The 72,089-nt window shown below is 39.8% G+C and overlaps 1 protein-coding gene across 1 annotated transcript; it reads left to right on the forward strand.

The window, feature by feature from the left end:
• The first annotated feature begins 8,251 nt into the window (after positions 1-8,251).
• SYT10 (synaptotagmin 10) lies at positions 8,252-44,296 on the forward strand. The gene is made up of 7 exons (XM_055809356.1): positions 8,252-8,468; positions 21,734-22,091; positions 27,962-28,526; positions 40,555-40,675; positions 41,036-41,207; positions 42,658-42,787; positions 43,895-44,296. Exons 1-7 carry the CDS (start codon positions 8,318-8,320, stop codon positions 43,964-43,966), a joined length of 1,569 nt encoding a protein of 522 aa, XP_055665331.1. The 5' UTR covers positions 8,252-8,317; the 3' UTR covers positions 43,967-44,296.
• Positions 44,297-72,089: the final 27,793 nt, after the last annotated feature.

Genomic DNA, 72,089 nt, shown 5'->3' on the forward strand with positions numbered 1-72,089 from the left:
ACCATTACCTAGGTGGAAAACAGGCTGTCTCAGAATCAGCACATGATATATCACTTTAGGATTAGGCACATTACTACGGTCCCATGGTCTAGCCAAGTATAATGCAGCAGTTTGTTAAAGCACAAAAGATTTTAACAACACAGCAGGGAAAATCTGATTAATTTCAATTACTTAAGGGGACCATTTTTGTTGACGATGGCCAAGGAGTACTGCATGTCTGCAACCACCTCCAGAACTTCAAAAAGCATATCTCACTATGCAAATAGCAAACCTGGTTTGTAGGATGTGTCAGACACCCTGTTAGGGTAGCTCTCCTTTTTCCCCAGAAGAATAAGGGCAGGTGGCAAGGAGAGGAGGAACACGGCAGGGTGAAACTGATCCACAGCGGTGTATTGAATGGCACCATCTTGTAAAAATTGTTTTTCTGAGTTCATTTTCCAGCATCTGTTGTGAACAGGAAAGTAAATCGTGAGCCATTGGTTAAAAGCTGAGAACTAAGCTCAGTTCTGACACAAATGGACACAATTTCTGTTGTGAGTAAATGGCATTGTACCCACTGAAGTCAAAGCTGAATTTGGCCAGTAACATATACCACGCTCAGAACTAGTGATGACAGAGATAATTAAGAAATAATGACAATGGAATAGAACAATGTCACAGGATAAAGGTCTCCTGCACCCAACAAATGCTGAAATGAGGCTCATTTATCACAAATGTATGTCGAGGCAGAGCTGGTGTCTTTTAAAGGCACGAAGCTTTACTCTTTTGACAAGGCTGAGTAGTAATTATTTGTTTCTATTATGTGGAACTAAATGATTGATATAGATGTAATAATTTTATTCAGTGGCTATTGACAGTGTAGATGAACAGGTGTTCATTTCATAAATAGTTGATCTATTTTATTCTAATTAGCTTAGGAGATGTAGCAAGAGAGTGCAGTCCTTCAAAACAAATGTGTTTGCTGTATTTGCACTACCACAATTTATTTCAGTGAGTTTTGTACTGCTCCATTAGGACCTAATCATAAATTCATCAAATAGTGTTGCTGTCAGAGGGAGACACAACATAATGGGCCACAAAATCCTTAATTTATTAGGCTTTATAATGAAATATTTTGGAAGCAAAATTTGGAGCTGTTATAGGAGGCACTCTACCATGAAACGATCAAGTACAGAGGAACAAAACTGGAACAAAAATTATCATCAACAAACAAACTACTTCTGTCTGGGTTCAGGTTGATAATAGGTTTTGGAAATCAATAAGGCTCGTAGCCATCTCACTAGAAGGCACACAGAGGCATAAATTCATTAGATGCAGGTGAACAGCCCAAATTCATCAGTAAAATCCGGCTGCATTGAGCTATTCTAGTAGCAAAACATACCTTGTTTCACCAAAGCTTATGGTTAGCTTGTATTACCAGAAACAGAGTATTCTGAGGAAGCTGGCTTTGAGGAAAAAATCTGAAAAGTCTGCCGAGAAAGAAAAAAATCATTATTCTATTATTCTGAGTTTGTCAAACCCACCTACTTCGCAAATCATGAAATTATTTCAGCATGACTTCTTACCCACAGTTGAAGAAACCTCTCTAATGCTAGTCACAACCTCATTCCTCAGTAAGTGAAGCTAAGAGAAAGAAGTGAAGGTATTAGGAAGACAAAAGGCAACAGAGATTGTTAACTTGCTGCCATTCGATAGAGTATGTCCTTTTGAGGCACCATGTCACACACACATGCTCAAGCACTTTGCTTCTCTGGGACCTTGCCTTTCTTCTGTTTCAACAAGTAGGTGAAAAATGATAAAAATGAGAGGCTATGTGATTCAGGTAATACAGCCAGCTGTCACAGAGTGGTGACAAGGAAGCCCTTCAACTGAGGAATGGCAGATATAAAAGGCTTATTAGCCTCAGAAATACTTTATTTGGTAAAAAACAATATCAGAGGAGGAAACGCTCCAGACCACTCTTCTCACCTTATCCAACATGTAATTAGCCCTCACACAACAGGAGTCACTGCTACCTTTCTGCACTGTCTGTCACCAACCCGGAGCCACCTCCTCACAGCTCAAAACATCTCCAACCACTGTCTCACCCCATTTAGGACTGAAGATTAGCCTGATGAGGTTTTCTAAGCACCCTCTACTTCTGTCTATTAATAATTATGACCTTTTATGACCAACTTGTCAGGGCCCCAAAGGTACTTCCAGGACAGACCACCCCATCATGCTCTGGAGATCCCCTCACCCTGCCCATGGCCCAGGACCCCATCTCAGCCCCCCAGGCTGTCATCCCATGCCCATCTCCAGCTCCCCAGAGCCCTGCCCTACCTGGCCATGGGCCACACAAGCTGGGCCCTGCTGTGGGGCTGTGTCCTGGCCAGGCCTCAAACCATCCCCATCCCCAGGGAGGTGCCGTATGCCCGGGTCTGGGGCTGCCCCCAGTGCCCCCCACCTCCCCTCCTCCTGGCTGGGGACTGGGACAGGCCTTGGCTGCCAGGCCCTGCCCTGCTGCCACCCACATCCAGAACCACCATCACTCCTGGCTCCATGGTCCTCAGGGAGATGCTGACCCTTCCCACAGCCTGGCAGCTGCACACTAGTTCATTTTCTGGCCATTAATCAACGAATGTTCACAGCTCCTTTGCACGTAACTGGTTAGGTAGGCCTAAAAAGCATCATAGGGAACAAATGGTGTGCCAGGCCATCCCCAGACAGCCAAGATGAGCACTCAGGATCTGCTGGCTTCCTGATCAAGTGCTTCACTATTCCGCTGAAATAGCCACAGAAAAGATCATACCACATATTTATGACTTTGCGGGGGGGGTGGGGTGAGGAAGAAGTATGTTATTTAATTACCAGTGGTAGCTGAAAAGAAAATAATTTACAGTTGATTCAGGACTCCGAGACATCAAAAACTTTCCCATTCCTCACATCACTTACAAAGCATTAGTTGGAATAAAATAGAATAGTAATCGCTTTGTTCTCTGTCCCTAACCAATTATTCTTGAGGAATTCTAACATCTTATATCTCCATAAATTATTCCATTCCATACATCTTTCAAAAAATATTTCCACGAAACTGCAAATGTTATTTGCCACCGACTCTCAGAAGTTGCTTCAGCTATCTGTGCAGGTCCTGTAGGACTCTTTTTGCTCAAATTTGTAGTCTTAAGTATCAACTACACCAAATTAAGTGTGTGTGGGGAAAAGTAATGGTTACTCACTTTTCTGATAATCATGGAAGCATCTGTTTGGACCAAATGTGGGGGGCTTTCTTTACATTTTTTATTCATAGTGAATTAGAAGTAGGAAAAAGCAACCCAGATGAGGGTTCGATTGTACCAGGTACTATGAAAGTATGGAATTGAGAAGAGCAAATTGAGAAGAATGGGGAAATTTAAACTTTTTTGTCTTACTTCTAAAACTAAGATGGTGTTCCCATTCGTGCGGCCAAACCTTACGTAGGCAAGAGAAGTAAAGAATACCAGAAAGAGTTACTGTCCTCATGTTATAGTTTGTAACTCAGAGAAGTTAAAGGTCTCCATCAAAGTCACAGGGACAGCCTGAAGACTGTTGGAAAATGAAAAGGGCCCTTCATTGCTGTAGCCATGAGGCCTCAGTCATCTTCCAAGGAGGCAGTTCTGAATATTCAAAAAGCTGGAAGCTCTCTCTCAGCCTATTCAATATTCGCTCTGTTGACAAAATTATGCCAAGCATTTACCTTTTCACGTTACAAGAGGGAAGGGTGTGATTTAATGCATTAGCCTTTCACCTCATGAGTGGAGGCCCAGTTCCGAACAATATGATCTCATCTTCATTCATTCAGAATGCAAAGAACAGCAGCATTCCCATATCCAGCTGACATAATGTTTCAGTCTGTTATTACAGGCACCTTTACATAGCTCATGGCACCCTTCCTCTCTAATTTGCAGGTTAGGAATGTTCCTCCTTGACTGTCTCCTGGATTGCTGTATAACTGTAATAATGCCTGTCAGACAGCTCTTTTTTTCTTCTTCTTTTTTTTTTTTTTTTTTTTTGTTACATTAGAAGTGAAAGGCACTTCTTACTCAAAATTAGAGGGTTAAAAATATGCAGCTAGAGTAAAGCAATCTTTAATGTTTCCAGATTTATTTTGCTGTTTAAAATGGATTTTAATGTTAAGGAGATGCTATCAGGGAAAAAATGTATTTCTAACTGTTACAAACAAAAACTGGTTAGGCCTACCTAACCAGTTACATGCAAAGGAGCTGTGAACATTCATTGATTTGTATTTGTAATTTGTTTCCAAAAGCTGAATGCTGAAATGTTTCTTTTCCCCTACCTCTGTTGTTTTTTTGTATCCTTATTTAATTCTAAATCAAGACACCAAGGCAAAACTCTCAGCTGAAGTAAAAAGAAATACTTGAAAGTTCCAGCTAAGACTAGGGTGCCACTTTACTAAAAATAGAGTAAGTGCTTATGAAAAAAAGTGAACAGGTACAATGTACAAGAAGCACAGAGGGGAGCTGTGGAAGACTGCGCAAGTGAAGAGCAAATCATGGTTCTCCCTGGGGATACCTACAAAGCCTCCATTTGGCCATGCCCAGCAGTACCCTCAGAGCCAGTCTCTCCTTGCAAGCATGGCTACAGAGACTATTTTCTTTCACAGACATCTTGGCATTGTACATTGCCACTCTAGCTGAATTTCAGACAGAAATTCACTTCAGAAAGTGGTCAAAACCTATGAACTGTGCAGTATACCATTACTACATCTGTTCTTACACCTGCTTATCAACACCTGCAGCAAAGAGTACTTTTGACTTCCATAGTCACAAGACCAGCCCTTCCTCTTTTGCAAATTACTAGGTCTTCACTCATTTACATCACATAGTTTGTGGCCTTACACTTAGTAATGCAGCTTAACTCTGAAAGACATCTGAACCTTGTCTGCCTTTAGGCTACCCATATTGACTAAACTTCAGAAATCCTAACACAGCATTTGTTAAAGAATACATCTTGCAAAACCAGGTATTTATCCCATGTTTTCCCAGTCCAAAGAGTAGTACCCTAATCACTGGTTGGATATTGCACAGACAATATGAGCATGTGAATACATGCAATGAATGTGAAAAAGGAAATTTTCTCCCTTAGTCAACATGAATCAAGAAAAAGCAGTCAAGCCAGTTTGAACTTGGTAATGACCAGCAGTCAGCAGAGCAAGTGTGGGTAAGCTCTGGTGTGGTCCCAGCAGCTGGAACCCACGAGGCATGAGTCTGCTGTGTCCTAACAGAACACATGCAGTGAGATAGCCTGAGAGCACTTCCAAAGGGGAAATGGTCTTTGTGGATAAAAGGGCACATGATGCAACTGCATATTCATTTAAAAACTGCCAGGCCATTGAAAATCCAGGCAGTAGGAGAAGAAGCTAGAAAAAAAACTTTAATATCCTTTCATATGCAGAAAAAGTAGTTTTCCACTGAAAGAACACATTGGATTCTGAATTCACATTTCAGACCAAACTCCTCAAAAAAAAAAAAAAAAAAAAAGTGAAGAATTTCCTTCATCAATAACTTGACCCCAGCAACAAAAGATATATCTGGATCTGGTTTTGGACAGAATTGTCAGCATATCTCACCAGCAGAATCATTAATCTCCTAGTGAAACTCATCTCATTGTACTTAGGATGAGAAAAAGCATTCTTGTTGATGAATTAAAGTTTATATCCATGCCACTTACTGAAGAACAGGGTGATGGTGATGCATTTGATGAAGATTCAATGATACTGCTCACTGTGGCTGGTATTTTTTGTATACCTAAAACCGTTTTTTAAAGTACTTAGGACAGCTAAAAGAGATACAACCTGGGTACCTGTCTCCAGACATCTACCTGAAAATCTCAGTCTTCAATTATTTATTTTTTATTATTATTAATGTAGAATATATCTGTTTGTGCTTTTCTATGTCTATGTACTCATCAATACTATCAATAATAATATCAATAAGGTTGCATGATCTTCACTGAACTGAAGTTCTTTTGTGCAAAGGTGGACAGTATAAGAATGCACCAAAGTCTTACTACGTAAGTAAACAAGCAGGGTAGCAAACTGATTTATGTGTAGAACTTTGGCTCTTATAATAAATGGCAAAACTGCCAGTAACTTCAGAGACAAAAAGATAAAAACTCACTCATGGACTGCATGACACATCCATGGGCACAAAGACAGTCTGCAGGAAGGTTCAGAAATAGAAGAGCTTAGGTCTTAGCCTTTAAATGAAGGCCTCACTTTCATTAAAATTAATTTCTGTTTAAGATCCTTCCTTCATCAGTCTGTACATGTATCTCCTGTTAGCTTCTGCTAGAGCTCTGAGTGTCTCAAAGATAAACAGACTGCTTAATTATTAGTTGGTGGTGCATGACAGAATTTTGGGAACAGGACTGTAAATGTCACACAAACAGTAAATATGTTCATATTTTGAAGTTTGGAAGTAAGCATCAGTAGCCTTCACTGTAAGGAAAATATGTACATACCTTTTTATTGCTAGCAAGCCTAATTTAATGAGATCATTATACAGATTTAAGTCCCTGTGAGGGTTAAATGAGTCTTCCAACAGTACTACAACACAGCTGTGTGCCCTGACTAGTTACAGTCTAAACATTCTAGGATGTGCCAGAATATTTTGCAGAAATAACACAGTTTTGACAATGCAAGTCTCAGGAAATGCACTGAATAGTGTATGATTTCTTTGGTAGCATCTTATGTTTCTGAAATACCTGCTGTATCTGTGAAAAACCTTTATGGAACACAATGTCTGTTGATGTTACAGTTTGTATACAAGAGTCTATTACTTTCCTAAGATTCTAAAAAATACATGTGCATGAATTCACATGCATAAATGCATGAGCTTTCAAAATGCCAAGAGGATGCTTTTTAGAACTATCATCTTGTGGTTTTTACAAGCATCTATACCATATGAAGTATCTAACTTCAGAATTAAAACTGGGATAAACATTTCTGTATTATTTCATAATTTACAGGTATTGATTGATGGTTACAAAGTTTTCAAATGTTCAATTTTGTGGTTTGTTAGAGAGTTATTAATTTTCAGGTAACAGATAAAACATTCGAAATCTGGAGGAAAAAAAGCACAGCACTACACAAGTTAACTTCTCATGCTTATGAAACCAAGACACCCTGGCAGCAGACTACAGGCAGTGCTGTTAAGCAAACTGCTAGCAGACTGCCTTTCAACTATGTCTAATTAGAATGAAGCATTGGAAGACATACATATGCTGTAAAAGTAGATGCATTTTTCTTCACAAACATGAAAATGTATCAGAATTTCAGTAGGTATACGAACAAAGCAACAGCTTAAGTCTTGCTCGGCTATGCAGCTGACAATTGAAACAACCACTAGCAGTAGCATACACTGCACTGAAATTTAGAAGTATGTTCATGCACACGCAGTACCCGTAAGTTTTCTATCTCAGAAAATAACCAACAAAAAACTCCAAACCAAACAAAACCAACTTTAGAGAACTTGTTGAGGAAACAGACCGGACAGTCGTAAGGTTACTCTAAGGCCTGTACAATTTACAGAAATACTCGAGGTAAACTACTCCCTAACTCCTGCGGAAAGGTGCAGTGGGGACGGTGGTTTGGCTAACGGAGTTATCCGACTTTGCTCGGCAGACCAGTACTGAAGATTGCACTGCCCAGGTCACCTCAGAAACCACGTTCCGGGAACAACGACCGGAGCGGTGGGGAATAAACCCTGCTCCGTGCCTCCGGCGCGGTGAGCGAGCGGGGAGCCCCGCACGGAGCGCACCGCTGCTCAGCGGGGCGCGGGGCTCCTGCCGGGGGCGGAGGGCAGGACCCCGCCGGCCGGCACCCGCGCAGTCCCCGCTCTGCCTCGCTCGCCCCCGAGCAGCCTCCGACCGAGGCCGCCGCGCCGCGCTCCCGGCGGGGCCCTCACCCCGGGAGCCGTCCCGGCGCCGCCGCCCCTCGCCTGGCCGCGGGGCGGGGGAAGAAAAAGTTTCCCCGGGGGACGCGAGTCGTGTGTCCCCCCCGCGCCCGCTGCCATTGGCCGAGCCGCCTACCGAAGCCCGCTAGGCACAAAAGGCGTTGCTAAGTGGATGCTTATATCCCCCCCCCCCCTTTTTTATTTTCTCCCCTCCCCCCCCTTTTTTGTCTTCCCCCCCCCCCCCCCTCCCCCTTCACTACTTCTGCGGTTCACTCGCACCGCGCCGCCGCTCCGCCCCGCTCCGCTCCCCGCGGGAGGCTGCGCGGGTCGGGCGCGGAGCCGTCCCGCGCCGGCCATGGCCTAGCGGGCGGCCGGGGCAGAAGATGAGTTTCCCCGCGGAGGACGGCGTGGGCAGCCTCTGCCACAAGGCGCTGCAGATCATCTCGGAGCTCTGCCTGGGCGGGCAGGTGGAGCGGGAGAAGTGCGCCGGCATCTTCCCCCTGGAGACCGCCCGCCAGGGCATCGGCGGCACAGGTACCGACCCCGGCCCCGCCGCCGCGGGGCTCGTCCTGCCGCCGCCGCGGGGCGGACAGCGCCGTCGTGGGCGGCCGGAGAGCGCAACTTTTTCCTTTGCCTTCCCTGCGTGCGGAGGGGGCGGAGGGGGGGGCAGTCACGCAGCCCGCTTTAATATCCTCTCCCTCTCGCAGCCCGCGCAGGCTCCCGGGAAGCAGCGAGGGAAGCGCCGGGACCGCCGAGCCGCCGCCTGGGGTGGGGGCCAGCGACCCGGGGGCGACGGGGCGAAACGTGGGGCCGCGGGCGGGGGTGCAGGAGTGGGGACGGGGAGATCCGGGAGGCGCCGAGGGGAGAGGGGTCGCCGCCGACGTGCGAGCTCTGCCGTCGGCTGGAGCCGCGCCGCCGGAGCCGGCCCCGTTCCCCCGCTGCTCGCGCGTTTGCCCCCCGCAGCCCCGCTCCGACAAAGTTGTCCCCGCGGTGGGAGTTCTTCTGCATGCGACGCGCGGACCCCTGCTGTTGCATGCGTCTGTGGGGCCGCGCGTGCGGCGAGCGGGGCAGAGGGTTGTGCGTGGTAGTCTTGTCACGGGTGGGCAGCGTTTCCGCGCGACGGGTGGCCCACGCGTGGGCTGCGCCGGCCGCCCCTCGCCTCCCCCCGGCCGCCCCAGCGCGCGGCCGGCGGGGCCGCGGCAACAGGTTGCGCGGAGGCGCGGGCGGCTCCGCGGGGGGCGGTGGGGCTGGCGGGGGGCTGCTGGGGGGCGGCCGCCGCTGCTCGGCGCGCAGCCCGGGCTCGGGGCGCAGGTCACCGAGCCCCAGGTCCGAGTAGCCCGACATGGAACCTGACGGAGCGCCCGGCGCTCCCTGAGCAGGGTTTGCGGCGTTCCGCATCCCCTCCGCTGATGCCTGCGGCGGCGGGAGAGCGCTCTGCCGGGCGGTGGGAACTTGTAGAGTCAGGGCAGCCGTCCGGTCCAGGACCGTCCGGGAAAATTGCATGTGTCTGTGTGTGTGTGTGTGTGGAGTCGAAACCAAGATTTTGACTCCTAACGGTGGTACCTTTGGTCTGTGATTCCTGGCTTGTCTGGATTTCGGAACCGGCGCTGCGCCTCGGCGGAACTCGTACGGCACTCGGCACTCTTCGCTCTCCGTGGTACTTGTTTTTAGGACGGGGCTTGAAAATTAGTCCAGGTTCAGTGCTTAATTTCTGCCAGAAGGGGTTGGTAGCCTGTTCTGTCTGCCCATAAATACAAATGGACAGCTAGCATTATGGCCAACAAAGAAATACCAAGCGTACAGTGCAAATTAAATACATTAACACCAAGTCCTGAAAAGCCGCAGGTCCTCAGCATGGGACCCAGCGGCGCTGTAGCTGTTGCCGCAGCTGCTGCGTTTTTTCCTTTTCCCTTTCTTCCAATGTCCACAGATGTTACGGCAAATTCCGGGTTACTTGTAGTACCTTAGAACAAAAACCTGTTGTCTGAAAGGGGAGCGATTTTTCTTTCAGACCCGGGTACCCGCACGGTTCTCCCAGGGCTTTGCGCTTGAGGCCGGAGCCGAGTTTGCAGCCGGTGAAGGCGGGCGCGGCCCGGGGCGGCAGGGCGGGGGGGAGGGGGGGGCGGCCAGGGGGGCTCGGTCCGCCGCGGGCGCCGCTTGCCCCGCGTCCCTGCCGCCGGCGCAGCCGGGGGGCGAGGGGTTTGCAGCCTGCTCCCACCGGAACGGGTCGCGGGTTTGTAAATGAGGGCTACGGGGGACGTTCCGACCGCGCACTGCGTTGGTTGGCTTGGTCCGAATCGTAGAAGGTTGCATAGAAATAAATTGCCCTACGGAGCCTGAAAATTTGGCTCCGAAAAGATTAGTTTACATGATTTTTAGGGAGTACTGTACAGGGAGTCAGTATTAGGTGTCATATAAAACCAAAGTTGATGTATAAGCACGTGAGGTGTGTAGGATACAGAAGAGTCCCACGAGGTAAACGAAAGTTTGCTGTTTAGAAAATGTGAATCTTCAGCACTTGCCTTGCACCATGTACAGTAACGGGAGCTTCTTTTTAAACATTTCTTCAGTCAACAATCATCTTGGTTTATTTGTAAACCCTAACGACCTTGCAATTGTTGGATTAGAAAAAAACCTGATAGTTAACAGACCGGGGGCTTGAACCACTGCATCCCACATCTCAGCTGAGTTCCTAAATCTCACTGTTTTCCCCCTTAGAATGAAACCATTCTTAGATGATGCATGTCAACTTCATCAGCACACTCATATTAAACATTGTCTCATTAGTAACACTGCTAATAAGCATATATTAATGGTTTCTGATTCTGGAGGAGGAACACACTGTCATTGTTGATAATTTACAATATTTTAATATGTAAACACTTGGATAAACAAGATATAAATATCACTTGCCTTAATTTTATGAACTGAAAGATTGTAAATACTGTTTAGGTCGAGAGAAATGTGGTCATTGAAAGGTGAACTGTGCCATGTCTCTTCTCCTCTTCTTCTGTTCTTCAAATGCACATAGAGTTCATTTTAACATCTCTATGAATAATGTGGTCCACAGTGTTGAACATCCATAGTCCCTGTTTATCAATGGTAGATATGTTAAGCGCTCTTCAACATCATTCTGAGTATGAAGCCACAAATGTTTGTGTTTTTCTGAAATATGTGTGTCTCATATGTAGGGTGGTAGTATTGGCATGAGAATCCATGTCATGTAGCTGTATCCTTCTATGACTGAGTAAATTCTGCACAGTTGTGGCATCATGAAGCTGTAGCTGTATTGTAGAGAGGAGGAATGGCTAATTTAGCCCTATTGGTTCTGCTGTGTGTCCCAAACAATGATGCGGGAAGCATATGCCTACACTGGGTGATACGCATCATGGAACCAGTTCGGTTATTTCTCCCTGGGGCTCCAGCCATAGAAGTGTGCTGGGAATGAGTTCCTGCAACAAGCTCTGAAGAGTGTGAAGAAGAAACTACTGTAGTAAGTGTAAGAAGAAACTTGAGTTGTGAGGAGGACTTCTGGAAGATGTGGAGAAGCTAAAAGATTGTGAGTGGGCTATTACAGAGTAATGGTTGATCATTGTATCTTGTTATGTTGCAGAATGACAGCTAAACTTCCAATGAAAATCTAAACAGCAAATAGTCCAGGAGGCAGTATAAAGAGGAGAGAAAAGACAAAAAAAAAAAAAAAAATTGACTATATAATGATAGCGTATTCTCTCTTTAAATGGTGGGTTCATTCAGTACCTAAAAGTGCCACAAAGGTAGCATAGGTAAAAATCATTATTGAGATTTCATTGGAGGAAAGACATCTAAAATATGAGGAGACCCATATTTGGAAAGGAAAGAATACCGCATGAAAAAAAAAAATCAGAAAATAAAAGAGTATATGGTAAAAAGGAAAGCAGACCAGTTTTATTTAATATAAGAATAAAAATGTGCCCTAGAAGTTGAAAACAGTAACAAGGGCAACTAAAACTGCCTGTGATGTGGTTATACTGGTGGGTGTGATGATTGCTTTCTGTTCAGCTAGACTGTGAAAAGCAGCCAAGCTTCTCAGAGGAATCAACTACTTGAGACAAAAGATGCACCACCCAGTCACAGGCTTAATGCAAAATATGAGGCAATATTGACCCCGTGACCCAAGAAGTTTCACTGGCAAGCAGAGAAGCTGGGTACTGATTTTTTTGATAGAGTCCATGTCTAGGTATGAGAATGAAGTATATATAACAAGGACAACAGAATCAAACACAAAGAAGAGGGGGCCAGAAACACAGAATAAAAAATGGAGAGCATGGCTTTGGGAAGGCAGAATGCAACAAAATGAAACAACAAAGCAGAAAGGAGAGCTTTTCAGATTTGCTGCTAACAAAATAACAACAAAAAACCCCAACCCTCCATGTGTTTGATTCCTCTTATTCTCAGAGAAATTAAGAGTTTGGACATTCTTTGTGGAAAAACAGTATTACATCAAAGAAATGGCTGATTATTCAATACTTTTTTCCTTCTCAGTGTCAACGCTGTCACCTTAGGACCCTCAATTACTGCTCACTGCTTAGGTCGAGAAGGGGTAATCATGGTTAGTGTAATGGATAATTAATCTATGGAACTCAAGCAAAGAATCTTAGTGAGGTGAACAATTTCATAAATTTCTAAGAGCTTTAGACAATTAGTGAAGATAGACATCTGCTGTTATTTTCTGTCCTGGTAATTATAAGGACTATTAATTCTCTCTTCTCAGAAGAATGCTCAAGTGAAAAGATTAGGAAGCTGTTTACATTTATGGTACCTTTATATAGTTAGATGACTATGCAAGCCTTCTTTTGAAGGGCATAACATTTATGGCAAAATGCTGAATCAGATGTGCAACTGTTGTTTCTTTTTTATTTTACACCTCCTTTATTTCCAGCAGATTTGAGCGAAATGATTAAGATGTTTGTCAACTAATAGGAAGAGTGCAGGTGGAAAATAAATGGGAGCTGGATGTGCAAGATTGCACCTAACAATTTATCTCTAATCCAAGTAAATTATTTTCTAGAAGTGTCCAAAATTCATATATGCAGCTTCGTTATACCTCTATTTTGAATGAGGTTATCTGATTAATAAATGACTCTTAATTCATTTCTGCCAGTTAAGCATCCCTCCTCATTTTCAAAGGAACCAAGCACATCAAAGTCCCAGTTGCGAGCATTTCTGAACATTAAGTGAATTGCATAAAGTGTAGTGAGAGGGTGAGAGGAGGTTTGGCATCCTGCCCTAGGGACACGTTTAAAATTCATTGCATGTCCTCTGCAAATGGTGGACACTTTCTGCTGTCTTTGTGGTTTTTTTTAGTCCTGCTGGTCCTGCAGAACTGCACTCTCTCATTGTCAGTTCTGATGGGGAACCAGTGTTTCCAACAGAGCTGGTATCCTGGTTGCTTCCCTGGCAGGAGGGTGTATTTTAGCTGTCTAGAGTGGGTAGAAAGCTCTAGAGAGTGATGTTTGCTCTTGCTCTTTTGCTTGTCAGGCAATGATTATTTTTAAGTTGACCATGCAAAGAGCATCAGCTTCTACAGGATCGTTTGTTATTCATCTAAATATTCTATTCAAATTTATTTTATTATCAAAAAAGTGTAACATACCAAGTTTCTTACCCTACCCCTGATTGACAGTTTGCTTTAGAAGTATAGGGGTAGTAAGAAGACACTGGAGCATCCTGCACATGGCCATTCTATAATACAATCACATTGTTCCCTGAAGAGCAATGTCTTGGGTTCTCCTGACATAGCTGGCATGAATCTACTGTTGGCTGTCAGCTGCTTTCCTGATACCTCTCAACCTGCTGATGGTGGCTGATGGTTTACGTTTAGTCCTGGTTTCTTTAAACATGCATGTGTGCATGCACACATCACATACACACGCATGCAAACACACACACACAGAATATAAGCTGTAGGTATACTTACACTGCCTGCATACATTCAGGCGGGAGAAAGAACAGATTTACCCAGTAGTGTGCTTGCAAATGCTTCTCAGCTGTGCCAAAGCAAGCATGAAAGGGACCAGAAATGGCTTGAACGAATGTGAAGATTATTGCGGTCAGTGTAGGACTGTCATACAGGAAAGGACCATTTTTCTTCATGAGAAAGTATCTGCTGTGTGAAACAATTGAATGTTCTGTTACAGAGAACTGATAAAATTAAATAATAAACATTTGAACAGTTAACAGACCAATCCAATTATTAATGTTACAGATTATCACCTGGTCAGAACAAATTTATTATCAGAGAGAAATATGGTTTAAGAGAAAAAAGTACAGATTTACTGAAAAATATGCTTTACAAAATCAGTGTTAACGAGCTGTGAAAACCAGAAATGCATCTAATTCAGAAATGTAAATGCAGAACAGAGGGGCAGACATACCACAGAGACCAGATTTATTTACAGTAAATGTGAACGCAGTCACAACAATGCAGAAGTGCTCAACATACAGACAGCAGCAATACACAGTAAAAAGGAGTTTTATGAAAGAATCTTCCTCCATATGCATTTTGCAAAGAAATACAGAAGAAAAATACAGAAACTTTTATAACAGCTGGAGGGCAAACCTGTAATGATGAAGATAAGGAGACACAGTGTTTTGCTGGGTCTCGTCATATGTGTGAGGTGTTCATTATATGATGCTGAGTAAGAATAAACATAACCATGACAGTTCAAAAATGATACTTGAGCTGCTTTAACTTTGTTACAGCTATGGTATGCATATGATTAATGACAGTCCAGTGGGCTTATGATATTTTAATTTTGTTTTCTTGTCTGAAAGAGGGTAATGAGGGTTTCTTGCAGATGCTCACAGAGACATCCTTGCAAGTGTGAGAGTAGTATGGGACCAAAGTTAGTTTTATGTTTAATAGAAGGCAAGGCAGGCAGACATGGGTTGAGCAGAGGTGGGAGTTACCTCCTGTTGAGGTTAAGTGAGAGTTAACAAGTAGAAAAGTAGGTAGGCTAGAAAAAGCCTTGAAAGTAGAGACAGTTTACATTTGGTGTGTTAGAAAGGAGGGGCCAATGTTCAGTGCAACATCTTTTGCTTCCTACACTGCAGGCAAAACACAATGACCCAGTCAGGCAAAAGTGAGAGCCGTCTCCTCTGGTTACATACAGCACACATATCATGTACTGAGGCTCATGAAGAGACAGCTGTTGTGGCAAATTCCTTCTGATTTCTGGAAAGCAGAAAGTAATGTGGGCTAGGAGAAGGCTAATAAGCTTTTGGAAAATACCCTGTATCTGCTGTATGTCATGTAATCTAAAGTCCTGTACATGGCGTTTGAAATGGCAAAAGAGGGCATTCCATTTGTGGTTGGACAGATACAGATTGACAGAGGTATTGATAGATAATAATTAAGATAAAATGATTTTGAGAGATTAATATTTTATGCGCTGTAATTGTGTAGTAAATCACAGTGATACCTGAGTTCATTTGATTCCCTTACTGTCAAAAGACATGCTACCACAGAGCTCTGTTAGCATTAAGTGATGTACCAGTCAGTAGATAGTGATGGCTGTTTTGAACAAATTCTTACATCAGACTGAGAGAAGATCACGTGTAGATGTTTAAGTGAAAGGCTATTTTTGCCATTTGAAATTTAAGTTGGGTGTTTTAACAGGTTCCAGTTATGAAAGAAAATACAAGACTCTGCACCTGCCACTTTGAGGCACGCTAAAGCATTATATCCCCATCTGCAGGGATTTGGATGAGACAGAGGTAATTGTGGAAGATCTGCTAATGCCAAATAAAAATGAACACCAGCAACTTTTTATGTTCTTCAAATATCCCCAAGGAAAACTGAACAGCAGAAATGATGAGTTGGACCAATTAGTTCATATACATGGGGATAAGAGAGATTTATTAGACCCAGACCTTTTATTTGATAAAGCTCCTGCTTTCCTTCAAATCCTAGAAAATGAGAGACATATTAATTTATCTGATTGAGCTGACTCCAAATATTCCAGACACAAGAGTTCCCTTTACAGTGGTCATATGGAAAGGGTGAAGTTCCTTATGGCTGAAGAACAAGAGAACAAATTACAAGTTAAAGAAAAATGTGTTTGAAAAAAGTTACAGAGACATTGTACTTAACAATTTAACAGAACCAAGATCAGATATAGACCAACAGGTGGGTCAAAAAGGAATATAACCCTCTCTTTTTCCAGGCGTTCCTTTCCCCCTGTTCCTTTGCTGGCAAGAGTATGCTGTCCTTAGTGTGGTCCATACTAGATGTTTACCTGCACCTTATACACATGGGCAGCTACATCACAGCACTATGTGGTCTTTCTCCATTCAGGATCATGGGTTTGTGGAGTATGCTTTTCCAGAGTTAAGCATCAAGGGGCATATGGTGTCAAGCCACTGACTAAAATGTTTGTGGATGTTTGTGAATGCATTCATAGGCAGAACTGTTCTGAGGCAAGTTTCAAACAACAAATTGTTGGAAGACGTAGGACAGAAACCATTGCTTAAAACATTCCCCAGCATCCAGAAAAAAAGGTGATGTTTCTGAAATACTTGCCTGATATGAAAGACTGGCTGTCAAGGAGCCTTTTATGGGGGAAACATTTCTGAGGATATTTATTAAAAATGCAGAGAGATTTGGAGGTAAATAGAATTCACACACTTCCCAAATATACATGCCTTTCTCAAACGAGAAATATAAAATTGTCCAAAATTCCATATCTTGAAAGAGTAGTTTTAAATATAAAACCATGAGGAAATAGGATACTTTCTTTCAGTTATGAAATTTTATCAGGACTATGAAGATGACATTAAGGACAGAGGTCAGTAAAAGAAGATCATCAGGAGTGAAATGGTAACTCCATTGAAATCACTGGAAGCTTTCCCATTGATCAGAAGGAGGTGTGTGAGAAAGAGGATTTTCTTCAATTTCCTGAGTTTACCCAGCATGAGAATTGGAATGGCAAAACCATAATGCTTCATGTCCAAATGAATATTCAGAAAGATGTCCTGTTCCGTGCAAATGTGTAGCATTGAAGACAAGCTGTAATTACCAGTTCAGAAAAAGAGTTGTCAAACAAACTGCTTGTAGTTTGAGATGCTTTTTCTCTTCCTTCATACCAGAGACCAGCTAAAACATTGTTTACAATGTTGGCAATTAATGCTGTCCCAGCAGAGTGAGTATATCTCCTTCTGTCTCTAAAAACTTAGGCAGTCTTTGAATTTGTCGCCAGTTCTGCATCTTTAAATAATAGATATGTGAAGTGCAACTCTGGCCTGATAATGTGTCCATCCTTCAGTACTCATTTTCCTTCCCACCAGGTTTCCTTGGCAGCAGTGTGAAGAAACTCGAAGTCTGCAGAACTGTCTCTTAATGTTTTGTATTCTTAAACCAAACTTCCTATAAGAAGGTAATACAGGAGGCATATCCAGTCTAACATGCAAAGAGTCTGTGAAGCTCCATTTGAATGCTCGTGTACAGATGATTTTAGTGTTCACGTGACAGCAAATCTCTTGTAATTGCTCAGCTGAGTGGCTGTCAGAAGTGACGAAATGAAGCAATATGCTTCTTATATCAATATATATGGCATACTGACTGATAGCTTTTTAGCAATTCTGGCAGTAAATGTAATTAAATACTTTTTTTCTTTAAATGAACTATTCTTTAGTTGAATTCCTGGCAATTAAAATATTTAATGATTCTGCTTAGGTATTTGTTGTATAATGAAGTACAATATGTGAGGTTGTTTAATAGTAAAATAGCAAAAATGGAGGCTATAATTTGTATAACTGTAGAATTAGATCTTTTTCTCTGCCCTTGAGACTTAAAAAGTTTCACGTGATTATTTTAAGGCTATAAAGAATATATTTTCTGTAATGATCTTGGGAGTGACTTAGAATTTGAAATAGTTTAATTGAAGTCCAGAAAAAAAGCTTAGAGAAAGTAAAAGTGTGGGAGTAGGTGTTGAAAGGACACACAAGTTATTTGAAGGCTTGAAGAATGTCTTGCAGTGAAACACTTAGAATTGGCTAGAAATGCTCTGATGGTATGTTTTTCAGCTGATAGTATCTATTCATCAAATTGAAACTCTGCTAGAAGGGATCAATTTTCATATTTCTAGTTTTGAAATGTTTCCAGCAGTTACAAAGTTGTTAAAACAACCAGTTTCAACATTCTTCTAATGAAAAAAAATACAATTTCCAGTTCTAAAAGCTTTCCTCTCAAAATGTAACCTAATTATGCCAACCATCTACAAACTGAGCTGGAAATATTGCAAATTACCCAAAATTTAATTGCTTTTTGTTTCCTTTTTCTTATATCTGATAGATCATCAACGTTTTAGAGAGTTCTATTTTTTTTTCAGGGTTTGAGAATGGGAAAATATTTTGTCCAGCTTGATTGAAAATTTAGCTTGTTCAATTTAACAAAAAAGTTCCTTCAGTGGGGCAAGCCTCTGTATTATTATATTAAATTAATTTATGACCATGTATTGGGTTTCCATGGCAAGGTTTTGGTAGCAGGGGGGCTATGGGAAGTGGCTTCTGTGAGAAGGTAGGTACTGGAAGCTTCTCCTATGTCAATTGGAGCCAATGCTAGCAGGCTTCAAGATGGACCTGCTGCTGGCCAAGGCTGAGCCCATCAGTGACAGTGGTAGCATTTCTGGGATAACATACTTAAGAAGAAGCAAAAAACCTGCTGCCCAACAGCAGCTGGAAGAGAGGAGTGAGGCTACCTGAGAGCAACAACTCTGCATACACCCAGGTCAGTGCAGAAGGAGGCAGGAGGTGCTCCAGGTGCTGGAGCAGAGTTTCCCCTGCAGTCCGTGGTGAAGCCCATGGTGAGGCAGGCTGCCCCCCTGCAGCCCATGGAGGCTAATGGTGGAGCAGATACCCACCTGCAGCCCATGGAGGAGCCCATGGCAGAGCAGGTGGATGTGCCCAAAGGAGGCAGCCCATAGAGAGCCCACACTGGAACAGGCTTCTGGCAGGACCTGTGACCCCATGGGAGACCCATGCTGAAGCAGTCTGTGCCTGAAGGACTGCAACCTGTGGAAAGAACACATGGAAGGGACCCACATCTGAGCAGTTCATGGAGATCTGCAGCCTGTGGGAAGGACCCACGTTGGAGAACTTTGTGGAGAACTGTCTCCTGTGGGAGGGAACCCGCGCTGGAGCAGGGGAAGAATATGAAGGGGAAGAATGTGAGGAGGAAGGAGTGGCAGAGACAGCGTGTAACGAACTGACCGCAACCCCCATTCCTCATCTCCCTGCGCCGCTGGCGGAGAGGAGGTAGAGAAATCAGGAGTGAAGTTAAGCCCAGGAAGAAGGGAGGGGTGGAGGCAAGGTGTTTCAAGATTTGTTTTTTATTTCTCAGTGTCCTACTCTGTTTTTTTATTGGCAATTAATTTCCCCAAGCTGAGTCTGTTTTGCCCATGATGGTAACTGATGAGTGATGTCTCCCGTTCCTTGTCTTGACCCAGGAGCCTTTTGTTATATTTTCTCTCTCTTGTCCCACTGAGGAAGGGGTGTGATAGAGCAGCTTTGGTGGCCACGTGGCATCCAGCCAGGGTCCACCCACTGCAGACCATTCTTTGGCACTGAGGCCAGCTCACATGTAAAAGCCTCTCTCCATGCTGTTAGAATCTGTCATCTGCTTAAACAAAAGGCCCTTATCCAAGCCGCCTATTAAGAATGATCATTGTCCTACCCTAAATCCTGATCCATGTCCTGGAATTGGCTGGGAGGGTATGAACTGGCCCAGTTTAGAACCATTCCAGGGATTGGTATAGGTAATTGAGTTTCAAGTCATGGGTTCGTTTCCTGGCACAGTTTACTTTATGTGTATTTTGTATAGGCATGTCTTATGAAGCATATCATCTCCTTTAATCTCTCATACAAAGACATGAAAGAATAAATGCCTGCAAATTAGAACTACAAAAATACAAATCAGAAGTACAAATTTGCAAGGAAGTTATTAACCATTGAAACAAACTGTAAACTCAACGCATCTTAGTATCTTCTCTTGTTGTCAAGATAGGACAGTCTGCTGCAGAACATGCACAAGCTAAATAAAAATTACTGGGCTCAGGAAGGATGTCAGGGTAAGCAGCAGAACAGACCAAATAGCCTAATGATCCTACTGAAGCGGAATTATCTAGAAAAATGAAATGCAAAAGTATAGTTTGCTTCTTGTGTTATGCAGCCATTCATTTTATGGAAACAACCTAAATAAGAATTTGCCATATGACTTTCTCAGTAAGCTGACATGCATATTCGAAGGGCTAGATGTTGACATTTAACTACAGACAGAAAAGGAGGACACCTTTCTCAGGTCTAGTGGGAAATGGTTGAAGAGGCATACCTCGGTTCAAGGCAGGGCAGCAACTTGTACCAAACTCTTTAAATCAAGAAGGTCATCCTCTGCCAATTCCAGACTATAAACATTTTCTATTTGCTTTTGCTATTCTCATGTATCTTCACATTGAATGGGCCGTATTGTGTTTGCTGCTGAGAGATGTATCTGGATTTTATATAGTATTAAAGAAAACGTTCCCAAATTTTCTACTAGAATCTTCATCTTTCAAAGGGACCTGTGAGGTACACACTGTTCCATGGAGCTAATACATACCTAGAGGACTATTTTTCTTCCTGTGATCCTTCAGAAAAAATGTGCTCAAACTCTTGTTGCACTTTTCCACTGTTTAGTTTAGTAGCCTGAAGCTATGGATACAAAATATTAGCTGTTAAACTGTCAAAACTTGTTGTAACAAGCAGCAGCAGCCATTACCTGAGGGACATTTAGGCAGGGTTTATTGAATACTTTTAAAGTACACAGAAGGCTTTTTTTTCAAAAAGAAATGGATTTTTTTAGTTATATTTTGTAATATTACATAATTTTGGAAAAATCAAAGTGAAACATGTCACATAGAATAAAACTCCTAATTAGTGCTCAACTGGCATTTCTGCTGATCCACCATCTCCTAAAATATAAGTCTGTTCACAGAATTTCGTTGGTATGAATTCTGTCCTCGTATCTTTGGCCATGCTATTGGATACGCTAACTAATAGTGGCAGATAAGGTCAGATACAGGGCAGCAGGGTAAAGTGCACCATGTGGTCTCTGTACAACTCAGGGAATTGCATAGTGTACTCTGAAGCCAACTGCATTTTCAGAGTGGAATTTCAGATATCAATATATATGTGCTGTCTTGATCTAACACAGTCTTAGTCCAGAGCTTAAGATTTAACCTTAGAAATTTCTTATTTATGACAGACCATATCTGTCCCTGTTTATCCCACTTAAACATTAGGATTTAACATGCTTCTGAAGCAGTTAGCACACAGACTCAAAAGCTTAGCAAGTCCTGAAGAAATTTGTGTATCATCCTGGTGGTTTAGAACTGGTCTGTCTTCATGTGCGCTTACAGAAAATGTTGACTGTGGTTTACATTTTTCAGCAGGATGTGTTCCTGGGACATCCTTTGACAGCACAATTTTGGAACCGTTTGGGTACCCCCTTCCTGAGAAGTCTGACTGAGTGCACGGGTAGTGGTACAGATACTGGCCCCTGGCCTGAACAACAATTAATGGAGCATTTGTGAAATAGGTATTAGGGAATGATAGCATTTTAAAGATACAGGTTTAGATATCAAGAAGAAAAAAAAATAAATAGGACTTTAAAGCTCTATGCAAGATAATGATTGAAAAGCTTCTGTCTCCTAACCTGTGTAATTTTAATTTTTTTTTCTCCGTGTTTGTCTGTCATTATGATCTTTGTTTCTAATTCTTTGCAGACATCTCAGTCAGTCTGTTAGCAGTAGTCGTCAGCTTCTGCGGGCTCGCCTTGCTGGTAGTCTCCCTTTTTGTCTTTTGGAAGTTGTGTTGGCCCTGCTGGAGAAGTAAACCTCTCACTTCCAATGCCAGTAATGTCCCTCAGAGCAACTCCAGTGCTCCCACAGAGGTTTTTGAGACCAGTGAGAAAAAGGAAGTTAAAGAAAATGGGAAACCTACAACAAAGGTACTTGAAGCTGCATTGAAAATTAGCCACACTTCACCTGATATACCAGCAGAGGTCCAGAACGCACTGAAAGAGCATTTGATCAGACATGCACGCATGCAGAGGCAGATCACTGAGCCCACATCATCATCAAGGTAAGTCAGGGGCACTCACATTTGTGGCATGTTTCCTGGGAACAGGTAGAGCCAGAACACTCTGCTGAGTATTTCCAGGATCCTGGATTATTTAAAGACTTCTTAGATATTATGGGTGAAAGAGCAGTCACGTGAAGGGAAAGCCTCAGTGTCCTTTGAACTGAGTATTCTGAAATGTACGATGTACCTTCAGTTACATCAGTATTTTAACATATGAAGATCAAATCTGTGTCTTCTACTACTTTGTAAATACATATGTTGCAACTTTTAAGCATTTCCATTTTAGGTTTTGCCTATAGGAAAATCTATTTCAGGGTTATTTTTTAAAGTACTGCAAGTCTCACTTTTCACAGATATTTTTATAGATACAGCAGTTGCTTTTGCAGAGGAAAGTTTCCCTCTCCACTAAATATATGACAGATTTGTTGTTGATGGCACATTTCTTTAAGACATGGTTTGCCACTTATAAAGGAACTAAAATCCCAGCCTAAGGATGTATATTCTTATGGACTGATCTTAAAGCACTACAGATTCTATAAGATCTTTAAATAAATGACAAGCATGTAGTGTTTCTGAAGTGATTTTTTTTTTATTAAAGTGGAGGACAAACTTTTATTTTGTCATAGGTACTGCTTTATATTGAAAAGTAGTGAAGGCATGTGCAGTGACCTATAGTTTCAAAGGAGATTTTCTTCAAATACTGTCAGCAAATTTAACGCATGGAAAACAAACAGTGAAGTGGAAAGTTCACTTTCTACATTAAAAAAAAAAAGGGAATGTTTTATAAACAAAGAATGGCAAAATGAAGGCTAAAGGAGGCACCTAAAGTATTGCATAATGCCTTAAGTTAGAATACAAATACTGTATAGGAAGTAGCTTTCCCTCAATAAACCATTTGCTAAATGAATACATGCTACTAAAGAAAAACAAAACAAAACAAAAATACCCAAACCAAGACCCCAAAGGCTCACATTCACAATAATTTTTGGAGGCACAAGAATGGAGAAGACACGTGCTTTAAATTTAGGTGGGCACATACTTTGCTGGCCTTCTGTGAGTCCCTAAAACAGCATTTTGCCAGTTCAGTGTGCTCATTGCAGTGGTGAGCGCTGAAGTGCTTTTTTCCAGCTCTTCCAACAGTGTGGAACAGCCAACAGGCAACCACAGGAGGCTCCCGTAAATGAGAGCACTCCAGCCAGGGGAGGTCTAACTGACTTCAGCAGCTGAACCATCTCCTGAATTACGAGACTGTACAGCTGGCTTTAAGCCACATTGCCCTGGCTATGCCTGGCTCCAGCTACTGTGTCCATCTGCTAAGACAGGGAGCACAGTATCCAAGCCACTCTGACCAAGATTTTCAAAATACTGGGATGTTATCTTTGAAATTGTAACTGTCATATTAAAAAAAGAGGGACTGAGGTTGATACAGCTGAGCATGACAAGGGTATTACACAACTAACTAACAGGATATTAATTGGAAGAGTTTTGTCCATCATGTAAACCTGTAGGTAATCAGACTGTCTGACTTCCTGAACAGACAGAAGAAATAGCTGGCTGGCAAATGGACTTGAATACTCCCTGTGGTACTATAGGGGAAGAAAGACATTCCAGGGACATTATCCAGAGCTACTTCAGGTTGTGACAATATTCCCACAGACCTCTAGAGTGATTTGGACTGGGGTATAAATGCATTTAAAGTATCTGTGAAGCCAAGGACAATTTTACAAAATTAAAGCCTGCCATCAATCCTACTCTTTCTGCATGTGTTTGTAACTTTGTAAGGCAGCTTTTTGTTTTTATCATCTCTAGATTATCAGGGTTAAAGCTCTCCTGAGAGGGACAGTTCCTTTGCTTTGAGTCACTCCAATTGTTCCACCTTAGCCAGTTAATAGCAGGATGTTTGGAGACATCATCTTCCTTTACAGTTTGCTGAACAGCTCTGCACCCTTGCTACAAAACATGTTTAGAATAAGATGTGTCTCTAAAATTCTCCAGAAATAGTAATTTCTGTGCTTGTAAATGCATTTTTTTCTATATCCCTGGCGACCTTAAGGGAGTCTTAACCTTCTGACAGCCCATATTAATTATTGCTACCAAGAATATCATGTATGAGAAGAAGGCTGGATATTTAGACATCTTTCTGGATTACTCCTCCATTGTGTTGCAGAATGTGGATCACAAAACAACTAAAACCTGACTCCGGTGTCCTTCATTGGGGACCTCTGAATGAAGGGGAGCTATTAGCAGACACAGCAGTAGCATGACTTTCTCTTGCATCACCTTTGACACAGCACTGCTTCGTTGCACTCAGTTCTGAGTGATCCAAATGCACCATATCCTAAATGTATTCCATTGATAAAGGATCTGCAAGAAATATTTGCTGTCTGGATTGTCTCCTCTACACTGACCTCACCTGAGCTGGTGCAGATAAAAAGGTTGTAACCAGTTCTGTCATAGGTTAATGCAGCCATCAGCTGTTAATAAAAGAAATGGGCTCATATTAAGTCATTGTAATTGAAGCATAAGGATTTTAAGAAGCTGTTCACAGCAATAATAAAATGTGCCTGAACACTTTTCTAGACTGTACATTTAACATGGAGACATGTTAGTGTAGGGAAATGATGCATTTCTGCTTAATTAGAACTACATCATTTTCATAGTTCCAATAACATGAAAAGACCTGCCTATAAAAAAAAAAACAACCAAACCCCAAACTTTATGAAAGTATTCTGTAATATAGTTTATTGCCTCTATGGTATTCTTTTCTTAAAATGTTCACCTGTATTTTTGAGGGACACGCTTTTTGCTCTTGAGCATTACGTGAGAGATGGTCTTGTCATTCAGCTCTGCAAAGAGTAAGTTGGATCCCAAGAGGCACAAAAGCAAAAGTGAGGTGCTTGGGAACATTAAGGTTAAAGAAAAACAAGCAGATCTATTGACTTTATAATTGCAAGGAGGAGAAGCAGCCTCTGTTCTGTCTAAATACCACAAGTGCTGGTGTACATTCCTGGATTTGGTCCAAAAGATTGGTCTAATGTCATCTAGGAAAGCTAGACCAGAGCCACCCCTCATAAATCTCAAGTCATATCATAAATCAGCATCCCATCCTTCTCTTTTGTCATACATATAGCAGTATTACTGAGTTAGAAATCAACTTCATACTATCATTCCTATGCAAGCACAATTTTATATTAGAGATTTACATACAGATTTACTGTCACTAAAAATGTATGTGTTCTAAGTTATGGAAGGCATGTCTGCTATAGGAGTGCTATATATAAGAGCCAGTAGAGGCTGAAGTACCCTGGACTTGCACATTAGTAGCTTCGCAGCATTTTCACAGCCTGGTTGCCTGACTTCCTGGTACTTCGTTATCACAGCCATTAATTCCTTTGTTATTGCAGAACAAAGGAAGATAAATATGTTACTATGACAACAGTGAAGCATCTTAATAATTAACAGACCAATTAGCTATCTTGGTGAAATGCTGTGACTCAGAGCAGATACTAGGTGCTGTGTAATTAGGACTTTGGCTTACTAGAGCAAAAGCACTGCTGGTTCCCACAGGGAACAACCAGCCATACAGCTGCACTGTTTTACTCAGTGACATCTTGCAACAGTGATGACATTCACAAGAGGATCTTACCTGCATAAAGTTTGAAAATTTGAAAGAAGGTTGGTACCTTAAAAATCATAGATTTGGGGGTTTATATGTTACTTTTACAAGTATTAACCCAAATCTTCATAAATGCAAGAGAATTCAAGGAAAAGAGAATTTGTCATGTGTCTGTTTTCACTCAGACTGGCAATGTCATACAGCTGGCTTCACTGCTTTCCCTGCACAGGCAGTTTTCTTCACTGCTTGTCTATGGCAGGGTTTGAACACGATTATCTGGGCGTCTCAGTACTACAGCTGCAGGTGTGGGGAGCACTCGGGAAAGCCTACCTGTCCAGGTTTCATTAGCGCTGGGAGAAGCAGCAGTAACATAGGTCTTCCTCGACTTCACTGAGTCAAAAATACTTAGAAAGCTAGTGCCTAAACTGCTGCGTGCCGGAACATTTCCTGCCACTACCTTTTGAGTGGAGTTCATTTCCTTCCCTGTGTTTAGCACACCTGCGAGGCTGGACTTCTGAGATCAAAGGCACAGGGACAGCCCTGAAACTCCCTGAGGACAATACTGTATTTTCCTGACTAGTTAGGGCCTTCCCCCTCCTCACCCCATGCAATGTGGACATTGTATACTATGAATTCAGGGAGTTCTAGCATTTAAGAGAAAAGTAAATCTTTCAACTTGTCTGTCTGTGAAAAAAGGTAGAATGTGTTGTGAGGGGGCTGTATTGTTCATCTAAATTTGAGATCAAAACACCTGGATTTTTTGGAGCCACTTCAAATCTAGACAATGAAGTTCTCCCTCTGCTATTCTTGTGTCATGCTAGGGTTGCTCCCTGCACCTAGCAGTACTGAAACGGCTGAAAGGGGAAATGTTCTTGTCTATTATTTAATGGCTGCAGATTACCCTTTTGTATCTCTGCTCAGCTGAACTGCAGTAGTTTTGTGCTTCATGCCTTCTGCAACCACTTCACTTACAGCAAAAAATACAAATAATATCTATGAAATGAGCCCTGGTTGCTTTCAAATGGACAATTTGCATTCCTGATTTAAGAAAAGAAACACACAGCTGTGACACCTCTTGTTTTCAGAACACAACACCACCGGGAAACCAAGCAATAAGGCAAGGCTGCATTTGGCATTAATAAGCAATTGATTGCAAAAAGCAGAGGAAATTCTGACAATTAAATTGTTTTTTAATGGCAACTAAGTATGCTCACAGGAGGAAGTAGTGAGCTTTTCCAGTACAGAATTTTGGATTAGTGAAGTACCAAGGAAATGTGGAAATGTCCAAAAATGTAAACTGGACAGTGTGATCATAATGGAATCTGCTGATGATTCATTCTATGAAGCTTTTTGACCAGTGTTTTTGTACTACTGTGCAAGGCTGTTATGGTGTGCCAGGGGTTTGATTGCACTTCTAGTAGGAAAGGCACAAATTTCCATTGATGTTCAGGAGTCAAGATAAGCTCATAAATACATATGCTTATGCAACACTGCATTCAGAATTACAAGGATTTAAACATTGTGTCTTGCTAGGAGTACAGGAATTGGCTTTCCAATACATTATACATCAGAGTGTGAGAACAGAAGGGAAAAACCCATCACAGAAAAATGTTGACCAAAACTTTGATGTGTATTGCAGCCAGAATAAAGTATTCTCAGTATGAGTGGAGAAAGCAGCCTGTACCTCAGTGTAGCAAATGCCAAGCAGGAGTACATAAACCACTGTAGGATGGCAAAGCACTATGCAAACCCTCAGACATAGCTCTGCATGGCCTTTTCAGGCACCTTTCACAGTCATCACTGTGAAGCCTGGTAAACGTGTAATTGGAAAATCACCACAGAATGTCTCCAAAACCCAACAATTACTGATGACCATTCTGCAAGCGATTTTTTTTTCTGCCTGACTATACTCAGGCCCTAGCACAGTGGGACCGAGCAATGTTGGAACTGTCAGATTGTTCTGTGAAAGAACCTGAATTTGGTTTTAGCTGCACAGCCTGAAAACAAGGTTATAAATATATGTATTACCAGCACACTGGGTGTCTTTAGGGCCAAGAAGTACATTTTGAATGATCATTTCCTCTCAAGGATGTTTTAACACTTGCAAAACATTTTGGGGGGATTATTTTACAATTATTTTAAAGAGAGGAACCCTTACTAATGTCATGGTCTTGTATTTCCTACTTAGTAGTAGCCAGGTCTTTTCCCAGAGATAACCGTGGCTCATTTTGTGTGTGTGTGTGTGTGTGTGCAGGCACAATTCTTTCAGGAGGCACTTGCCAAGGCAGATGCAAGTGTCCAGTGTTGATTTTAACATGAGGACAGATCCGATTTTGCAAAGGGGAGAGACAACAACCAGCATTGGGAGAATAAAACCAGAACTCTACAAACAGAAGTCTGTGGATTCTGATGGGCAACAAGAAGATGTGAAAACATGTGGAAAACTTAACTTCACTCTCCGGTATGATTATGAGAATGAACTTCTGGCTGTCACAATTGTCAAAGCCTTAGATCTGCCTGCTAAAGACTTCACAGGAACATCTGATCCCTACGTTAAGATTTATCTGCTTCCAGATAGGAAAAAGAAGTTCCAGACACGAGTTCACAGAAAGACATTAAATCCTGTCTTTGATGAAACCTTTCAGTTTCCTGTAGCCTATGATCAACTCAGCAACAGGAAATTGCATTTCAGTGTTTATGATTTTGACAGATTTTCTAGACATGACATGATTGGGGAAGTTATTCTTGATAACCTGTTTGAAGTCTCAGATCTCTCCAGGGAAGCCAATGTATGGAAAGACATCCACTGTGCTACCACAGTAAGTAGTGCGTTCCAAAAGCATTAATGTGATATTTTCATTTCTCTTTGTAGTTTGTGGCACAGCATCCTGTTTATCAGCAGAGTCTGGAAGAAAAGAAAAAAAAAAGTTGTCAATATTTTCCTTTGAGCATAGAGAATAAGGTGCTTAGGAAGCTATAAAATATAATAACTACAAATCTTCTGGGAACATACCATCACCCATATAGTTTACTGCAAATATAAATTAGATTTATTAATTAAATAGTAGATCATGAAGGTCACTGCTTAATAAGAACAACTAATGTTTTCCTGTTAGCAAAATACCCTCTCCTTCAAAATGACCATCTATTAAGGAGCAAGCCCTGTCCTGCTCTTGTTAGCAGGTTTTCATCGACTGGAATTTTGTGAAGAGAGAGAGAGGCTAAAAATGCTTGAAGTCTAAAATGTTCTTTGCTGGCTGCCCTGTGCTTAGGGTCCCCAGTAGACAAATCTGTGTTGCTGCTGGTTACTAGCAAAACTCAAGAGGCACAACCAGGAGGAATTAGGAAACAGAAATTATTTGTTTGTTGTTGCAAGCAAGAAGAGGAAGCCTATGCATGGATGACAGAATGGATGACAGGCTACCAGCAGGAAAGCCATCAGTCTCCAAACGTTGTCTTTATTAACCTTGAAATCCAAACTCATCTTTCCTGGCTGGAATTTGAGGGGTAAAAAAAAATGAAATTATGGGAGGTATGTGGGGGTTATTTTATCTAGTATGCTATTTATATGGAAGTTTTCCCATTCTTTGGTCTCGGGAGATATCCAAAACAATCTGAGTCACCCCTGGATTTGAGCATGGCCTCCTGACAGTCATAGTGGGGATGAACAGAGGACAGAGCGGTACTAGACACTGTTTCAGACACAGAAGCTTTATACCATCCCTTCAATAGAGCCAGAGACTTCCCATGCCTCTTTTCCCAAATATTTTCATGCTATTCATACCTGCTAGACCGGGAAGTCTAGGTCTGCATGACTAAAAGGACAAAGAGTATTTCCTCACTGGTTTGAGCATGAGCATTGTGTTTCCTGAGAAAGGAGAGCATAGTGAGGAGCATAGTGGAGACAGTTTTTGAATGTGAATTCACAAAACCAGCTACTTATTTAACTGCCGGCTCTACCAAACTGGTCTGAGCAGCCTTCAGCACACTTCCAGAAAACCACATCTGTGGATGCTTAGTTTGATCAAGCTCAGATTTCAGGTAAACTTAAGCACTGTGTTCTCAAGCTTAAAATTGAATCTGTGTTTAAGGTCTTGGAATAATAGTCCAGTAATCATTTTTACAATTTCTTCTAGCTTTGATATTATCTTTAATACTTTAGTAATGATTTAAATGCTCACCGTTCCTTTGCAACAGGTATGTCTGGAGATTTTTAGCTGATAACTAGAATGGTTTCAGCAAATTAGAATCCCTGGACTGTTCACCACTTAGTTTTGAGCAGATTAAAATGCCGTAGCAATTTTTGGAGCTGGGAGAAATACTAATATACTGGATTAAAACGGTTGCTATCTGGGTGCTGAATTCTCATTCGAGTTTCTTCCTCACTAAGGGTTAGTACATGCAGTCATAGTGTTTAATTCACTCTGCTGGTGTTTTACTGTGTATGAAGTTTAAGAGAAAGCATGAAGTTCTTGGATTTCAGCCTTTCAGCCAGTATATTTTGCAGTATTCAATGTGTATAAATAAGTTGTCTCCAACTAAATCACTAACAATAAACACAAAATTGAGATATCTTCTAGTATTGGGTCACCACACCAGCTTTCATAAGCCTTACACTAGTCACAGAAAATTATGTAAGAAATTGATTGAATTTATTTTTTCCTGGCAAAATAAAACCCTCTTATAAGATGTCCTGTTACTATATGTGCAATGTGCTGCCTTGTGTTTTACTTCAGCTGTTTCATGTGAATTAAAATTTTAATAGGTTAGTAATAAAGATTTCCAATTCTGCCATTTCAGAAACTGTTAAGATGAGGGAGCCAATCCTGCACAGGAATAAATAGCGCATAAGATGTTAATCAATGGGAATTATAGTCTTAAGCCCCAGATCTAAAGTTTACCAAAGTCACTAACTAGCAATTAAAACTAACTAATGCTTGTCAGAGTCAACAGAACTTGGATTAAGCCTTGGAAAAAAAGACCCAGCTGGTTCTACAGTGAGTGAAAAATAACTGTACTCCAGGCAAGCATGCTTTGGTGTTCATGAAGAACCTTTAAAAAACAAACTGGCTGTCTCAGTGGGAAGGTCCATCCTTACACAGTAGAGCACAGGAACCAAGGTGCCGTTCTGCAAGTATATTTCTCTCATGCTTTTTCCTTCTTCACCTCCGCTCTATTTTGTTGTATGTAATGTGGAGTTTTTCAGCCCTTGGTTCAGACATGCTTCCTAAGTGGTTTGTTCATGCTGTTGCTCAATGATAGATAGCAGAAGATGGGAGAAGTAATAGATCATAGGGTTGGAGGGTTGGTCCAGAACTTAAAAAACCACAGCAACAGTAGCCTCTCCTCAGCTTTGAGTCTTTTACAATTCTTCTGTAGTCAAGAATTTTCTATTCAGAAGGTAGAGTAAGGATAAAAAACATGCCTATTGCCCACTTGGAAAGAACCTGTTTTTATGACACAAGGCTCTGCAGTGTCGAGTTGAACACCTACTAGATAGATTTACCAAGGAAATTAACTGCAACATTTTACCAATGAAGAAAGTTACCAGAGGAGATCAGGAGTTTCTCTGCTGTGCAAAGACTCTCTGTTAGCAGTTAATGTTATTTTTAGAAGATTTGTTTGCACATCCATAAAGAGTTTTTATTTGGTATAGGAAATACACAGTCTGGAGAAAATCAGACTGGATGGTTACACTGAGTCCTTTTGGCCATAAAACCAATGACTCTGTGGGAATCTACAGTTTGAATACTTTTTTTTTTGCTTGTAATAGTGATTCAAAACTATTTTATAGAAGTGCAGGATTGGCCCCCGCACACACTCATTTCTCTTATGGTTTTCAACTGTTAATATTTATTCATCTTTTGTAGTTTGTATTTTGTTCCTTTAATTTTTCATCCATATCATTGTTTCTCTGTTATATGTTATGTTGAAAACCTACAGCTATTGTATAATATGTAGCTTGTACCTGTTGTAAGTGCTAAAGCATTTTTGTTTCTCAATGTTAAATTATCAAGGTAAATTTGGTGTAAAATTGGTTGTGGAAAAGAAGTGTCCCAGGTATCTGATGATATTAATATCCCCAAATTTTGCTTATACGTGGGTGATTAAATATTCAATAAATAATCCATCATTTACTTCTGTTCGTTTGATTAATTAAAAAAAAAAGAAAGTCAAGAGGCAGCTTTGGACCACCTGTGAAGGTTGCTCAGTATATCAGAGTACTGTCACTCTTAATACACTTTAGGAAATTAATGCATAATATCAGAGGCAAACATAATATCAAATGGATTGTTTAGTCAACATATCTAGGGTCTGTTTTTGCAAAATGCTTGTGAGTTTTGCATATATTTCTGAGATTTTGTTACTATCGAAATATACTGCATACTTTAAAAAAAATAAAACTAATTTATTGGAATTGCTAACAAGCACTTAAGTCAAATATACAGTGTCGTAAAACTGTGTAGGCAAAAAGACCACCTGTCGTCATCTAACACTTTCTGAATGTCAAAGCTTATTAACTTCCTGTTATACTTTTTTAAACAATTGATTGCTTTGGAAATCTCTGCCTCTAACATTGCCTAAAGAAAATTGGCAAGTGACTGTCAGAAAACACTTTTTTTCCAAAGCTGTTCTATGAACTCTGTCAGTGTAACCAGCTATAGGAAACTATGCAGTTGGGGAAAGAAAAAATGGGGCTCAGAATTTAGATGAAAACCATTTCCAGGATAGTGGTAGTCTCTTGCAGATGTTAGTCATGGAGCTATCATATATTTGTTGACTCTTGAATTATCTCATGTAGACAGACAGAACTTGATTTTTATTTAGTTTTCTGACACCAGGCGTGTCAGTGCTGCAGTTTTCTCATTTGTGAAGTGGGATATATAAGAAAGTTTTGTAAGAACACAGACTTCATGTGCTGCCCATGAGGTGCAACTACTGTTTCTAAAGCACTTGGAATCTAAGTGAATAGCCTTGCTGGAAAAGACAGAAGTTCTTAAATACCTTTTTTAATAAGCAGGGCAGTAACATTTGTCTCAGTTAATTTATCTCAAACACTTGCCAGAGTAAGATGTCACACATAATCCTGCTAGCTATTGGCCTGTTAAGGAAAGAGGTTCTTCTGACTGATTAAATGAGAATGAAGCCCACATCTGCAGTTGACCCAGAGCAGTTGCAGGCATTATCTTTGCTTAGTTTTCTCCGTAGTTCACTATTTAATAAGTGGGCAAAAAATGGCACAACAGACCTTGCTCTGAGTAAGGCAGTAGTGGTATAGAGCTGACAAAGAATATGTCTTACAGTAGTCAGACTTTGAGGCCACATGTGAAGGATTGTCCTATTAGTGTTTAAAGAGCAGCAGTACCAGGAAATGTTTTATCTCCAGCAATGTAGTGGGCTGTGCCCTACAGTTAGCCACCCTCATCAGAATGGACGTAGACTATTAGTGTTTCTGGAAATGCACATAAAAGCTTTAACATTATGTTAAACAGCTGTGATAGAGTAAAGACTTACCGGTATAGAAACATTTATCATCTCTGTAATGGGAACAGCCCCTTTAAAGCCAAGTATAGTGGGCACTTGTTATTTCTGTTCAGGGCCAGTGATGTAAAGGATTCATATGATCACTTGCTGCTGAGTAGATGAGAGAACACTCTGGGTCAGTCTTTACAGGAAAGATGTTGAGGTTCTTTATTTGGGTTTGGAACACTGCTTTAGGTCTGGGTGATAACTTGAAAAGGCGATCAGAAACAGTGCATTTCTGTCCAGTTACTGAAAACAGGGAAGGTTTGTATTATTACCAAATGTTTCTTTTCATTTGAAATGACAAATTATTTTAATATTCTGCTTTGCTAGAGGCAAACTGCTACTTTCAGCCTACCTTAAAAGTAAGAAATATTTGATGAATGAAAACTATGGTTTCCACAAGGGAAGTTAGTATCTCTGCATCCCAGTGGTACCATGGTAGCTAAACAAAGGTGCACGGCTTGACTGACCTGCTGTGCCCTAAGTGCTCTCTGAGTTTCTTACTGCAAATAATCTTTGCAGTCAATGCATTGCTGCTTCGGAAGTGGGAAGCCACATACGATTTGATTCGTTCACATGCCAGTAGATGCCACGGTTAGTTCACAGAAGTACCTCTGTTCTCAGCTGTTCTGAAGCAGGAACGGGCTTGCTTTCTGCCTGGCAAGATGAAACTACTCCCCTGGTGCACAAGACAGATGGCTATGTACACAGGGAGAGACAAAAGAGGCACGGGGGAGGCTTCCCGGGGTGCTATTGAGAGCGTTTAGCCTGCTGGACCCAGTGTGCTATCTCTGGGAGTCCTCTCTGTGCAATCAGGACTGCAATCAGCAGCTGCACTTACCCAGAGCAATCAGGGTGTCAGTAGAAAACGAGCATTAGGCCTCACAAGCAGAAGCCACAGTCATGATAGAGCAGCAGCCCCCACTGCTTCCATACTGTCTTCCACAGAGGCAAGAAAAAATACAAACCTCCTTGATTAACTTCCCAGGACAACAGTTCAATCAGTGGTGCTGGGAGGAAGAAAAAGAGCTGGTTTTAATATGCAAAGAATAACAGGAGAGGAAAATAAATATTAGCTGTGGGGACAAGGTTTCCAAGGTAAAGTCCCCTTGAGAGGTGGTAGAATTAGCTCTCCAGTTTGACCTTTATGTAACTTTTGATGATTTCTGTGATAGCATAAATACCATCAAATTCTAAACGCATAGATGAGAAAGCAGACCGACTGGTAGATTTCTGTATTGGTCTTTCTGATCATTCTTTTAACTCTTGATCTATACCTTGAAACGAGAAATGTCTTAATACATTCTCAGATAACTGTCTGAGGGGACAGGTTTCCCTCTTTTCACCCAGCCCCCAACATTTATCATTGTGATTTATTTTATACCTGATTCTTGAAGCTTGAAGTCAGTCATTTTTACTGTAAAGAAGGAATATATATATAATGTTTCTAAACACAACAAGAAAAAAGAGAGAAATCTGTCCTTTGGGGGACTTACCTTCCTGCAGTATTCAAGTAAACCAAAGCTCTAGTTCTACCACTACAATTTTTGTTAAATTTATGTACTGTACAGAAAAGCAATTTTCAGTGTGACTAAAGGAAGCAGTCTAGGAATGTAAATGCTTAAATAACTTCTTTGGTTTCTGGGAAATTACTGTTAGTTAGTAAGGATGCTTACTCAAAATACAGCAGAAAAATGAAGAGAAAAAAGATTGTGAAGCACATGTTTAGGAATCAAATACAAAATGAATTCACACCACCCTTAGTATTTTTGCTGTGCTACTCTCACATGCAGTCTTTGAATCATCATTTAAATTACAATTAATAGGAAAGTAGTTCTGGATATTAAAATAAAGATTAAGATTTAAAATTATTACGGTGGATTATGATAATCTGAATGATAACGAAAGTAACAACAAGAAGGTTTTGAGGGAATTTAATTTCTAATGCAGTATTAACTACACAAATACTTGTTATTTTAACCGTGGAAATTAATGACACACTAATAACAGCAAAAGTGTATAAAATTTTTTGTTCTAGTAACGTTTAAATAGCTCATTGTAAGAATCCATAGTGAGTTGCTCTTTTAAGACTTTGCTTGAGTTGCAAAACTTGAAAAACTAGGGCAAAAGAAGAAGAAACAAACATCAGTAAAAAATGGCCCAGTGTTCATTTCACATATCAGCTGCCTATCTTTTCACACCTGCTAGCATAGGAAACAAGAACTTGGATCATAGGATGGAGACTACAGAAGTTCTTACATTTTTAGTATAGTTAGTAAATAATTTTTCCAGTCCAGTTCTGTGTTATGAGTTGTGATGTGAGAAGAAACTACCCTGAATGTGGAAGGATGTCTGTCTAGCTTTCTTACTGAATCTGTAGAGGTTCCTAGCTAAAAGTTGTCTCTAATGTTGAATTTAATGGAGACAATTGGAAAAATTAATCGGTTTAAGAGACAGCAAAGCTTTCACCAGCAACAATGGTTCTGAGAAAATGATCAGGCTAATCGATGTTACCCTACAAGGGATTCAAGTTCCCTCTGACACCCCTCCGCTGTTTATCCATGTTGCAAGTAGGGACCACAGCCTCCGTAGAAATGCTGCTAACTTCTACAGGCGTAAGTGTGAAAATGAGGGCACTGGTGTCCATTGGGTCTGATGACAAAAATAATAGAATAAGCACCTTTTTCCATTTGACTTTGCCAACCCCTGAACTGATTTCCCAAAGGCCCCTAAAGCAGGGAATGCGGACAGATCCCTGGTAACCTTACGGAAAAAATGATTGGCACGTCCATTCAGGTGTGATTGCTTGTGTAGGATGAGAGCTATGCAATTTGAAGAATCTGTGTTCTTTAGCTAAAAAAAACCCCAAGTTCATCTGAATAGCTGACATATGCATTTGAGATTGGTGTTTTCTTTGTTTTATTTTGTTCTAGCACCACTGTAGCAGAAAATGGATTGGATAGTGAAGTAAACTGGGAGCTATAAAAATAACTGGAGCTAGTATAGCACTTACCATCCTTCCAGTTTCGTAGTACGGTATGATGGCTTGTGTACACAACAGGGAAATAAGTGAGTTAGAGATAGAGAGTCCCACTAATGCTTCCTTTTGCATTAGCACAGCTGTGCTTAATGCTGTTTTTTCTGTACCTGTTATTGGGAGTCGGGGGGGGGGGGGGGGGTGGAATCATTACAAGCATCTGTAAAGCTAACTGTTAATTGAAATCTAAGTTTAGTTTAAGAAGAAAAAGAAAAACTCAAAGCAGACCTAGGAAATAGATAAAATTTCATGGGATGTACCTAAGTAATGTCCAGTTCTAGGCAAATATATGATACCTGTAAGGCAATCTAAAGCATAGTTAAAAATTTTCATGAATGTCAACCACTGGGTCCAGGCTTGTGTCTTCTGAGCTGTTTTTTTTTGAGGTGGACTGTAACACAGTGATTGTTGAGGCTAGTCTGTGCCTTGGCTCTCTCAGATTTGCTTATACTAAAAGGCTCCTGTCCAATGAATTGTGTGAACTTAATTATTTAGTGTATTATGAAGTGAGAAAAATACAAATTTTCTAGACCACTGCAGTTCTGAAGTAATTTAAATCCTATTTTTAAATCTCAATTAAAATCAATAATACTTAAGGATCCAGGGCATTTATTGTTACTCATTATAATCACTGTGGTAGACAAAGACTGCCATGAGAAGTTTAAATGCTGAGCCTTACTTTATTTGTTATCTAGGTCTGAACCTGTGTTTTCAGCTCAAAATTCATGAATCTCTAGTCCTCAAGTCAACAAATAAAGTGTGTATGGGGGAAATGGTGATATCCCAGACATTTTATCCAATACCAAGTCTCTGATGCTAGCATATGTATATACACATGCAATTTTAATCGTAATTCTTCAAAAGAACATTTAAAAGTTCATAAGTCTGGGGCTCCACCATGTGTGACTGATTTCCAAATAATATTTATTTTAGTGATGCATTTTAATATCTTAATCTCCAGTTGCCCCATGACTTGTAGAAGTCCTAACAAAATATAGTCAGTTCACTCAAGTATGAAGAAAGAGCCCCAGTCTCAGCAGATACTCAGAGTAGAAACTCAGTAAAAGTACTCTGACTTTCTATTCCTTACTAACCAAAAAGACACTGTCTACAGAACTGTCAGAAAATGTTTCTAGATACCACAACTAGTACCAAATGGAAGTAAAAAATTAAAAGTCATCAGAGTTGTTTAAAGGATTTCGAAAGAACATGTTTTTAACTTGACCTGAGGACCGTAAGAACTCCTGGTCTGTGGTAGAAATCTATGACAACCAGTTCTCTCTACCAGGAGAAGAATTAAATGGTGTCTGTGGACTAGTGCAGGGTAACAACTAATTTTATTTCTGGCCCTTTGGCCTTATAATGAGCAACTTGTAAATGTCTTTGATATAGGCAAGATGGTTTATTTGAAAGAATATCTATTCTAGCCTACTGCAGAATTTATCTATTCAAATAGTGCACAGAGTAACATGAGCGTTATTCCACAGTAAGAAAATCAGACCTGTCAGGACAACACAAGCCACATTTTTTCCAGATATAGAGCACAGGCATCATAAAGTGCCTGCATAAACAGTGGAGTGGAAGAGAGCTTTTCCCCAATCCTAAAACCATCATTTACCAGTTCAAACTGAGTAGTCATTACAGTCATTACAGTGCTCTGGTAACTTAGTACATCTGCCCTTTGGACAGTCTGCTGTGTGAAGCAAAAAGATTCCCCTCATTTGTTGTCTAAGCATTTCTGTTTGCATTAAGGCATCTTGCCTATTCATTGCATAGTCAAAAAAAAAAAAATGGGGTTTGATTGCAGGGGATTTTCCAAGCTCTTTTTCAATATAACTTCAGTACATGGTGTTCAGAAAGGAAAGAAAAAAGACTGAGCATAAGCTTCAAATGGTTGTCATTTTGTTAAACACTGATGTTTTTCTCTGCTTTTCCAAAAAGTACTGTAGAGTAACCACCATATGGAGTTTTGCAAGTATTTTGAGCAATGCTTCTTTTAAAGTATTTAAGTCATGGTAAAGAGTCCTGTCTGTATTCTTATCCTCTGAGCTCACCAAACCTTTGAGTGTGTATCTAATTTATCTTCAAAACCAAATAACACAATACTCAAGTTCACAGTCCCATCTTGCAAAAAATGATTTTTTTCTCTATTCACCTATACAAATCTCTCGGAAGAAGGAAGAATTAGTCCTTTTCACAAGCTGCCCAGTGTGTTTGATGATCCAACCCATCTTCATCATCTCTCTCAACAGAGACATTAAACTTTGAAGTACTGGATGTGGGGGATGTATATTTGCTTTTCAAACAAAAGACTGAGATCTCTTTGACATATGGATATGAGGAACAACAATCAGACTCTGAATTCAGAAAGTAATGCTAGTAACAGAAGCTGTGCTTAAAACAGATTTCAGATATGACAAAAGCTAAAATATAACAGAGCGCACTTGCTACTTTAACAAATGAGTGACAAGAATAACACTTCATTTGTTCAAGTTTTATTTATTTCTTCTGAAATAAAAAAGTGAGTTTGTTAATGTACTCTGTGGCACAAAATTCTGTGCTCTGTGTGGTAAAGTAAGGGCTTGGGCTAAGGAGATGTCAGATAGCTTTATTTATCTTATGTGGACTGAATGAGCTAAATAGTTTTGAAATCCCAAGAAATCTGAAATACTGAAATACTGACAAGCATGAAATTTCCCCACAGTGCATGTTCCCATGCTTATCAATCTATTAATTCTCAGAACAGAATCCCAGCAAAACGACTGAACATGTGAATTCACCAACCTACACAAATGTAAATATTTTATTAACAGTGCAACAGAGAATTTAAAGCTATTCTAAAACTACATTCTTCAATCTAAAATCTGCAATGCAGGGGAAAAAACCAAACACACAAACAAACCCCTGAAGCATGTGGTTAAGTCCATCTTTACTCAAGAAGGATCTGAAGTACCTATTTCAATTTAGGCAGAGTATTAACCTGAGGGAAGTCAATATAACTGTTCATATCAGAAACTGAAAAATGTGAACAAGAAGCCTCAGTCTGTCTAATAACTATAAGCAATGTAAGTCATCTACACTGCAGTCATTATTTTAGTATGTGTAATTTAAAAATATATCATGCTTGCCCAGCTGATGCTAGAACAGCTGTACCATAAAGCCAGCAGTTCTCAAAGAAATTTGTACTCTCAGGGTAACTGTAGGTTTGACAGATAAAATGTTGAAGCTGAGATATTAAAAATAAGCCTTTTAGTAACAGTCAAAAAAGCCCTTTGAGATCGCATGAGCATGCTTGAGAGTGGCTGCCTTACAGAAGTAACTTCCTTACAAGCTCATATTTGAAACTTCTGAGTTGTTCTTAATATGCAGCTTTCTTTGGGCCTTTTTTGGGGGTGTATTTAAAATTTTAGAACAGGAACAATTCAGAACATAACATCTCAACAACTAAGCTTTTGTGGTGTTAAATAATTAAATGACTGAGAAAAGAAAAAATAAGAACTGATGGAACCTGTCTTCCTTAGATTACATTTCTCAAGTGTTGTAGCATCTGAACTGTATCACAACATCATATTACATGAATCCACAGCACATTGTCTCAACATAGAAACTATCTTTGTGAGGATTATTAAGTTCCATATGGACCTCTTCTATCTTTCTGAGTATATTACCCTCCAAAAATCTGCTGTTGAGACAAGTTGTTGGTACAACTCCTTTACTTTGCTTTTCTTCTAGAATAGAACAACCCCTCAAAGCACAGTAAGAGCAATAAAGCTAGCAACTTTTACAAGCACATTCTTCTTTTCAAAGCACTTAGGATAAACTTTTCATATGCATACATGTGTGCAGAAATAAATTTCCTATGTAAACTCCAGCAGCTAAAAGTCATGTAAATGTGTGTGACCTAAATATCGCACCAGAGTTCTTTCTACTGTGGTTGATGGAGTCTGAGTATTTTCAAGAGCAGAACTCAGCATTCTACATTCAGCACCTTTCCATTTGTATGAATGCAACACAAACATATCAGGAATCCAGAGATTTTGGCTCTGCTTTTGTTCTAATTTCTCAGTTTTGTAATTCTAGATCCTGTAGCTAAAATATTATCCTGTTGGTATCCTTTCTGTATTTTATAGAAATAATTGCTGAAAATTGTTTGTGACCTCTTCAAAAGCATCTGAGGCTGCAAAAGAAGTTCCTCCATGTGAAAAAAAATCTAAATTTTTGCATGATCTGAATGAATTGTTGGCAGTATGATCAGATTTCTAATCATTGCTTTTCTTTTTCAGGAAAGCATAGATTTGGGTGAGATCATGTTTTCCCTTTGTTATTTGCCTACTGCTGGGAGAATGACATTAACAGTCATCAAATGTAGGAATCTCAAAGCAATGGATATAACTGGCGCATCAGGTGAATCTACTTATTTTTAAATAACAGGGCAGAGTCTACTCAGGAAGGGGACAAATAGGAACTCAGGGGTTTTTTCTGTGTTTAATATGGTTGTGAAATGGAAGTAGCAGGAGAATGGGTATAGGCCCTGTTCAGATCCACTGGCTACCTTTGGTCTGGCAGACGGTATGACTGTTTAGAAGGCCCATACCTTTCCTTTGCATTGACAGTATATTGAAAGCAGTGTTTGCCAGAGTCACTGAAATCTTTGTAATATATTTTTTTCTTAGCAATGACATTCCTACAAAAAATATTGCTTTTGTGTTACACATTTGAATGACTTTGAGTCCAAATACACACAATTGATTATCTGTTACTCAGATCCATATGTCAAAGTGTCACTGATGTGTGAGGGCCGAAGACTGAAAAAGCGGAAAACGACCACAAAAAAGAACACGCTCAATCCCATTTATAACGAGGCCATCATCTTTGATATCCCTCCAGAGAATGTGGACCAGGTCAGCCTCTCCATTGCAGTCATGGATTACGATCGGTAAGCACAGTTTGCTTTCTGACCTTTAAACTTCAGGGAGAAGTTAACGTGATCATTGCAAGCAACTGCTTTCTACCTCCTTGAACTTTCAAGTAGGTTCAGTGTCACAAAAGATAAAGCCCTGGGGTCTTTTCCTGAAGAAGTTTAAAGCTTCCACACCTTTTACAGCTCAGACCGTTTAATCTGTGTCACCAGTAACTGTGATGAGGAAGAAACATGGCTCAATCTTCTTAGGGGTTACTAGTCTTGGTATATATTTCTGTCCCCATCTGGTTGCTGGACTATGTAAAAGCTTTATAAATCAGGTATGTCTCCCAGTTTAAAAAAGGCCCTCACACCTCTGGTTTCTATTTAAATGGCAGTTATTTCAAAGCAAAGAAAATCTGGATGACTAAAAAAGAATTAGATGCTAATTACCTCATTGAATTAAGTCATAATTAATTCTTCGGTTGACTCAATAAAGAAGCTTTGTAACCTTTGGGTTCAGCCCTCGCTGATAACATATCTAAGCCTCAGTTATCTATGTCCTCACCAAGAACTGACAGGAAGAGACTCCTACTTGGAGTGGCTCAAGGACTGCAGGTTAAACCAAACAGTGACTGAAGAATCATGCCTGAGCCAAGTTTGATTCATTTAAGTGCTATTAATAATAAGCTCTTGAGACTGCAGGGCAAATAAAAAGTAAAAGTCAAATTTAGTAACACAAAAATTCAGATTGTTTTTCTTTGCCATCAGATTTCTGATTGTCCTCCAACTTCTGCCAGGAAGACTTTCTCAGTCAGATGTGAAAGGGACACTATGGTGCCATTAAGGTTGCACACTTTCAGTCCTTTTCAGCTGCTCCTTTCGAAGTGTTTGCTAAGAGGAAGTTAGGAAACATTATTCTAAGGCACATATAAGGAGTTCTGGAGTCCCTCAGAAAGTCTATGGCATTGCCTGCAGTATGAACTATTAAGGTATAGCCTATTACAGCTATGGATCTTTTCTTTCACAATTTTGGCTGAAGTTCCAATGACCACAACAATTAAAGCTGGGAAATACAGTATGAAATGATGTCTGAAGGATTTGCAGCAGGAAATGTATGCCCTTCCATTTTCCTTCACCTTCTTCTCCCACAAAATTGAAGCATTCCTTCTAGATCATTTGGTATATTATGGTCCTTTTCTGTCCTTGTGTCTTTTGGACTGTAACCTTTTAATGGTGAGGGTTAAGTCTTCATTACTAATTTTATAGCTGCTAGAAGCATTCTGGTAGTGGCTGGAGGTTTTTGATGCTAGCATTACAGAACTTAATATTACTATATTACCACTAAAACTAATATCTGTAAAAAATAATGTGAAAACTTTGGGCATGTATTCTGTGCTGCACTAAACCAGTAAACAGAATTATAAATCAAATGTTATTAAAACTATTTTTTTTTTTTAAATTTCTGCCTCTCTGCAATTCTTAGAGTAGGGCACAATGAGGTCATTGGGGTATGTCGGACAGGAATTGATGCTGAAGGGCTTGGAAGAGATCATTGGAATGAAATGCTGGCTTACCCCCGTAAACCAATAACTCACTGGCATCCACTAGTAGAGGTAAGAAGTAGCAAAATTTCCTCCTTCTCAGTATATTGAATGTTTTTGTCTTCCTCAGACTTTATGTGGTTCTGAGAATCATGAAAATCAGTGCAGCATCTGTGGAACAGCTAAAAGATCCTTAGCACAACCTAAATCTAGTTGCAAGGGTTTATTGATTACTTAAATGTGCCATTTCAAAAGTTTCCATGATGCGCTGGTGGATATTGTAAGATTAAATTAAGACATTCAAAATTCTCAGAGATGATGATAAAGGAGCTTACATCCACTTAAAAGAGATCATTTGCAAGTAATTCAAAAGCAATCATTTCCTATTCAAAAATCTTTAGCTTGAACAGTTATGTTGCTAAAACATTAATCTGAAACTGGCCTGCTAATTAGGCTAAATTGAGGCATCATACCAGCAGCTACCTACAGAGTTACTCAAACAGACACTTATTGGAAGCTTATGCAAATGCACAGGTGATTATACCTACAAGTCCCTGGGCTTCCCTCTTCAAGATGCTGCAGCCACCTCACTGGTTTTCTGTATGTAAAATGCTCACAGCTTTGGGCTCAGAAAAATTCATATTGAAGCCTCAAGAAGCCACAGGCCCTGTTTTGGGACACAGAGGACACACTGTTCAGACCTTCCCAAAAGCAGACTCTGTAGAATAATGAGTTGCTCTCTGAGGCGTCACACACCACTTGGTTTCCCCACTGTGCAGGACATGGCTGCACAGCGTGTCCGGTGACAAGTAGGAAAAGCCCAACAGCAAGGCCTCAGGAGAACACCTGCTAGAAGAGTGTGAGGGCAGAGCAACAGAGTCAGTGCAGTAGAGAAGCCTCTTTTCAGGGGTTCGTGGCTCTCCCTGGATCATGTAAGTTTGGAGACAGAGGTACCACCCCTGCTTGGTGAAATGAACCCACTCCTGTGAAATGAGTCAGAGGCATTTTTAGGAGATCACTTGAGGAATTTTCTTTCCATTATTAGTTCTGCTAGAGACTTTGATCCGGAAAGGGTCTAGGTGCGATTTGGGTTCTTTGAGGGAGTCTCTCATCCTCTGAAATAAGTGTGATGCACAGCCACATGTGATCACATTTGTAAAACTAACACTTTTCTTGCAGTTACCTGGCCGAGCAACCAGTTTTGATAGCCAGGGATCTTGTTCATCACCAAAACCACCGCTTACGCCCTAGGGAACAGGAATGGATTCACCGTGTTCAGTGTCCAAAGCTCCCTTGTAGCTCATATCTACGTAAACAGAAGGTTCGGCTTCCGCAGATGAACTGTATCCATATTTTTTTATTCAAATACATTTTTCCTATTCTAAGTCTTATATTACAGTTTATAATCATTTCTTAATGTATGAATGAAGTTGACTTGAGCCACATATAACCCTTCCTCATACAAATTCATTCACTTGTTTTCTCACTGGCATATATCCAGTGTCATATCCAAGTAGTATTTTGATATGACCTCTATCTTTGCATAGACAAAGAAAAAAAAAAATCCCCAATAAATCCCTTAAGCAATTCAAACCACTGCAGCTTGTAATGCCTAATTCTTTTGCAGGAGAGCAAATAGTCATACATAGCTCATGCAGTGAGTTTCTTCTAAATTGCACTAAATCCTCTATGACTTCTCAAGAAAACACTTCAAGCTGAATGTTGCATGAAAAAACAACTGTTGTCATGCTTTGGGCGTTTGGAAAATCAGTTCATTCCTTGGGCAGGGAGGAAGGGTTGATCAAAAGCCCACTGAAGCCGATGAGAAGGACCCTACTGGCTTCACTGGGTTTTAGTTCAGCCTTTATGAAACAGGTCTCACAACTGGATCTATGCAGTTATAATCTTCCAGCAATCGAGATGCCGGCTGCCCCTACAGGAACTCTTTATCCTGTCCGGGAAAACAACCAGACACGTGCAGCCAGGCAGGTGGCTGTACCTCAGCAGCTGGTTTGCTTCAACGATCCACCAGCTGATGAAGAGCTAGCTCAGATGTCTCTGCATGGCACTGGACAGCGCATGTACAGGTATTGTTGTGGAAAGCTAATGTTGCTGCAGTGAGTTGTGTAGAAGTGGATGTAGCTCCACAGAGGTGTAGCTGTCTCCTGATGAGGTGCATCCAGCCCCTTCAAAGCAGCCCATTTGCTGCTGGCATCATGCAGTCTTTACTTGGTCTTCACACAGGTCAAACTGTAGATGAGAGAATGCTCTGAAGTAAAGGAACTGATTTAATATGTTTAAGCTGTTCAAAAAAAATGATAAAAACCTGCAGTTATGCACAACATTTTTCTGATTCTTGATTTAACATGACAATATTAGGTTTCTTTGAAGATATTTTGAGTAAGTGCATAACTCACATCAAATAGTTCCTGGTCCCTGACTGGGTATCTCTAGGATTACATGCTAAATATGATTTTGAGATATGTTTTCTGTCAATATATGGAGAGAGAAATTGAAATGTAAGAATTTTATAAACTAGTAAACTCATGTATTAGAATACACAGTGACAGCAAATGCAAAAATTATTGGCTGAAGTGAGCTGCTTTAAAAACAAAAGAGAACTACATATTATTTTGTGCGTTTAGCTCTTTTTAACGCTGCAGTTGTCCTCAGTCCATTATTTTTTTTTTCTGTTTTTCTTTTTTCTTTCTGCGAAGAACGTGTCAAAGACTGCATGACTGGGACTGAGAGTAAGTTGAACTGCAACTAGGAAAAAGTTGAGGTGGTGGCTCTTTTTGTATGTTTGTAATGTATAAAGAAAACTAAGAAGATAATGTTTTCCAAAATAGTGTTTTTACAGAAGTAAAGTGTCATACATGAGAAAAAACGCTAATGGAAGTTTGATTTATGATAATGGAAGCATTTCTGAGAATTAATCTATTTATGAAATGAAAAGGCAGTTTACACAGACTTCTGAAGAACCATTTTGGCTTGATTACTTTGGCCTGGTAGATACAGAATATGTTTATGAAGATCCAGTCCCTCCATTCCATTAACTAATCTCTAAGACAGTCAAATATGCCTTGATGTGTCTTAACTGCTCCAGTAAAGTTAGGGAGGCTGGTCTTCACATTACAGTGTTTCTAAGGCAAAAAAAGGAGGCAGGTTTCCTACCTTGCTTTCTGTGCCTACAAACACAGCAAGCAAGCAAGCAAATAAATACATCTTTCAGACATTCTTTACAAACTAAAAAGAAAAAAAAAAAAAAAAAAAAGGCTCCAGCCCAACGTTTTGAATGTCTGTTCCAGGTTGCTATTCATGGCTTCTGGTCAGAAATAGTTTTTCACAGAGAGGGTTAGTAACGCTGAACACTGATCCTCCCTGCTCAAGATTGTATTTTCATAACCATAAATACAGAGCAGCCTTGCAGAATTTCATTTCTTTGCTCTGGGTGAGTAATTTTTTAAATAGGAGAACAAGCTCTCCTCTGTGGGTGTTTTTTCCTCCCATCATTGTTGTCATCATGAGATTCTGTGGCCTAGATAATTTTCATCATGATTTTGCAAGGTTGATATAGAAACAGAGATATATGTATGTGGAAATGGAAAAATATTTTGTGTATACATTTATCTTAATATAAATTATATCAGCAGTGGCCTTTGTGGCCTAGAAAATACTTTTTGTAATGTGGTACTGTAACAGTTAACTAAATATTCTTTGCACTTTTTTGCACCTAATATCCAAAAAGCTAACAATTTCACAATCAAATGTAGCATAAGTGTTCAGCAATGAGCAACACCTTTTTAACTATTTCATTGTTCTCTATGAGTATCCTGTATGTTTCATTATAAGTAGTAAGGTATTTTGAGATTCATTTTCTTGAATTTAAATTGTTGTCAAACACCAAAGGAATAATAGCTCAGTTTGTGCCCTCTTGTTGTGTTATTTTTGGTATTGTTAATAACAATAGTGAATTACTTCTGTATCTAAACTTGATTTATGGGTGCTCTGCATCTAGGAAAAAACAGGTTGCAAAATTATAAGGACATCGAACTTCCAAAATGATCTGCTAATTAATTATTTGTAGTCCTGTATCAGTGATTAATAGAATTAAAGCAAAAACTTCTATTTTTAACTTTTTTTCCCCACTGCTTTCTTAGCTATCTCACAAGGCAGGGTATAGATTTAGTATGACCAACCCATTGGCTTACAGAGCCTGGTTCATAAGTTACTCTCTGAGTGTATTCACAGAAGCACCAAGCAAAAACTTAGCACAGTGACTATATTGCTTTTTGTATCTCTTTATTAAGATATTGAAAATATTGTCATTTGGAGAAGTTGTAAGCTCCCTGCTTCCTTCCTGATTTTTTTTATTTTTTTATTTTTTTTTGCTTACTCACATTTCTGCCATATCACAAAAATTAGCCTAATTTGAGCAAAATCAAATCTGGCAAATGCTTGGCGTAAAATACATTATAGAAATTTTATAACAGTTTGAAAAACTCACATTCCTAAAAGCCTGATTTATTTTTATTGAAATAATTTACTGGAAACAGTAACAGTACTTAAAAAGAATTGCATTTTGCACTGCAGAGCTTTTTTATACTTTCACACTGCAGACAGTAGCGTAGGTGAGCACATGCTCAGTAGGATGTAAGTCACGTATTGCCCTCCGTGATCTCAACTTTAGAGCACTGTATTGTATACATCTGCCGGTATGGCCCTTCCTCTCACTCTCCCAGCACACAACCATCTTTTTCCCCACCACCTTTTGTCTATATTGGGCTTCTGCTCAAGCAGTAGAGACCTGACCCTTACTTTTCTCTGCAGCACCGAAAGCTGCCTCCTGGCCTTACAAAAACAGTAACATGAAACTTGTGGGGTCTTTACCAAAAGGTGTAGCTACATCGCTCATTTTCATTCTATGAAGAGTTGTCAGGGAAGTAACTTCCCATCTCCACAGTCCCTTATGATAATCAGACATTCAGAAATCAGTAGTCCTGTCCTGGGTTTTTTGGCTTCTAGCAAGCACTGAAAGAGCAATATACATATCTCAGGGATACGTATATTGGTCAGGGACAGAGAAAGTGGCAAGAACCAATAAGATAAGACAAAACTTTGTCTATCAGGACAAAAGTTCCCATCCAGATTTTCTTCTTTAATATATTGAATTGTTTTGACTTCTTATGTTTAAGTAATAAAACCGTACATTTTTCTTAATGAATCACAACTCCATTCAATATTTTTGAAGAAAATGTTGAGCAGACATGGAATGTCTTCACTGGGTTGATTTTATTCCAAGGGAAAAAGCAAATACTTCCTAATTTCTTTCTATGGATGCATTTTTGGAGCAATACTAAGAAAACTTTAAGTTCCAAAAAAAGGCTTTTCTTGTCCCATTGTCCTGTTTCTCAGTTTTTTAACTGGCATCAATGTAATCCTTTTGAAAGTTTTAACATGATGATGCAAAACAAATACATGGTAGTCTAGTTCCAAGATTATTTTGCTCTGTCTTTTTAATCAGTTAATTGCTTGTATCTTACAAACTTTTAATGTACTAACTTTTTATTACACTCCATTAATTTAACAAGCTTTATACATCTGAAATCAAATTTGGCTATATTTTTTAAGTGTGTAAACATTCAAAAGAAAGGTGAGTGACAATTGTAGAACTCTTATAGAATTCTTCTCTTACTAAAAATGTCATATTTTTCAGAGACCCATAAATGTGCCTGCAAAATTTGAAAACCACCTTGTTAGAGCATGCAAAAGCCTAGATTCGCACATACAAGTATTTGCACTTGCAAAATGTATAACCATTATTATTTAGCACTTCTATTACAACAGAACTCCTGTGCCTAATCAGAAATATGTTTTGGTTTGTGATAAATACTGGACAAATCTGTACTGCGTGACAGCTCTTTGACCTGAAAAGTTCATATGGCTTTATTTCTACAAATGATTATGCTTGAAAATTCTGTCGTTTTTTTAGTATGACTTATATGTTAATTAGACAGTGAGACAAAACCCATATAATATCTGTTAGACCATCCAAAATATGGATGTATAGTATATATGATAGGACTATTAGTGCATGTTTTGGTGGAAAACTTTCTCTCTCATTCACACTACAGCTGAGTGCCAGTTTAATCCTTCGCTCAGGATTCACTTTCACTTAGCTTCTGAGGCTTTTCAGTCTAAACTGAGCTCTCTGGTGTCAGGAAATCATGGCGCAGAGCTGAGAAAGACAAAGGAAAATGTGACAGTAGTCACAGAGCTACTCAAGGCAACTGCAAACAGTTTGAAATGAAAAACCTCCTTTCAAAATTGATAATCATTACAAAATTGATATCACTTGTCCTTTCTATACTGTAAAGCGGGAAGAGAGACATTCTTGAAGAAGAGTCAGCATTAGGCATAGGAGTTAATTGAGGTGCTGGTCTCAATCATTTGACATTTCCAAGGCAAATAATACCTTAGCTTCAAAAACTATCTTTCGTTTACTCATCCAAATGAATAAATATCTCCTGCACAATTCCCCTTTTCCTTAGCCCCAGCTGGAAACTGGCAGTTTTTTAACAGCATGCAAGAAACCAAGAGCTGAAACTCAGAGAAAGTGAAGCTGCAGGTGGGATTTAAATAGCACAGCGGAATCTGGCCAGGAAAATGGAACTAACACCTTCAATCTTGTGCTGTGTGCTAGGGGATGCTTGATGATAACAAGTGCTCAGGGCTGTGATTTTATGTTTTATCTGATAGTACCTCTAGAATTTTGCTGTTGCTGGGAAACCTCGTCTTTAGTGGCTTAGAGAGGAGAAAGCCTCTGGTATTGCTATGTAAAAATTTTCCACCTGAATATAGACTGTAACTCTTATGTTACATGGGACTTAGTCCTCTGGAAGGGGATGTTGAATTTGCAGGACAGGAAAAATCAAGGCTTTGCACTGTACCGTCATGAAGTACCACTCGCTTTGTGGATACTAAGGACAAGCATTGGTGCCTTACTGAGCCAAGGGAGGTCATTTAGGACAGTACTCTATTGCTAAGCCTGTGTTGGTGAACCATGTTAGCACAGTTAAAGACCCTCGGTACCACATTGTCAAAATGTAACTAATACATATAAATACAGGTTATATAGGTTATCAGAGTACCAAAGCTCTTTCCAGTGGGAAAGACCTACCAACTCCCTGATACATAAGACAATGTGCTCTGAAAGTTGGATCTGCAGGAAGTCACGTAGCTGCTGTGATGAAAGTGGAGCTGCTCTGTAATAATTTATGAATACAAGATGTTGACTTGGCTATTGGTTTCAAATTAGGCGAGTTCCTTAAGTAGGCCTTCTGGGAAAAAAGAACAGTAGGCAGAAAATGTTTGATGAGGGAATGCCTTTTAGAAGAAAATTATATTTACAGAACTTTAATGTCCATCCTGGTGGCCCAGGAGATTCTACCAATGCTACAGCCAGCGTGAAAAATGTATCTCATCTAAAACAGTGAAAACCCAAGCAGGCATAGGAAAAAAAACCCATAGGAAAGATCAAGAGATCTGTTTCAGAACAGACAATATTTATGTCTGATCAGGCTGGGATGCAAGATGTTGCTATAGTTTACAAAGATAATAGTCTGGGTTACTCTCGCATTAATGGATGGGAAAATTTGAGGCCGGACAGTTATACATATAAGACTGTTATTTTCAAATCCATTTATTTGAAATATTTAGGTTTATATTTTAAGCTTAGATATTTAAATAGTATACTATTTTAAATTAAATGGAGTATTCACAGATTCCCTGAAAGAAAAGTTGCAAATCCATTCAGACTGTCTGGGTTGACACAGCATAACTTAGGAGAATTTTGAGATCCTGCCTCTCCCCTGGATAAGTGAAGTCAGGAAGCTTGACATGAAAAGAGAACTCGAGACAGCCAAGGAAAGGAGGAGGGTACAGCTATTTCGTGACAACTTCAGAGCTCACGGAGAGCTTTACCACACACTTATTACACAGGGCACAGCAAGAGTGCCAGCAACATGTTTTCATGACAGCAGCCTACCCTGTATACAGTTTTCCTCTCCCTCAAAATACAAGCATATAAATGTTTTTGAGAGATTTCTTCTTGGGATCTTATCATACCTTAGAAATTCAAACCTGTGAAGTAAGGCAAGTCTATTTGTACATCTACCCATGAGGAAATTAAAAGGGTGGGGAAATCAAAACCTCAGTAAAAATCAAGAGAGCTCTAGAACATAGCTAAAGTTGCCTTCCTGTATAGAATAATGGTATAGTGTTGAGACCTGTTATCTTGAAACCTCTTCGGGCTGAAAGGAAAGGCTGTGTTTCCTATTATAAAACAGTATTTTTCTGCAGGTACAGAATTCCTTCTTGCCTAGGCCCTAATTAGATTCATAATATCAGAGATGTTCTAACAAAGGCTTGTTAACATAACAGACAGGCATTTTAGGCACTTAAGATTAACATCGTTAGAAAGGAGTTTGGGTTTTTTTGCGATGGTTTCTAGGTTAACTTCACAGAGGAGCAGTTGTGGGCTGTTAGCTGTTTTTGTGAAGCAGATACATTACAGTCTGCAAAAGGAGAGAAATAAAGGTTAGAGTCGTGTGGGTTTTTTTTCCAATATACTATGAGTCGAGATTGATAATTGCAACAGAAGTGAAGAGGACAACAAGATGTTTAATTTTTTTTGTGGCACCTGAGCCATGAACATGAGAGAAGTGAGAAGGGGAAACACTGAGCATATAAAGAGCTCTTTAGAAAAGAACTGTTAAAAAGTGGAAAGCATAAGAAGAGGGTGAATTTACAGTATTTTCAATAGTCAAAAATGTCTGTGTAGCAAACAAAAAAAAAAAAGGTGATTTTTTTATGTAATTCCCAACTTCATATCTTGTATAGCCATTTGCATGCCTACAAGGGTATCAGCAGCCACGTTACAGAACTTGGGTCTGTTCTTAAAATAAAAAGCAGCCCTCCACCCCACAGAACCCGATCCCACAGGATTTACAATGCAAAGAGCACTGGTAGTTGCTCATGGCACATCCTGCCCCTCCAATCTTTCTCTTGCATCATAAGTGAGGCAAAAAAGGCACATTGCTGGCACATGCTCAGGCACATTCCTCTCCAGATGCTGTAATGGCCTCCTATTTATTCGCACCTGGCATAGGCTGGAAAATCTCCAACAGGTGAAAATCATTTTTATATAATGTCGCCTCTTCACATTTTCAAAGCTTCTGACAATCAGTACTTGAATTGCCAACAGGAAACACCTCTGAAAATGCTGCTGTGATACACAGGTACTGGGGTACTGGTTTTATTTACAAGTTAAGCCTAAACTAAAGTCACACAATGGGGGACGAGTCATTGGGCTGTTGCAGGTGCTAATTCTCTGATGACTCACAAAACTGAAGTCATAATTATGGTGTATTTCTCACTTAATATCCCACAGGTCTTTGTGTATGAATAGGGTCCTGGAACTCATGTTGCAGACAAATCCCCTCTCCTCCTGCTCTATCTGTTCATGGAAGTTCAGCTGAATAATGAATTTTTACTCCTTTGTCCTAAATTGTCACACAGTACTGAGTGTACTGTGATTGTTTCACCCTGGGAGTGGCTGCCTCTAACTGAAAATCAGAGAGATCAATAGAGGACCATTACTTCCCTCACTAGGATTTTCTGAGGCTTAATTGCAAAATAACAGTTATGAGAGAAATGACTGCATAGCTGAACAATACGTAGAATTGCCAGCTGTAATTATTTTTGGCAAATGGGTATGTGTGGATGGGTGTGTCTTTCTTCTTTAAGTAAATTGAGATTTGGCTACCGCAGAAAATGAACGAGGACATTTCATAGACTCACCAAAAAGCACTTTACACTCTTATATTTGTTCCTTTCAGGCTTTATGTACTGTAAGTGTTTAATGATCTTAATTATCCTTATAGCACAAGAACTTGATTCACTTATTTAAACCTTCAACCTTTTCAGTTCTTAGTTCATCAAGGTAACTTTGGGCCAGAGAATCAAACTCACTAAGGAAAAGGTACAGCTTTATCTTAGCCAGCAACTGAATCTGCACAGCTCGACCTTTTCCATATTCCCCTGAAAGGGAGCCTGGCACTGTTGCACTTTAGCTACTTGCTAGTAGCCGACAGACAATTGTAGGTCATAGCCAAGTGTCAGAGAAGCTCTGAGGATTAACCTCTAAAATCCTGGATCCGATTCTGCATGCCCTCCAGAAACAGGGCAGCCTGTGAAGTCAAAGAGCAGCCCTACCTAAAGAGGGCTTGATAATGAGCAATCTGTGCTGAGAAAAGAGAGTTCATTCAAATTGTTCCAAGGCATCTTTTAGATTTTTTTTTTGCCTTGTTTTCTGTACTGGTGTTAAAAATGAACTTTTTCTCAAGACAACTTTAATCTCTAGCAGGGCAAAAAGTGGTACTAAAGTACCAATCTACTCACGCACTGAAATGATTTTCACGCAAAAAAAAAAAAATTAAATGCCTTTTATAAAAGATATCTGTGGCAGCAAACCAGGAAGATGCTGAAAAAAATACATTTTGCTTTTTCTGTGATTTTTTTTTTTAATAGAATACTTCGCTTTCCTTTTTTTGAGCTATCTCAAGAAAAATACAAAATGGTAAATGTCTCTAATGTAGCTTTAATATTTATTGAAATAATATAGCACAAAAAAGTGATACAATTCAGCCTTTTCAAATGTAGTTTTAACAATACACATTTATATATTTTACATTGCTACAATCCTTACTGAAATCTATTCATTACCTTATTGCCAATATACAAGAACTGTAAAATTCTTTCAAAAGGAATTTTCTTTTAGGTCTATATCTGGCTACTTTATATGGCAATTGTTCTTCTGTTAATTAAAACGAAAATATTTTTTTAATGTCATGGCAATAGACCATTAAATATATCCAGCAAAATTACTCTGTAAGTCTTTTTAATATGTCAATCCATTTCAAAGCACAGCATTACCTACTTGATCAGCCCACCACTGAAATCAAGCAGAAACACTGCTATTGATTTCAGTTGGCTTTGCATCAGGTTGCGTGTGATGATGTACTATAGCATCTTATGAAATGAACCCAATAAGGAGTCTCAAGGCAAGTGAATGAATTCTCTCATATCCACCATGGATGTTTGTGGCTTGTTGACAGTTTGGACTACATTAAAAGTCTTCAGTGCATCTCTAGGGTATGAACTGTTATTGAAAATGCTGATTTACTAATAATAGCAAGAAATATGAGCCTCAGCTGCCTGATTTGGTAAATAAAAATGTCTGGTCTCTGTAGTCAGGCATGGAGGTCAGGTGTATTTTTACTGGATTTTTTCCTTTTTAATAGTGGCCTACAGTTTTCCACATGATGCCATCCTGCTATTAAAGCTCAGAGGGTGTCTGTATAGGCTAAACCTTTAATAAGTAACATTTAGATAGTCCTGTTGCACATCAGATATAAAGCACTTCTTTTCACTCTATATTTCTATGGAAAAATATAGAACAAAATTTACTTTTGTTAAATAAATAGAAAACTATTTCTCAAGAAAAGGAAAAAAGTTTCGATATATCTTTCATATTGTTTCTTGTTTCTTTTTCTTCCAAGTGTGAGTCTAAATTCTTTCCATTCTCCGTTTCGGTGAGTAGTTTCAGTAGGATATTGGACTTAAATGCAGATGTCTAAGGATGGGATATGGCTAGTTCTCTACCCTACAAGTGGGCACTGCTGGTGTCCTGATTTGGAGACAAGCTTCTGACTTGTGCTTTCTCCCACTTCTGGTGGAGATCATGAGGGCCTTTGTTCAGCAAACCATGTGAAATATTTTTTAAATATGACCTGCAAATCAAATCCCTGTGAATTCACGACAGCTCGGACACACGCCCTGAGCAGATCAGCCGCTCAGGTGCTTTGCTGGCTAGGAACAGAGTGATGCGGGGAGTCTCACGGCTCATTTATGCTAAAAGCCTATCTCAGCTCCCTCCACGCTAGTGTAGCCATGCTAGCCAGGGTGAGAGTGGGCAAAGCCAAACTGCATTTCTTCATTGTCCTGCTCTGCCCAGTCCTCACCACCTTGGGCAGCAGGACCGCAGCACTGGCTCCTCTGCACACCAGCCAGGCACTCCTCTAGCCACTGTAAGGGGAGTCCCAGAAAGCTTCTGCTTTCTTCTCATGAGCTTCTAGTCACACCACGTTCAAGACAACTGGCTTCAGTACGCTCCTCATGAGAACTGAAGTGAGGGGAGTAGAATACAGAAATTAGCCACATCTTTTCTTCAGCACACAACATTATGTTTTTCTAGTATATGCTTGTTTGTGGGGAAGGCATTCTCCAGAGTGTATGCTTCAAAAGGTAGGAAGTTAAATTGGAGTTCCTGGCCATAGGAAGCACTGACAGCTAAAAAGAAATGCCACTCAATATTTAAACGGTATTTTGGAATATTCAAAGGAATCACCCAAGACAATGCCTGTCAGAATAAGCGTCTTTGCTGTGACAGTGTGGGGTTCTGGATTAGGCCCTAACTGGCCCAAACTCTAACAGAACTCCCTACCTTTAAAATAACCTTTATGATTAGATCAGAAATGTTGCCAAGTCTATGTAGCTTACAAAGAACTGCAGAGTTCTTCTAAGATTTTGTCTCTTCTTGCTATGTGGTGTTGGCTGACCAAGATCTAATATTAAATACCTGACTGCTTTAGTACCCTTTATTCAGTGTTCATGATGTGACTTTTTAAATGAAGTCTGTGGTTTGATACCTAGCCATTGTTCAGGTCAATATCCTTGGCTTCTGCGTTATAGAGACAAGAAAACAAAACTTTTTGAACTTGTGTTGCTGGCTTTTTGTATGCGCTAAATGGCCATTTGTGAAACTTGACAGCATAAAATTGTACTACTGATAGTAAATGTCTTTTTTTGCACTAGCCTTTGAGAGCTGTAACACATTTCAGTATTTTTACAATGTATTCTCTAGAAAGTGTGAATCTCTTTGTCAGTTCTGAAAAATATATGTAACAATGAAACCTCAAAAGATGTTATGAAGTGTACAGTTTGTGATAATTTTATATTTAAAAAGACAAGAAAAAGAACTCATTTGAAATAATTTTATTCTAATTGTTTCATATGTATTTTGAACAAGAAATAAAGTGATTAAAATCATTAATGTTTTTGCTTTCTTACAAGGGTAAACTTTTCAAAAGCAAATAGTGATCAGTGGGTTATAATTGCAGAGATCATCTTTTCCTATTTATTCTCTCCCTTTCCCATGCTGGAATTAATTCTTTGTGTACCTGCAGCATATTCCCATTGACTTGATGTCTTAAGATCAACTCAACCTCCAAATCAGTTCATTTTCATTTCCACGGGTGGGAAGATCAGCCTTCGTAACCTTTTGGCTTCAGGTTGAGCACTCCTGTATCCAAGTATCATTACAAAATGTGTTATTCTCATGAATCTGTTACTTTAAAATTCTACACCATGAAGAGGTACAGGCCATTTTTGCCACCAGGTTTGCAGGGCTGGAGACAAAATGTCTTAGAATGAAAACAATTAAATCAAGCAGCTCCATTATTAACTAGTACTTTGTGTAATGCTTTTCACATTATCTTCCATTTCCTGCTATGATATTGTTTACTGTAATCTTCAAAGTCATTAATCCATATTTTAAATAATGGGTTAATTATTCAATTTAAGGCTTTTAAAGTATTCAAGATTATTGAAGCAGCTCACTTAAGAGACACAAGCCTGATTTCCACCTTCCTTGCTCCTAGTTACCTAGTCGTTTAGATCAAACAGAAAAGAACCCTACCACCATGAAAAGGATAAAAAAGGCAGATTTGGGCAGGCTTAACTTATGTTTAAGTTGAATTGGTGCTAATGACAAGACGTTATGAAGCAATGATAATCCATGGTAGACAGGCTCAAGCATGTCAGATACTTTGTCGGCACTGAGCCGGACAGCACTGCTTAAAAACAGGAAACCTAAGCTGCAAGTGTTCAGTTTCAGCTGGTTGTGACCTCTTTTCATTCTACCAGCTGCTTAATTCCATCTGATTAAAGCTGGGGGGAAATCACCACTGTAGTATATCTGCAGCACTGGAGAATATTGTCTGGACAAAAATAGTATCCAAGTTCAACATACAAGCAATTGTCCCTTGGCAGGCATTTGTAATTTTCCTGAAGTGAAATGAGATCTATAGTATTGAGGTTCCAATCCTGTTTCTGATATCTGCTGGCTGAACATTAATCTAAAGTCAAATTTCTGTGAAGATATAAATGCAGTTCTGTTCTCTGCTTCAATACAGGGCCTTGGTTTACATCTGTGATTGAAAGATTCAGTTTTCTTTGAAAAACTGCTTGATTTTATCTAGCAAAGGTAATGTATTTCTAGTTTGCCATTATCTCTAATCTTACGATTTCCTTTAATATATAAAATACTCATTTTCATTAGAGGGATGGGTTCTGATAGTTATGAGTAGTATAGTTAATTTTGGAAAATTAGCTGTAATTTGTGTAGAAGCAATACCACCTTCTCTAAGACTTTGTTGCAGTCTGTGCAATATAATTTCCTCTTAAAGTCCTAATTCTTCTATTTCACTCATTCCTGAATGTTTCTGCATTCCTTACAATAAGCAAATTTACTAGCCCACAGAGGAGCTGGAGAACATGCAGCTTAAAAGGGTGCAAGAACCAGAAGGGAAACCAGGAGCAGATTTTTCAGAAGAGAAGAAAGGAGGGCAAACAGCTCTCAGAGATTTAGCCTTTGTATTAGTTCTGCTCCAACCAATAAGCAAGAAATGGGTATTCTCCAAGGCAGTGTGGTGGCTGGGGTGGCAGGTGTCCCCCTCTTCTGCAGTGCCACGTCCCCAGCCTGGCCCCAGCGCAAGGCTCAGGTCAGGCTGCATGGTGGGAGGCTTTGCCCCTTACCCCTCTCCTGCACCTGCTTCTGCAAGTTGAAAGGGCTCAGGATGCACCATGTTGTTTCCAGACTTCCACGTGGTTTTGGACAACCTTATGGTTTGGGGAAACTTTTGGTGGCTTTCCAGCTTGCCTCAGAAAAACACTAAAACAGTTCTGTCTGATTGACCTCAGGAGAGGAGAATGGCTCCTGTAAAAATCCACACTGCTCTACTCTCTAGACCACTGAAAAATAAATACTATATTATTTCACAAATTATTAAATGTTCTTACATGCAGAGAAGGGTACTGTCTCAGCCAGTGCACACTATTATGACAACATTAAAAGTGATGCAGAGAAAATCAGGGATCAGAACTGAATCCAGATCTCCTGTCTTCTAGGTCACTACCATTTCTCTAAGTGGATTTGTACTTTGAACGAATTACATGAGAGTCTCCCAAAGGAAAAGTTATGCATAGGGAGGCAGAAAATTAATTTTAAAAAAAAATATTTATATAGTGTCCTCTTATCCTGCTAAAACACATTGGTTCAGATAAGGAAGCAGAAATATTTTCTCACAGTAGTGCCTACTATGTCATTCTGAAAGTTGAATAAAAGCCCTCCTGCTGCTACTGTTGTAGATAACAGAACTGGGTTTTTAACTCAAATGACAGACACATGTATTTTTAGAACAAAAGGTCTTGCATGAACTTCATTCTCTGTGCTGCTTCTATGCAGTTTCGTTGATTGCAATGCTGGTTACAGTCATACAAAACAGATTTTTTCAAACCTTTAAGACTATGGCAGTATAAAGACAGAAATCTTTATCACTTGTCACAATCTGAAGGTGGCATTTTAGGAGCAGTGCAAGTGCTCTGATTTGCACATGCACTGATTTTGCTTAACATGTCCACCGTGCTTAAATTGCTCAATTACTCTCCCCTTTGGAATTTCAGAATGCAGCAATCACAGCCTAAGCTTTTGTGCTGAAGTGGTGAGCATACTCCCACTCAGGTGCTTTTTTGCCTTCTCCAGCATGTGTCTTTTATGTCCTCAGGCTTCATAATACACCTCTTGAAAAAACAGCCGTTGTCTTTGTGTCAGTGTCATACACCACACGGAGTAGTGCATTTCCAGTTAAGATGACTAGTCACAGTTTCCCATAGCTTTCATAGCTTTTCAAAGTAAATTCCCTTTGCTCTAGTGCTGCTTCTTAAGGGAAATGGTGAAGAAAATTGCTCTGGTCCAAAGAGTAAGTGAGATTGACAAGATTTTGTTGCCTGTCCCAACTCTAACAGAATTTGAAACATAGAGTCTTTGAGGATCAAAATTTTCTTTGAGTGACTGAAGACAACTTTCTGTAAGGTTGGCTGTTATGAAGCACTCACTGAAATTCAAGAATCAAGTCAAGACCTGAGATTTTACATACTAAATACCATCTGTGATGTTACATAAACCCAAAGTATTCGTAAAGTCTTTGCAAAGTAGAATTGGATAGATGTTTTATGCAAGGCTGATTGTGCTTTACTCAATAGTACATAAAAATCCCAAAAATATTGAAATATGACAATGGTTTTATACTTAAATATAGATGAAACTAAAAAACCAGAAGTATGGCTCACATATTCAGATTTATTTGACTTAGAATTTACATTTAGAAATTCTTGACATTTGAACTCTTCATTTCTGGGCTCTGTGTCCATTAAGTCCCCAGAGAAACCTGCCTATTAAGCTTCTCTGCCTTTAGCCTTGTTCTTTAGGATATGTTAAAGCCAGCTTGTTAAAACAAAATCATAACTATCAGTTTCAGACATCCCCGAATTAAAAGCCATGAAATATTTTTTGTTAAGGAAACATCCTACTAAAATGCCTCTGATACCAAGTCAGACTAAAATGAACTAGCAAACCATCATAGACAGATCGATAGCTGTCCACAACCTTCCTCATCATTAACAAATTGCAGCCAAGGAGAAAAGTACCTGTGCCCAGCTCCTTATGGCCAGAGCCCTGACCAACACATCAGCCAAATCCCAGACCTGGAAGGTGTCCAGAGAGGCAGCATCAAGCAATTCCTTACTAATTTCCCTTTGTGGATTGTGCTTCTGGCTTAAATGTGCTGAGATTTAGACAAATAATGTCAGGCCTTTTAACTGGTTGGTGAGGTGGGTGTTGGAAACACTTGGCTGGAGAGCATTGCCTCCAGCAGCTCACTAGCACAGGGGTTGGTGGCTCAGTTCTTTCTGTGCATATAGTCAGAAGTGTTTCACAGGAGGAAGCTGGAGCAAAATTTGGTTTGGATTTGAGGCTGCTGGCTGAAAGTGAATGTGGATGTTCTAGGAAATGTGTGTCTGGGTTTTTTTCCTGAAACTTCATTTCTAAACTGTTGATCAGTTCTTTATTCCTAAAACCTGATAAAATCAATCCACTAATTAGCGGTTGGAAACCAAACCTGTCACGCAAACACACAACAGTGGCAAGCACCAGAAAAAATATTCCCTCCTCTTCTTCCCAACTTCCATGAAATCATTTATGTATTCAGAATGACCATCCACGGCAATAACACAGGGGATCATTCTCATCTCACAAACATTTTCTTTGGCAGCAAAAACCAGTTCACATGCTTTAACTGTGGCACAAATGCTCTTTAATGAGATCAGCATAACCATAAATTCAACCTCTATTCAGGATGTTTCGGAGAAGCAGCCTTTTGGGTGAGACAGAAGGAAGAAATCCAGGATAGATAAGATGAATAAAAAAAATAAATGTATTGTCAAACTACACAATGTTTAGTTGCTCTCAGCTGGCTCCCATTAGTTCTCTTGGCCTGGTTTTAAAGTGACTTTACATAAATATCTCTAGCAGAAAAACAAATGTCAGTCATGCAGATAGAACCATTTATCTGAATAGCTGTAGAGCCTGGTTTCTAATTCTTTCAAATGAGAGAAGGAAAGCTGTCTGGCACTACCCATCCATGGTGCCACACGAGGTCTTGGCCAGCTGATTGTGATAACCTGCCTGCAGTGTGGTAATACAAGCTAATTTTGGTATTCACATAAAGAACTCATATGCTCATATAGGCTCTGATTGTCTCCCAGGTGCAGTGAATTATGTGTAATTTTGACTGACATTGTTGTCTGGTAATACTTATCTGTGTGCTTGCCTGCTAGTAATAATTGGATTTCAATATTTACATTGAGTCCTAATTGAATTTGGATATTTAAGTTATATTATGCAGACAAACACAGGCTGCATAGTCAAGTACAATGATATCAAGCATAGCTTTCAGAAATCTAATAGAAAATCTACAACAAATGTTTTAAAAGTGCACGCTGTACAAATGACAAAGCATATTATGAAATTAAATTCCTTTAAAGTGTTTATTTTTTTCCTCCTACCTCGGGAACAGTACACGTGGCTAGGAGGGTCACATCTAGATTCTTTCCTGTTCACCAATGAATGCAAACTATTTTGTTTCATCTGGAGACCCTACCACAGCGAGCTGTGGGATTGTACTGAAAGGAAATATTGTTACTGTTCCCTTTCAGGCATGTCACCCAAAAGCCTTCTGCACCGTCCAGGCAGCTCCTTTCCTGTACCCATCATGGTTGATATTTAGGTGACTGCATTGAGCCTCACCTCTCCTCAGGGGCAGAACTTACAAAATCCAGGATCAGCTCGGTGAAGTAAGTGTAATCTCCATGGCTTCTCTTTTTGCTTCAGGATTGAAAGCACATGAGACGACTCCCCTTATAACAAGTCCTTCTCTCCTCAGTTCAGGCCGTTTCCATTTGAAATGATACTTTGAATAAAGCTTAGCCCTTTTCCTATCTTCTCTACCCCCCTACCTGCATGCAGAGGAAGAACATGACACAAACCCCCCACTTTACTCTGAATTACTGCAGCCCTGACATACAGAAGTTGTAGAAAATTGTGTGGGAGGGTGATCTATCTTCCTCCACTGCATAAGCAAGACCATGTCCTGTCCTCAGAGCAACTGGCTACATCCAACACCTCTGTTCCACGCAAAAGCGGAGTCCTACCAGCACAGCCCAGAAATATGTTGTTTCCCACCAGCATAATTTTCAGTTGCCAGGGTGACTATCTGCCTTGCCCATCAGTATCTGCTCTTGTTAAACAATACTTCCAACCTAAGAAGGATGCTGAGGAGGCAGCAAAAAAGGCGAAGGGGAAGAGAAAGGGAAGAAAATGGAACATACTAAATTCTAGTGAAAAATATGCAGTTTTGCTTCTGTAAGTGTACCACAGCTGGTGTTGCTTGGTTTTGTTCATACAACTTGATGTGCTCAACCCTGCAGACCGGCAGATATTTTTAAATTACTAGTTTGTCCAAAGAAGTTGAATTAAGAAATTGAGCTATTCTGATTGTGCAAGGTGAGATTCTAAAGAGTAAGAATATATTGTTTCATATCTTCAAAAGCTTTCAGAGTTACAGCTGATTGTCTGGTGAGTGATGACTCTTGCCAAGTGCTGGCTGCAGTCCTAGGTCAGGAGAAATCCACTAAAAATGTTGCTCTATTTTGAATTCAGGCTGCATGCTGCTGGCAGCATCGGATTAGTCACCAGAATATGTTATTCTTCTTTTGGGCCATTGGCACAGGGCTTGATGATGTCAACATTAATCAGAATGTCCTATGACAAGAATAGAGGAACACAGACACATTTCCTTCAGCTGTTTACCTAGGAAACAGAAAAACTAGATGAGTTTTATCATCCAACTTCAGTATCAATGCTTGGTGACAGCAGTCAAAGAGATTACTTTGAGTGTTTAGTGTCACTTTGTATCATTTAGATTTAATAAAGCAATGAAACTTCTTATTTTGGAACAAACATTCAAACTGCAAGCATTTTGATTCAAGCATAACTATACGTTCTGGAGAAACAAATGAGATATACAAACAGGTATAACGTCTCTCTACATACAAAGGTGTGTTTTCCCCTGGAAGAGGAATGTTCCTGTTCCCTGCATCCAATGAAGAGTTTCTGAATATGCAGGTGGGTTCATTACAAGTCGCAGTCCTGACTGCTTCTGAAACAATCCTGTTGCTCTCTGTGATGAGTAAGACCAAGCTGACATTGCTCAGTTCTGGCTTCTGAGCAGCACTGGTGCACTGGCGTACAGCACTGGCTGCTGTATACAGTCTGTAAAGGGTTTTCAAACCAGTAAATTTAATTATTGTCTATCAAGATTACTACAGCCTTTGTTTTAACCTTGGTATAGGGCTTTTGCCTGTACAAGGTACAAATGAAAACACAGACCTGGTCCTTTTGAACTGGGAGTGGTAAGATATCTCGGGTTTCTTAAGAATACTACAGGATTTGTTCTGAGGTGTTGTTTTTTTTTTTTTTTTCATTTTGTTTCCCAAAACTTCAGCCTTTGGCCCCACAAGAAGGTGCTGGGTTTTAAGCTTTTATTAAAGCAGATGTTACTATTGTGCTGTAAATTTGAGAGTGCAACTGAAGCATACCTGGAAGACTACAAATTCAGATACATGTAAATGTTGACATTCACTACCCACAGTACACACCACATAGGTTTTTGAATAGTTCTATGAATTTGTGACTATTTGAATTGAGATTATTCCATTTACACTCCTGAAAACTGTAGATTCCTTCACTTTTGAAGTAATACAGCAACTAAAGCTAAGGATTTGTTGGGTGGGTTACTGGAGAGATCATGTGCAAGAGTTTGCAGGATCGTTCCTTCTTTATGAAAGGCAAAATCAAGCTTAGAATTAAGCTTCATGAGCTGTAGAGAGTGTGAGCAGAGCCAAGTTATCTTATTTGTTTCCTGTCCTACCCACCTACATGAACAAATCATTCCTGTTCTGCTCATCCCTAAAAGGCTGAAATTATTTGTCATAGTGATGGCCCCTCAGTCCCCCTCTGTCTCCCTCAGCTGCATCAATCTAATATTCCTTAACCTGCTGAGCATTTATTTAAGAAATATAAAAGTATTGTCTTCCCCTTTGGTCACAGAAAAAGGAAAAATTTCTCTTTCTTTTTGCTCCATCTTCCCTTATACCCAGCCTCAGAACACTACAAAGACAGGGCTGGATCTTCTGTACATTTCTCGTGTCCTACAGTTGCCTGAACAGGCATATGTAGACGAAGGTAACTTGTGCCATGCTGTAACTAGGATGAAGAAATCATTCCTTCAGTTTTGGAGTGTATTTGTGTAAAATCAAACCATCACTGTAGCTAGTGACTAGATTTTCCTCTACTTATCCCCACACTTTGATAACGTTGATCATTACATTTGGATTTCTGAATGTGTGATACTTATATCCCATGTTCTCTGTGACCTCTGGCTGTTTAAAAGATTGTTTAATTTGTGAAATCTGAACAAACACCACAGCTGAACAAACTCTTTCAAACTCTTTTATTCTGTCTCATTTAACATAATGACAAACTGCTTATTACTAATAAATAACCGTGTTCATTTCACACATACCTGCTTAGAACGATCTGTTTCTTTTCATTAAAATGATTCTGAAGTTTCCTATACAGTAAATCTTAGAAGATTGGACATGAAAATTGTAGACCTGACTATTACAAACATGGTTTTTCTTCTGCATTTCTACTAGTCTCTTCCCCAGTGACTCTCATCACTGAGTGTTACAGGATGGAGTAGGGAATACCTCATTCTTAGCTGACACATTCTGACCCTTGGCACCCCACCACTGGCTGCCACCACCATGTTCATGTTCATAATCATGTTCATGATCTGCTTGTCTCAAAAGGTCTTGAACCTTTGGAGCATTCACAGTGAATAACAGATTGTTTATGCTTAAGTTACTCCTACATTCTTGTGGCTAAGCTACTCCCCAGTTCTAAGGGGCTAACTAAACCTCGTCTACTTATGTTGACTCTGTTGTCAACTAGGCTTAACTTATGCTAACTCCTATACTCACAGGCATACTTCAACACATTTTGAATACTTTTTCTTATTTCTTAGAGTTTTTGAGTTTTCACTAAATTTTTCACTGTAAAAGTATCCTGCAAAAAGATTGAATTCAAGTTTAGCTTAAAAATAAGCTTGTGAGGGCAACACATAGCACGGAACTAGTTGCCAGCTGGTATACCTGGTGACACCCCCACCAGCTCAAACAGCAGTGGTCAATTTCACCGGTTAAGTTGCACCAAAACAACTATATGTGGAAGTAGCGTAGATTACAAATTATAAGATGATCATTTTAGGCAGCTCAAGCAGAAAAAGTAACCAACACCAACAACTCCCCCACCCCCTCAACAACCCCCAAAACCTTAAACCAGCACAATTTAATACTAGCCACGGATAACATGCAATTTGGTAATGTGGCATCATAACAATTACTTGAGATTTACTCATGTGTAACTTTAGAAAGTTCAAAAGTAATTTTATAGGCTTAAAAAAATAGAGAAAGCAAAAAACCTCCTTCATCCCACCTCTTGTATTAAAGTTTGTGCAGACATTTTTATATATATATATATATATATATATGTACACACAAAACACCCACCCATCTCTGACTATAGTATAAAAGATTTTGTGTCATCCCAAAGATGTTCTGGGACAAAGAAGTGGGGCAATCAGCTTGAATATGAACAGACCCCAGTGACAGTACCCAAATCAATTATTTCAGGAGAGCACCCATCATGTCATGCTTTTCCAGGACACAAGGACTATGTATAGTTGAACACATCATAATATTCAGATAAAGTCATAATACTTTTGTACATATCAGTAGTGAAAAACTGAACAGTTCACAGTGGCTACCTGGCCTGGGAACAAGAGTATAATGGTAATCCAGATGCAGGATTAATTCATGAATGAACAAGAACATTCGCAGTAGTGAGAATCTGGAAGCATGCAGTACTCCTACTGCCAATTTATAAAGCATAAACTGTAGCAGAGACCCAAAAAAGAATCAAAATAAACACAGCAGGAGGAGAGTAGTTCTTGAGAAATAAAAAAACGTGATCCTTTCTGAAGAGAATTTTTCCCCTGAAGAGGATTAAATTTCCCCTGTAGTTCCTCTTTACATATAAACTGTAATTCCACCTTCAACTCTTCAGTTCTATGTCTGTTTCTCCACAAAAGATAGTATTATCTTTGCCAGCAAGAACTAGTTAATGACACAGAGAGATTTCCAACAGAAGTCTGGTCCAAGAACACTGTATCTAAGACTATTGAAGTTCAGTTTGATCTAGTCTGATTTTATAAATAACATCAAAATGAGCCTTCTGACAAAGGGCTAAACTAATTTTATGCCTTTTCAGAGACTTAGGAAAAGTAAACATCTCTCCTGGAGACTTTCTTCAGGCCCCCAGATATATACCCAGGGTTTATTTACGTAATTAATAGTAGATGCCAGTATTATGCTGCTTTAGCTATTTTCTACAATTAGGTTTTGGTTACCTGCCTACAGTAGTAATCTTGATAATCACAGCAGCCATTTAGCTGTGCACCTAACATCAGATTATTTTTTTCTAGCTGAAAAAAAATATCTCTGCATTCCTGAATGTAGAAGTGTTTGATAGGTCTTTCCTATCACTTCGTCTATGGTGACTTTTATCTAAGATGAGCATCTTGTAAAAGGTGATATGCATGTTTTATAGCCATGGACAAACGTCAAGGCCTCTGTATCAACAGTGCTAGTTTAGCAATAAGTACCCCTATGCACAAGGGTCTGCTATCCAGTTGTGACCTTACCTTTACAGAGACTCATCTAGTGAGTGTTGATGGATAATTTAATTCTGAACTTGCTGTCACATCTGAGCTGACACCTGCTTAGTGCCATGTATCAGATCTGCCATTCTGATTGTGTTAGCTGAGCAGGTGCTGTCCCTGAGTGCACAGGGGCACACAAGCTTTTTGAAGACTCAAATAATTACCCTCTGTGGAAATTTTATGGAAGGCAATACTTGGAAAGAAGACTGGACCCCAGGCAAGAGTTTCCCTTCAACACTTCACCTTTTGTTGTGTTTTATTTTGTTTCTATTGGACAAAAATAATGTGGTTGTCCTTGATCTCAGGCTATCTAGTGTGAGTACAGAAGCTGACTTGCCTCCTGGCTATCACTGCGATTTGGGACCTAAGTGTAGTTCCTTGCAACAATTTCCTTACCTTGGCATTACCCCACACTAGGTCTTGTATTACACCTGTATTTTCATGATTAATTGATTCAGATGTATTGTTTCCTAACACATCTGAGCAACACTCGGTCCTTCACAAACAAAATGACATGGGTTCTTAATGTATTTGTCTATATCGTCACTGTAAAGCATGGACTCAGATACAGTAACCCCCATCTCTGGTTTTCCTGGAGGGAATGGGCTCATGCACAGGCTAGAAGATCTGTGATTACCCACTGTCCTTGGACCATTTATTCTAAAAAAATACACAAGAAAATGTGAGGCAGCATGTAAAAATTATTTCAATAAATTGAATTCTGTTTTCAAAAGGAAGGGAGAAATATGATTTTGCATTCTAATTTATTTAGATGCATTTATATGTTCTCTCTCCTCAGATAAACGGTGTCAAACAACCATCTGTGTAATGTACTTTAGTCCCATACTGCAGCTATTTGCAGTGACTAATATCTTGTTGCCCATCACCTAAGCTATTACAATGCCAGATATGCTAATTACTTCCTTGAATGTGCAGTACAAAATGTGCTTGGCTTGAAACCATTCTTTAGAAAAGGAAAGCATGTATTTTTTTTTCCTGGCAGTTTAATTGCACGACTGTCAGCTGGATCACAGCAAACATCTTTTCCTTCCTCATCTTTCATGCCCTAGTCTGTCTTCTTGCAGTGTGCTTGCAATTGCTAAGTAGGAAAATAATAAAGAAGAAAAGAAAGAACATTTACAGCTTACAAAGCTACATATGTGGTCTTTTTAACACATGTATGAATATAGGTGAGTAACATAGTCTTCAGGAAAGGAAAGAAATGAAAGCCATTGAAAATAAGCCCAACTTCCATGAGCATTATTGGTATGTCCATCCTATAGAGTTATACAAAGGCCATTGACCTAAAAGGGAATATTTACACTGACAGAAGTAGTCTTGAATCAGCCTACATAAAGACGAGATAGTATGTTCCACAGCTTGTAAGGACTACTTTGCAGCTGGGTAGGGATGGAGGTCAACTGTATGGCTGGCTGTTCAAATGTCATCAAGAAACATCACAGAGACTAGACCAGGAAGGTGGATCATGAAAGGGCAAGGGCAAAGTTCAAATAGTGACAGGGTGTAGTCATCCAAAAAGATCTTATTTTTTATGAATATTATAAAATATAGACTCACTAGTTAGAAATATCTAGCTTTTGTAATTTTGGATGCTCAGTTTTAACTCCAAACAATGTACTTCTGTTATTTTGAAATAAGTTTTGCTTTAAAAGAAATTTTACTTTTTTTTAAAAAAACAGCCTTTCCTTTATTCCCTATCTCTATTACTCCTCCAGATAGAAATTGGAAGTCCTCACAGTTCAATCTCAGCTTAAGGTTGCTGCCCACTTCTACATCTCTGTGTTAGAAAACTACCAAGATCAAGGCCAAGTTCTTCATTCACTTTATCTCCCTCCAGAAGCATTCTTGGTCCACACGAAAAGTCTCTCCATGTGCAAAATACCCAAACTATTTTTTTACTCTGTCTGGCCTAACAGACTGACTCTATAGCTGTGTGCGGCTGCCCTGTGACCAACTCCAGGTGGACAAGACAGTATGGCATGCCTTCCTGCTGGAAAAGACCAAGGTGAAGGCTGAAAAGATAGCTGGGATCTGTAATCTTCTGATACTCAAACTGAGCATCAGCTGTCAATATGGACATGAGGTGTCAGCCACCCAGAGTATGCTAGGTGTTCCAGTTGCTTTGGAGGTCAGGTATCTCAGATGTAATGTGCACATAGACTTGACTCCTTCTTTGTCTTGTTTATGCATACAGAGGCCAAGAAAGGCCTTAATATCTATCCATAAGAAAAGTATTATTTTAAATTACATCATTTTCTTTATTTCACTCTGCTTCTGTGTTGAGATAGGAAGGATCTTTGGACCTTGTTTCTTAAGACTAATATCATCTCTGCAGCCAGACTGAATCCTCTCAGTTTTTGCTCGTATCCTCTTTAAGGTACAATGTGGCCTTGTTGAAATTTAAACATTCAATGTAAAATTCAAAGCAAGCTTTGGTTGAATCATAGAACAGCCCAGGTTGGAAGTAACCTCAAAAGATCACCTGTCCAGCTTTTCATGGGAAAGGGAGCCTAGATGAGATTACCTAGCACCTTGTCCAACTGCATTTTGAAAACCTCCCACAACAGGGACTCTACCACATCCCTAAGGAGGCTGTTCCAGTGAATGATTGTTCCTAGTGTAAAAATTTTTCTTTCTTATGTTGAGGTGAAAACTCTCCCAGTGCAACTTGTACCCATTACCCCTTGTCTTCTCTTTGTGACTTGTTGTGAAGAGACAGCCTCTGTCCTCTTTGTAGCCACCCTTTAAATATTGGAATACTGTGATTGGTCTTGAGTTGTTATTATCACTGTTCTTTTTGAGAATTTGTTATATGTACCATGTCTTTATGACATTTGAAAAAGTATCAGCCTTTCAATCTCACCAAAGATTTCTTAAGCATCCAGATATAATTTAAGGATTACAAAATAGTTTCTTATAACTCAATAGCAAGACAAAAATCACTTGAACCTTGAAACTATGTGAGGAGTGTTAATGTTTTGTGTGCATGGAAAACTTAAAACCCATTGTGTTGCTGTAATGCTTCACCTGCTGGTACAACTGATACCTGCAATTTCTTAAATTTTTTTTAAAAAACAGGTCAAGATCATTCTGTACCTTTTATTTAGTTGTATTGCCATAAAACACCAGTCTCCTCCTAATACTGAAATAGAGACCTCTGCCTTGGGTATTTACTATGGAAAAACACAGACTGAAGTTAGACCCCTGGTCTTATTGTACTTAAATGAAAGGTCTCAGGGAAGGATTATAAAAAGCATATATCATTACAGACACAGCCTTTTCATGCTTGCAAAAGCATCTTGGAATAACAGCAATGCAAAAAAGCAATAAGAAATGGAGAGGAGAAAATACTGTGACTTGCCACTGAGCCTGTAAACCCTTCAGTTGGCAGATATAACCATAAGGAGTGCATGGAGTTGTATCCCAGCTGACTACAGATGAGCAACACTGCAATTTTTCTGAAATAACCTCTTCAGAAACAATTTTTTCCCTCCAGACAGACCCACAATAACCAAACCAGCTATTTTAAAATGGTGACAGCACCTTAAATATCTTGTTCTTTTTAAAAGGAGATGGAGGGATTGCTAGAAGAGATAATATATTTCATTAGGCCAACACATGTACATGAGGTTGTTGTCATCTGTGTGACTTTTATTTCTCTATGATTGTGAGCCTTCAGGGATTATATTCTAAATTTTTTTCTGTACTCAGAAATGTTTGGGGTTTTCTAATGTGTGGTTGGTTGACCCTGGCTGGATGCCAGGTGCCCACCAAGCCACTCTACCACTCCCCTTCTCAGCAGAACGGGGGGGGGGGGGGGGGGGGGGGGGGGAAGAAAATAAGATTAAAAAAAAAATAGGGTCAAGATAAAGGCAGTTTAACGCAGCAATAGTAAAGGTTGTGTGTGCAGAAGCAAAGGAAAGCAAAAGATGTTATTCCCTACTTCCCACCAGCAGGCAATGTTTGGCCACTTCCCGGGAAGCCAGGCTTTAGTATGCACAGTGGTTGCTCTAGAAGAGAAACACAATAAATAATGAATGCCCCCTCTTCCTTCTCCTTTCTCTTAGCTTTTTATCTGAGCAAATGTCATACAGTGTGGAATATCGCACTGGTCACTTTGGGTCAGCTGTCCTGGCTGTGTCCCCTCCCAAGATCTTGCCCACCCATGGCCCTCTGGTGAGGGGTCAGGGGGAGGCTGGTGAGACAGCCTTGACACTGTGCGAGCGCTGTTCAGCAGTAGTCATGGCTGCTATGGGGCTCAGCCAGGCCCAAGACATAATGAAACAGAGATTCCTATGTATTTTACAGAAAATTATAGTAACAGTACCCTTCATATAATTTACTGAAAGTGAAAATAGCAAGACAATTAGCATGGCTGAAAGCACACACAAAATGGAAACCTTAGTGTTTTCTGATAAAAATATATCTGGACCTCTAAACTGGTATGCAACGTACAAGGACCTAGACAGATTTTTCATAGCGATCTGAAGTAAAATACATCTATCTGGTGGTCTTTTTTTCTTTATGTAATTCCAATGGTACTCTACAGTTCAAGGGTTGCTTTTCAATGCAGCTTTTTACAGATGGTGTCTAATGTGTGTTACACTTAAATAAAAAAACAGTGGCTTTGAATCTAAGATTTTTCATCTGAGGTCTACCTTGCCAATTCAAGGATGTCTATGTTTTTTGTTTATCTGTATGGAAAGGACAAAGTGACTGCAGCCTTGGTGTACAAAAGCCTGTGCTTCCCCAGCTCATGTGCCACCCCTACCACAAACACCTGTACAAGGTGATTATCCTCTCACAGCCCCTGTACTCTGGATCATTGCAAATTCCATCTGTAATTTTCCTGAAGGACTTGTAGTATCTTCTAAAGTGTTTCTTTCTTGGAAGTCTGTGTGTCTTTTTTGTATGCTGCATGCTGATAGATTGATAGTGCACATCTTGCCTCAGGCACTTCTTGTGTTGCCTTCAGCTAGCCATCAGCTGAACAGTACACCTGCAGTTCTCTCAATCTGACAAAATCCACAAAAAAGAAAGGAACTACCCAATGCTATGTAGCAGAGGGGTGAGGTGACACACACTGAGAAACGGCTCTTGTCACTGCTTACCCAGTCAGTAACCATCCCCTGCAAGCCAGATGAGTAGTGGCCAGTGAGGCTGGCACGTTCATGTCATTCAAAACAGCTATGGTTGTACAGCTAGGCAGCAAAGCCAGACAGTGGAGCTTGCACCCAGCCCAGAGGCCTCCCATTTTAAACACTTCCAGTTTCAGCCAGAATCTTTCTTTTAATACAAAATGGCAAAAGATCTAAAAATAACAAAAAGAAAGAGCCTCAAACAGGAGGTTATAGGATTTCTTTATTCAGTGGTAATCAATTAGACTTTGGATTTCTGTTGAGTGTCTCTTGTGCTCCTGAATTTCAAAGATAAAACGCTGGGTTAACAGGAAAAAAAAAAAAGAGCCAAAGGCTAAAATCAAGGAACAAAGAGAGAAAAGGTATCACACTGTGGTTGCCCTGATGCATTTTGTGTTGTAAATCAACATGTCAATCAGAATAAAAGAAGATTTTTATTTCTGCTTCTACCACTGTTAAGTTGTGCTAAGAGAATGGGAAGTGTGAGCCTCATGGGCTCAGAATGACTGTTCACACAGCCAAACAACAGGCTTGACTATAATCCACAGGAACAGGTAAGAAGAAGTGAGAGTGCAT

This window comes from Falco peregrinus, chromosome 6 (assembly GCF_023634155.1).
Source record: "Falco peregrinus isolate bFalPer1 chromosome 6, bFalPer1.pri, whole genome shotgun sequence".
NCBI lineage: Eukaryota > Metazoa > Chordata > Aves > Falconiformes > Falconidae > Falco > Falco peregrinus.

What these genes read in the sequence shown, in the direction of transcription:
- SYT10 (XM_055809356.1), top strand. Translation starts at nt 8,318, where the DNA reads ATGAGTTTCCCCGCGGAGGACGGCGTGGGCAGCCTCTGCCACAAGGCG. An exon ending in GAGCCCACATCATCATCAAG is followed by an intron (nt 22,092 to 27,961) that starts GTAAGTCAGGGG and finishes GTGTGTGTGCAG; the next exon opens with GCACAATTCTTTCAGGAGGC. An exon ending in GCAGTCATGGATTACGATCG is followed by an intron (nt 41,208 to 42,657) that starts GTAAGCACAGTT and finishes TGCAATTCTTAG; the next exon opens with AGTAGGGCACAATGAGGTCA.